The sequence below is a fragment of the Giraffa tippelskirchi genome, chromosome 1 (genome assembly GCF_054371585.1).
Source record: "Giraffa tippelskirchi isolate mGirTip1 chromosome 1, T2T-mGirTip1v1.2.pri, whole genome shotgun sequence".
Lineage (NCBI taxonomy): Eukaryota > Metazoa > Chordata > Mammalia > Artiodactyla > Giraffidae > Giraffa > Giraffa tippelskirchi.
In genome coordinates, this window is record NC_137275.1 from 203,197,063 (window position 1) to 203,269,151 (window position 72,089).

Sequence of the window (72,089 nt, forward strand, 5' to 3'; positions counted from 1 at the left end):
ATGCCCAGTCTTTAATGAGACAGAATAAGTTAATCCCAGTGAAACACAAGACATTATATATACTTTGTTTTTATAGATGCTAATGCTTCTTTTGTCATTCTAGTAAAGTACATTTACAAGTCCTCACTGCAAAATATAGGTCCTGTCCAGTCACTCTCAATCTTCTTTATATTTTTTAAAAATAGTTCCAAATATTGAAGAACCTATTTGAGATTCAGGTGCCCAGAATGAGCAGGGTTTCTTTGTAATTCTGCTCTAACCTTTTCATTTTAGGAAGAAACAGCACTGTAATATGTGTGTTTGTGTTTATATGAGTGTGTGCATATTCACACAAGTACACACATAAATGTTTGTCTTTTATGTTGTAAAATTATACTGGGTTTTTTTTGTTGTTGTCATTTTTTATAAAGAAAACATTTTTAATCTTACAGTATAAGATTTTGAAAAGTACAGTACAGCAACAGCTGGCATATAGAGGCTGGCATCAAGTGAACAAACAAGAAGAATTACTGACCAGAGGAGGGAGAAGAGGTGGGAGATGGTAGAGCTGAAGGACCATCAGCAATGGGAGATGGAGAGAAAGTTGCAATTTCACTCACACCTGACATTGATGGCACAGGTTCTGACTCCTTGCTGGAGTCAATTCTATCTACCCTCTTGGGAAAAAAAAAAAAAGATCGAAAGATGCCTGTATAGCAATTCTTTTTTTTTCCTCATCATCAATGACACAGTAGCACTGGATAGCATTCTAAAGGCTGCTGCAACTTTTGTGTACAGTTCTACATTTGGATCCTATGCATTAAAAACTAACTGCCTCCTCAAATAAAGAAAATCCCCTTGTCATTTCCTGTGTTGTGAATCTCTTCAGTTCTTCAGTTACTTTTTCTTCTTCTTGTACTCCCTGAATATAGTAGGGGTGCAAAGGAACTTCTCAGAGGATTTTATTCCTCCTCCAGTGTTCAGCAGATCCTTCTACTCATTCCAAATAGATCATCAAGAGAAAACAGTACAGTTGCTAAGAAAACATGATGTCAAGAGAGTTCTTCTGGCTCCCATGCTATCCCTAAGCCTTTTTTAGGTGGAGATTCTTGATCCATTGATTGTATCCCCAAACTAAGTAAAACTACCACTACTATATAATATTGGAAAAGTATTTCATAGTTTACAAATTGTGTTTATGTGTCACTTTAAATTTTTACAGCAGCCTTACCAGGTTGGTAATTTTGCTGTTGTTTAGTCTCTAAGTCATGTCTGACTCTTAGAGACCCCATGAACTGCAGCACACCAGGCTTCTCTGTCCTTCACTATCTCCTGGAGTTTACTCAAGCTCATGTCTATTGAGTCAGTAATCCCATCCAACCATCTCATTCTCTGTCACCCCCTTTTCCTCCTGCCTTCAATCTTTCCCAGCATCAGGGTATTTTCCAGTGAGTCAGCTCTTTGCATCAAGTGGCCAAAGTACTGGAGTTTTAGCTTCAGCATCAGTCCTTCCAATGAATATTCAGGGTTGATATCCTTTAGGATGGACTGGATTGATCTCCTTGCAGTCCAAGGGACTCTCAACAGTCTTCTGCCACACCACAACTTGAAAGCATCAGTTCTTCAACACTCAGCCTTCTTTATGGTCCAATTCTCACATCTGTAAATGACTACTGGAAAAATCATAGCTTTGAGGTTGGTAATAGCAACACCAATTTACAACTGAAATTTCAAAGACTCTACAATGCTCTAAGAGCTTCCTAGGCGGCTCAGTGGTAGAGAATCTGCCTGTTAATGCAGGAGACGTGGGATCAACCCCCTGAAGAAGGAAATGGCAACCCATTTCAGTATTTTTTCCTGGGAAATCCCATGGACAGAGGAGCCTGATAGGCCATAGTCCATTGGGTCACAAAAGAGTCAGACATGACTTAGTGACTAAGCAACAACTATAGTGCTCTAATCCTTTGGCAAAAATCACATATCTAAAGACATACTCTGCACTGGAATTCAGAAATGCTTCGGATCTTATGAGCTCTTTTCAACCTATAGTAAACACTCATTGCACTCCTCTTAAGATGATCTCAAGAATTCATTGGAGAAATGTCTATTTAGGCCTTCCACCCATTTTTGATTGAGTTCTTTTATCAGTTCAGTTCAGTCACTTAGTTGTATCCGACTCTTTTCGACCTCATGGACTGCAGCAGGCCAGGCTTTCCTGTCTATCACCAACTTCCAGAGCTTGCTCAAACTCATGTCCTTTGAACTGGTGATGCCATCCAACCATCTTATCCTCTGCTGTCCCTGTCTCCTCCCACCTTCAATCTTGCCCAGCATCAGGGTCTTTTCAAATGAGTCAGTTCTTCGAATCAGGTGGCCAAAGTATCGGAGTTTCAGCTTCAAAATCAGTCCTTCCAATGAATATTCAGAACTGATTTCCTTTAGGATGGACTTGTTGGATCTCCTTGCAGTCTGAGGGACTCTCAAGGGTCTTCTCAAACACCACAGTTCAAAAGCATCAAATCTTCAGTGCTCAGCTTTCTTTATAGTCCAACTCTCATATTCAAACATGGCTGCTGGCAAAACCGTAGCTTTGACTAGATGGACCTTTGTTGGCAAAGTAACGTTTCTGCTTTTTAATATGCTGTCTAGGTTGGTCATATCTTTTCTTCCAAGGAGTAAGCGTCTTTTAATTTCATGGCTGCAGTCACCATCTGCAGTGATTTTCAGTCCAGTTCAGTCGCTCAGTCGTGTCTGACTCTTTGCGATCCCATGAATTGCAGCACACCAGGCCTCTCTGTCCATCACCAACTCCCGGAGTCTACCCAAACCCATGTTCATCAAGTCGGTGATGCCATCCAACCATCTCATCCTCTGTCGTCCCCTTATCCTCCCGCCCCCAATCCTACCCAGCATTAGGGTCTTTTCCAATGAGTCAACCCTTCGCATGAGGTGGCCAAAGTATTGGAGTTTCAGCTTCAACATCAGACCTTCCAATTAACACCCAGAATTGATCTCTTTTAGGATGGATTGATTGGATCTCCTTGCAGTTCAAGGGACTCTCAAGAGTCTTCTCCAACACCACAGTTCAAAAGCATCAATTCTGCGGCACTCAGCTTTCTTCACCTTCCGACTCTCACATCCATACATGACCACTGGAAAAACCATAGCCTTGACTAGATGGACTTTTGTTGGCAAAGTAATGTCTCTGCTTTTAAATATGCTATCTAGGTTGGGCATAACCTTCCTTCCAAGGAGTAAGCGTCTTTTAATTTCATGGCTGCAATCACCATCAGCAGTGATTCTGGAGCCCAAAAAAATAAAGTCAGACACTGTTTCCACTGTTTCCCCATCTATTTGCCATGAAGTGATGGGACCAGATGCCATGATCTTAGTTTTCTGAACGTTGAGCTTTAAGCCAACTTTTTCACTCTCCTCCTTCACCTTCATCAAGAGGCTCTTTAGTTCTTCTTCACTTTCTGCCATAAGGGTGGTGTCATCCGCATATCTGAGGTTATTGATATTTCTCCCGGCAATCTTGATTCCAGCTTGTGTTTCTTCCAGCCCAGCGTTTCTCATGATGTACTCTGCATATAAGTTATTTTGGAGCCCCCCAAAATAAAGTCTCTCACTGTTTCCATTGTTTCCCCATCTATTTACCATGAAGTGATGGGACTGGATGCCTTGATCTTAGTTTTCTGAGTGCTGAGTTTTAAGCCAACTTTTTCACTCTCCTCTTTCACTTTCATCAAGAGGCCCTTTAGTTCTTCTTCACTATCTGCCATAAGGGTGGTGTCATCTGTGTATCTGAGGTTATTGAAATTTCTCCCAGCAAACTTGATTCCAGATTGTGTTTCGCCCAATCTGGCATTTTGCATGTTTATATATATATATATATAGAGAGAGAGAGAGAGAGAGAGAGAGCTGCATGAACTGAACTGTTTGTATATTTTGGAGATTGATCCTTTGTCTGTTGCTTCATTTGTAAATATTTTCTCCAATTCTGAGGGTGCTTTTCATCTTCTTTATGATTTTCTTTGCTTTGCAAAAGCTTTTAAAGTTTCATGAAGACTCATTTTTTATTGTTTTTATTTGTGTTGCTCTAAGAAGTGGGTCATGAATGATCTTGCTGTGATTTATGTCAGAGTTTTTTTTACTATGTTTTCCTCTGAGAATTTTATAGTCTCCAGTCTTACATTTAGGACTTTAATCCATTTGAGCTTATTTTTGTGTACTGTGTTAGGTTGTATTCTAATATCTTTTTTTTTTTTTTTACATGTAGCTGTCCAGTTTTCCCAGCAAAATGTATTGAAGATGCAGTCTTTTCTCCATTGTGTATTTTTGCCTCCTTTGTCATAGATTGAAAGTGAAAAAGTGAAGTTGCTCAGTCATGTCCAACTCTTTGTGACCCCATGGACTGTAGCCTGCCAGGCTCCTCCATCCATGAGATTTTCCAGGCAAGAATACTGGAGTGAGTTATTTCCTTTCCCAGGGGATCTTCCCAACCCAGGGATCAAACCTGAGTCTCTTGCATTGCAGGCAGATTCTTTACTGTCTGACCCACCAGGGAGTTAGATTAGGTTACCTAGATTAGGTGACCTAATCTAATTGTCATAGATTAGGTGACCATTGGTTTTTCATAGCTGGGTTTATCTTGGACTTTCTGTCCTGTACTATTGATCTATACTTCTGTTTTGTACCAAGAAGACATATAGATGGCCAAGGGGTCCATGAAAAGATGCTCAATCTCACCAATTATTAGAGAAATGCAAATGAAAACTGTAAATGAAGTATTACCTCACACCAGTAAGAATAGCCATCATCAAAATATCTGCAAACAATAAACGTTGGAGAGGGTGTAGAGAAAAGAGAATCCTCTTGTATTGTTGGTGGAGATGTAAATTGACACAGGCACTGTGGAGAACAGTATGACACTTCCTTACAAAACTAAAAATAGAACTACTCAGCAATCCTACTATCTCAGGTATATACCCTAAGAAAAAAATAATTTAAAAAGACACATGTACCCCAATGTTCATTGAAGCACTATTTACAATAACCAGGACATGAAAACAACCTAAGTGTCCACTGACAGATGAATAGATATAGAAGTGGTACATATATATAATGGAATATTACTCAGCCATTAAAAGGAACAAATTGGGCCATTTGTAGAGATGTTGATGACCTAGAGATTAACAGAGTGAAGTCAGAAAGAGAAAAACAAATACCATATATTAACACATGCATATGGAATCTAGAAAAACGGTATGGATGAACCTAGTTCCACCACAGAAGTAGAGACACAGATGTAGAAAAGACACATGTGGACACAGTTGGGGAGGGTGGAGGGGGAAGAGATGGTGGGACAAATTGGGAGATTAGGATTGACATATATACACTACCATGTTTAAAAATATATGGCTAGTGTGAACCTGCAATATAGTATGGGGAGCTCAACTCAGGGCTCTGATGACCCAGAGGAGTGGGATGGGCTGGGGGAAGGGAGGCTCAAGAAGGAGGGTATATGTGTATGCGTATAGCCTTTGACTGTGTGGATCACAGCAAACTATGTAAAATTCTTAAACAGATAAGAATACCAGACCACCTTACTTGTCTCCTGAGAAACTTGGATGTGGGTTAAGAAGCAACAGTTAGAATCTTACAAGAAACAACTGACTGGTTCAAAATTGGGACAGGAGTACAAGGCTGTATCTTGTCACTCTGCCTATTTAACTTATATGCAGAGTTCATCATGTGAAATGCCAGGCTGGATGAATCACAAACTGGAATCAAGATTGCCAGGAGAAATATCAACAAGCTCAGATATGCAGATTATACTACCTTAATGGCAGGAAGTGAAGAGAAACTGAAGAACCTCTTGATGAAGGTGAAAGAGGAGAGTGAAAAAGCTGGCTTAAAACTCAACATTCAAAAAATGAAGATCACAACATCTGGTCCCATCACTTCATGGCAAATAGAAGGGGGAAAAGTGGAAGCCATGACAGGTTTATTTTCTTGGGTTCCAAAATCACTGTGGACAGTGACTACAGCCATAAAAGATGCTTGCTCCTTGGAAGGAAAACTATGACAAACCTACACAGCATATTAAAAATGAAAGACATCACTTTGCTGACGAAGCTCTATATAGTCAAAGCTATGGTTTTCCAGTAGTCATGTATGGATGTGAGAGTTGAATCATAAAGAAAGCTGAGCATCAAAGAATTGATGCTTTTGAACTGTGCTGCTGTAGAAGATTCTTGAGAATCCCTTGGACTACAAAATCAAACCAGTCAATCCTAAAGAAAATTAACCCTGAATATTCACTGGAAGGACTGATGTTGAAGCTGAAGCTTCAGTTCTTGGCCACCTGATGTGAAGAGAAGACACATCAGGAAAAGACCCTGATGCTGGGGCAGATGGAGGGCAGGAAGAGAAAGGAGCAGCAGAGGATGTGAGGGTTGGACGGCATCAACAACTCAATGGACATAAATTTGAAAAAACGCCCGGAGATAGTGAAGGACAGGAAACCTGGCAAGCTGCATTTCATGGGGTCACAAAGAGTCAGACAAGACTTAGTGACTGAACAACAACAACAAATAGATGATTCACTTCATTATACAGCAGAAACTAACACAACATTGTAAATCAACTACACTCCAATTTTAAAAAAGAAAAAGGAATTCAAAGACTTGAGTGATGTGCCTGGAGGAGGAGGATCTTTTATGAGGCTGTTAAGAAAGGGGGCACATTTGCTGACTATTTTGTGGGTGGAAAATATGGGTGGGCTGTGACATTTTACAAAGGCTTAGGGCATTACCTTTATCAGAATCATCTCAGTCTCTGAGTAATGGGAATGATGTTTATTTCTTTTACTTGTCTGTTTATGGGGATTTCCAAACTAGGAACAAAGAAGTAGAGCCAGCTTGCACTGGCTGGCTAGAGGTTAGTATTAAACATTATTGAATTCTTCCTTCCTATACCATATAGCTATTAGCAGCCTAAAGTTGGCCATAGAGAATTACATCATTAAAATCTGAAAATCCTACAAATTAGTGCTTTTAAATTTTTATTTTTTCAGGAGAGAAGTGATTTACCATAACACCACTGGACCTGGGCAATTGTCGTCTTTACTCTAGACCTCATGCCCTACAGGTCCTTACTCCAGCCTTCCTTCAGTCTTTTATTCCCCATGGGGTTAGGCGTTGGTGGTACTGACAGGGCATGTTGTTTCTCAGCATAGTCCTCCTCTCAGTTCCCTCTGCAAGGTTCTCGGGACCCTAGAACTTTCAACCACAATGCTACAAGCCTACTTCCTGGCCCTGCACAATCCCCTTCCCCATGTGGATCCATGAGAGTTTGTGATGCCCTTTTTTGCCCTAGGATGGTTTGGGATGGGGACTGTGGTGGTAGAAGTGCTATAAGTTTCATCTATTATTGTTGGTTGTCATGAGCAATTGGCAAACTCTGGGTAGCAAAATGACATGAGATCTGGTATCTGAGTGGTGTGCTGCATCTGGAAGGAGCACAGTCAGCCTGCAGCATCTGTAGCTACCTCTCTCTTCTCTCAGCAGCCTCCTTCTCCATCTGAATGTGCCCATCAGCTCATGCTTCCTCCTAACAGGGACGTGATGCACTCTTGGCAACTTTTTGAAATGAAGGGTGATGATATAAACTATGAATATCTCAAAGGAACATTTGCTCTTTACTCATAATCCATCTTGAATTGGAGAAAAAATTCACATCTTTGAAAAACTAAGAAATGGTAAAAGGTGAAAATCACTGATAACCACAGTATCCTTAGGTCAAGTCTTAGCATTTTGGTTTATTGACTCCTAAAAAGAATTTTAATATCATCATACAAAAATGTAAGAGTATATAAATTTGTGTAAGTTCATACTTAAAATATTTATGGAATGTATATGTATGTATGGTGTGTGGTAATGTGTGTATTGTGTGTGTCTGTACATGTGCATACAAGATCATACTGTATTGCATACTTCTAGTAGTTTTTTAACTTTTAACTGAGGAACTCTTTTAATGGGAATAAAAATAATTGCCTCTAACAACATAGTGCACCATTATATGACTAGGGAATAATACTTATAACCAATTAAAATATACGCCAATTTTCTTACAACTTACATCAGTGGGTATATTTCAAACATTTCCCATGCAGAGGCAAACATGATATGTTATTTCACTTGGAAAGGTTTCCCTCACCATGAATGAAGACTGTACTGCCAAGGATGCTGTGGGAACATGAGTATAAGGCTGATACTTAAGGGCCAGGAGCCAGCTATTGATGAGGTCATAATTGATTGCCTATCAATTATGGCAAAGAACTGAGAGAAGACAGGCCTCCTTGCAGCCTTCACATTCGAGCCTGCCTCCCAACTTGCTGCTCTTCCTGTTACTAGAATCTTGAGATCACCAGGAATCCCACCATTGTGGTGTCAGGTCTCATAAATTTCAGTGATTTTCAAGGCAATGGTGGTGGAGTTTTGTTGGGGGTGACCCCCCTCTTGCTTCCTACCACTTCTTTTAGGGAATGGAACAAATAAAGTCTTGGCACACCATCCCTTAAGGTTAGCTATCCTAAGGCGAGATTAGTTTGCCACTTACTTTCAGATATCACTTCCAGAAAGTTCCATGTATAATTAAAATGAAAAACATGTGAATGTGCCAAGCCCAGTTTCCTACAGTAAACAATCTAGAACTCTCTACTCAATGCTCCTGAGTTTCATGTGGGCTTTGACCAATCTATTCCTTATTTTTCTGACTTATGCAAGATTCATCAGGCGGGTGACTCACCTCTGTTTCAGGTTTTTATTTTGGTGGTGCTTACGGTAGTCATCTATTCTCAAATACTCCATTATTATTTTTATTATTCCTTTTTTATTTCTCTTTCTTTCCTCCTTCCCCTCTTCTTCCTCCTCTCTCTCCTTCCACCTTCTTCTTCCTCTGCTCCTCTTCCTTTTCTTACTCTTCCTTTTTAATAGAGCAAACTGGTTAGGATGGTTATCTTCATCACATAGATATGCATTTGTCAGTTCTCGAGATGGATAATTATTTCCATGCACTTATAGTAAATTCAAAGTTGTAGACATGAATGCAAATATTATACATGCAAAGGATGTATATGCAAAGGATGCACAAATTTGATTTCAGAATCAGAATAAAAATGCATGCCGTTTGACAAAAACCAGGGGAAAATTAAATTTCCCAGAAAAAATACAATACAGTTTTGTTAAATTTTGTGTTTTCTTAAGAGAGCAGTTTCCCCATACATTACGCTGCCTTCCTTTTCTCTCTACCGGGTATTATCCCACTGTTGCTTTCTCAAGAAGAGTGAAGTCTTCTTCTTCAAGACAGCTACTGAGTTTATCATTACTTGAGCCTCAACCATACTTCCTTTTGGAACTGGAGTCTCCTGATTGCTTGACATACACTTGTCTTTGAAGCATTTTCCTTGTGTTTTTTTTTCTTTTTCTTGTTTAACTAGACTGTAAGTGTCATGGGTCATGTTGTCACCAAACTTGTATTTTCTTGTTTTATCTTCAGAGCTTAAAACTCTATGATGTGCTTTATTTGACCTGAAACATGTGGGGGTAGGAAACAATAAGCACTACAATTTTTTGAATAAATAAATGGTGGGTGCTCCATAAAAAAAAAAGCACTGACCGAATGAGCAGCACCTGAGCTGTCATCCTGCATATCAAAGTCCTAGATGAGCAGCTGCCTAGGGAGGTTGTAACTACTTTGGAAGTCACTTCAAAACACACCTACAACCAACTCCATCGGAGACTTCAGTGTAACTGAGGGTTGTGAGAAAAAGGAATCTGTGTTCTGAGACAAGGCTCCTTGGGTGGTTCTCAAATGCCAGCTCTTCTGTTTTTATTGAGAACGACTAGCTGCAATCCTCATAGACCGTTAGACCTGGAAGGAGCTCCAGGATGTCTCAGTGTTTCTGAAAAGTGAGTGTCCACATTCAAATTCTTAAACCTGGAGATTTCAATGTGGTTGATTTGTGGAGGAGGTTCGATCCCTCTATCTCAAAAACTGATTCTGGATTCTGTGTCAGGAAAGTTTCAGACACGGTGATGGACCACAGCCCCCTAGGAGTATTGGAAATGACACCGCGGAAGGTCAATGCGAGCCACTGAGAGAGACCGCATGACTCCGAGAGAGACCGCATGACTCCAAGAACTCCCGCATCTCAGGACTCCGCGACGCTGAAAGTTGCTCTGCTTTGCCAACGTTTGCCAAGGTTTGTTGTGTCACTATAATTACAGGGTGAACTAGCTACGCTCCTCAGTACAAATAAAGGCATCAGAGCCCACTCTGCAGCAATTGTTTCCCATTAGGGAAATGTTAGGTTTCTTCCAATGATGAACAGCAGTGACACAGTATATAATTCCTGTAGCCCTGATATAGTGCATCCCAAGCCAGAAACACCGCTCTCCCGTTAGCCATGTTTTGACATAGAGAACTTTCCTTTGTCATTTGCTTAACATGAGCTTACTTCTTCCCAGAAAGCTGAACTATAATAAAAAGCCTTCTGAATTCACCTTTTCCTTAAGAATAATTAAGTGATACTAGTATGTGAGGTTTTAAAAAGCCTTAGGCTTAGTAATGCTGAAAGAAAGATACATTTTTTTTCTTCCTGAATTTTTTTACCTAAATATTTAAGTATTGTAAATAATTCTAGCCCTTGAGCTTCTGTAGAAATGACCTGAAAATGTTCCATCTAAACTTTCAGCTTACAGATGATTACAGCTCTGCAATTTCAGTAAAAGTGATCACCTACTGCTTCCCTGCCTCTCTTCTCCTGTTTCTTGCTCACTCTCTTTTTCCGAGAATTATTATTCCCCCAAAGACACGGGCCTATTATCTTCACACAGAGGCTCACAGAAAATAGCCAATCAATGCATGAAGATAAATTCCCAGTAATTTTGTTGTGTTGTTGTTTTAGTTGTGTCCAACTCTTTTGCGACCCCATGGACTGTAGCCCGCCAGCCTCCTCTGTCCGTGGGATTATCCCAGCAAGAATACTGGAGTGGGTTGCCACTTCTTGCTCCAGGGGATCTTCCTGACCCAGGGATGGAAACTGCCTTTACCAGTGAGTCACCAGGGAAGCTCAAGAGTAACTTAAGCTAGCATAAATGTGGCGAGATGAAAAGTGTTATGATCAGTTACGAGTTTATCTTTGTTTTATGTTTATTGCTAAATATGTAGTAATAAGTTTAGAGGGTTACAGAGGAAGCTGTTGAAGGCAGAAGGGAAAAAACAGTAGGTCTCAGCACCTTTGTCACTCCAATGTGTAGCCAGCTACCCACCCTGGACCCATTTACATAAACTATTGATTTCTGATCAATGTATGTCTCATGGGCTAGTTTGGGGTTTTATTTCCAGCTGAAGCCAGTTTCACAATTTCCCTCTGTGACTCAGGATCAGGTCAGGGATTGTTTGTCTCAGATTCATGGAGAGAATTGTTTTGAGCTTATCTGAATTCTTGGTTTCAAAGAAGATTAGATTCTGATTTAACTTGGCAAATGAGGGTTGCAGGTTGTTATTTGTAGTACAGAAACGGTATTTTTGCTTAGATTGTTTTCCAGTCCAAGCATGGATTGTTTCCATTGTGATCAATTCAGTGAAAGAATAATCACTTTTTATCAGATCTTTCTGAATACTGAGAGCAGCGGTCTTGTGCCTGCAGCCGTGGGGGGCTGCAGATTGCACAGGGAAAGGGTCTGGGGGCATGCAGAAATGATTTTGCTGATTTTGCTGCAAACATCAGGCAGCCAGCACTAGTCCTGAAGTCTTCATTGGTCACTGGCAGGTAACCACAAGGACTCTTAAGAGTACCCTGGATTCAGGATTTGTATTTTCATGATCACCTAAGGGTCACTAATGCTCCTTCAGAGAGTCTGGGGGCAGAGCCAGAGAAGTACTATTTCTACACATCGCCTGTGATTGTTTCAACACACCAAGCTGCTGTGTCATGAAAACTGTTTCCACATTTTTGAGAAAATTAGATTTCTTGTTTTATATTAAATATAAGAAATAATTTCTGCAGGAGAAAAAACTTATTTTCAAAATATTTACCAAGGGCCCTCTTATGTGTATCTTATATACCTTCTTTATTAAATAGTAACTTACCTGAGTTCTATTTTAGGATTCCTTTAAGATTATTTAATATGGCTTATTATTTGCAAAAAATGAATACTTTGTTAGAACAGTACTGTCACAAAATCTAAAGAAAAATGTTTTAAAAAGTAAGCAAAAAAAAATCTGTCTTCTTTTAGCTGCTGATAAAACATATAATTCTGACACCTGAGGATTATTTAATAATGCTCATCACTTCCCTCTCCCAAATACACACACACACACACACACACACTCACACCCACACACAATTTGGTTAGGTGCTTAAAAGTCTTCTAAGAATATTTCCCAAACAGTATGCATGCATGTGTGTGTATTTGTGTATATGAATTATTTCCATTTATGTTCTTTTTTTGTTTATTTCCTAAAACACTGTCATACACAGCAGCATTCCAAAGAGTTGACCTCTCTCTTCTTCAGCACAGTCTCTGCTATAGACTGAAAGTTTTGTCTCCCCCAGATTCATACATCGAAACCTAATTCCAATGTAATGGTATTCAGAGGTAGGACCTTTAGGAGGTGATTCAGTCTTGAAGTTGGAGCCTTCATAATGGAATTAACACCCTCATAAAGAGACCCCAGGGAGCTCTCTTGCCCTGTCTGCCTCATGAGGCCACAAGTGAGCAGATGGTCATCTCTGAACCAGATGGAGAGCTCTCATCAGACACTGAATCTGGTCACTTAATGTTGGACTTGTTCTCCAGAACTGTGAGAAGTAAATTTCTGTTGCTTGTAAGTGTCTGTTACAGTAGCCCAAATAGACTAGGAGAGTTCCTTTCCTGGTGTGAGAGACAGAGTTCTCCCCTTTCCCTTTTCAGGGAGTGCCCCTCTGGCTGCTCCACTTCTATTTCCTTGGTTGACTCTCCTTCTTTGGTTCTGTAAAGGTAGACTTGCCCATGGCTCAGGTGCCCAGTACTGATTCTGCTTATCATCTCCCAAGGTGAGCTCATCCTTTGTAATGTCTTAGAATGTCTTCTCTATGCTGACAACTTTCAAATTCACAGAAGTAATTCATGATCAATCAATTTAATATTTAAAAAAAGAAAAATTATGTTCTAAGTTATGTTCCAAGGAGGTTCCTCTTATAAACGTAGAATCTTATGGAGAGACATAAACCAAATAAACTAAACTATATCGAAAATTACTGAAGTGAAAAGTGCTATACATGGGAGACAATTGTTCCCTAAAAACATGTAATTTGGACATTTGGTTCTAAAAAATAGGTCAGGGAAGGCTTTCTTGGGATAGTGATGAATCATTTGGAATTTACAGGATGAAATTGAATTAATTCAAAAATAGGGGAATAAATGAGCCACTCTGACACTGGGTAAATGTCATCTATGTAAGCCCAATGGACTGGAAGACTGAAAGAAGGTCAGTGGGACCAGGAAATTGTGTTGTAACATGTAGCCGTAGAGGGATGTAAGGCAGGCCCTGGATGGTCTGGTTGCCTGTTGTTATGTTAAGGACTGTATCCCCAAAAAAGTAGTAGAAAGCTATAGGACATTTTGATGGGAATGACAAGAGGATAGGGAAATTGATGGAATATGGTTTACATTACAGAAAGCTTAGTATGAAAGACATAATATATCAGAGCACCCATACATCATGGTAGACCAGTTAGTTGGACCAAAGTAAAAGTGATGGTAGATAAAAGTAAATGAAATGTTAGTCGCTAAGTCAGGTTTGACTCTTTGCAATCCCATGGACTGTAGCCTGCTAGGCTCCTCTGTCCATGGGATTTCCTAGGCAAGAATACTGGAGTGGGTTGTTGTCCCCTTCTCCAGGGGGTCTTCCTGACCCAGGGATCAAACCCATGTCTCCCACATTGCAGGCAGATTCTTTACTGTCCAAGCCACCAGGGGAATAGATAAACGTAAGGTGTTGCCAATTCCTTTCCTCTGCCTGAAAGTCCCAACCAGACCATCACACGACCATCTCTTCTCATTATTAGAATCTTGGTTGCAACAGCTTCACCTCAAAAAAGCTTCCCATAATTGCACTCTAAATTGTTGCTCTCTCTCTTTCTTCATACCATGTTACAAGAGCCTTAGTTTTGAATTTCTTCGATTCACAGCATTATCTAAAATTTCAACATGTTTCTTTGGGTATTTCTTCTCCCTAAAGTGGACTGTCTGGGAGGACAGGAGCCTTTTCTGTTTCATGGGCCACTGTATTCCGGCTGAACAAATGACATCTGGGACACACAGATGCTCAAAGATACTTATTTCATGAATGAATAGAGACAAACATGTTCTAGAGATTTGGGGGAGGGAAAACAGAAAGAAGTCAGTCATAGATTGACTACAGTGATGGAGGAAAGGGTTGAGGATAAATCTGGTTTGCATCATGGTTGAAAGGAAATGGAAAAACCATTTTGGGGGAGACATCCAATGCTAGGAATGGATAAGTTGATGAATGAATGAGTGAATAAGTGAATTAATATTTGCAGCTGATGGTAAAATAAGGATTGATTAAAGTGTGGGAGCGCTGCTGTGCACAACCAGAATAGTTTGGGGTTTTGACAAACACAGTGTTCCAATTTCAATTGACTTGCTGAACAAGAACTGAGAAGAGAGATGAGACACGTGTTTTGCCACTTTCCCACTGTGTTTCTATTCTGGGCTTGCCAGGGCAGCCCACTGGAAATAATCTATGGTAAGTCCTCTGTGTTTTCCAGGAGGCAAGGCCCCAGAACCTCTGGATTCTGAAATATCTCACTTTGCAGGTTAAATCATGCAGCCTGCAGAGAGTCCTGTTGTCTCAGGAAAGTGCCTTCTGAAAGTAAAACAGGGAAGAAGAACTCAAGCAGAGCTCGTGGGAGGAAAAATGCTCTGCTGCCCTGTGATGTGAGAGAAAGAAAACACCATCATGTCATGGACAAATGAAAACATAGAGTTGCTTTGATTTTCCCTCAGGCAATATTCAACAAATGAATTTTCCTTTTTTTTTTTTTCCTCTTCTCAACAGTCAAGCTACCTCGAGGAACACAATAAATCCTCCTCCCTTTTGGCAAGATCTGCCTCCTTTAAGAGACTGCACTTTCCTCAAACACATTAGAAATTTTTATTGACATTGTTTGTGAGACCTTTTCTTCATTGTTATTAGAAATTGTCCCTAAATATTAAAAAATGAATATCTACTGAAATATTGAAGTTTCATTAGTCTGAAAGCAAAATCTTTAAGATTGTTTTTTATTCAATTGCGCAAGAGGGACAAAAATGAACCAATCAATAGGCAAACTAATTAACGGTTGAAAAGATATAAATAGTGGTCCTGCTGGTAGGATGGAGGTGGCTGGAATTGACTGGGAAGGGGCGCAATGGAATCCTCTGGAGGGATGCAAAGTTCTATTTGGTGGTAGGGATTTGGATTATACAGGTACATGCATTTGTCAAAACATTAAATGGTCTTCTTCAGATTTGAACTTTTAACCACAAATAATATAAAACAGATAACAAATATTGAACTCAAGGTGATGATCTGCATGCCGAGGTATTTCAGAGTGAAAGAAAATTATGTCTGTAGCTTATTTTGAAATGCATCAAAAATGTTCATTCATACTGATGGATGAATAGAGTGAATAGAAGGAAGGATGGATGAATAGATAAGCACACAAGCAGGTATAGAAAAATGTAGAACCTGGGTGGTGGTCATGTAAATGTTCACCTTCTCATTCTTTCAACATTTCTGTGTTTGAACATTTTCAAAATATAATATACTGAAAGGAAAAAGACAAACAAGCTAGAATTGTGTCAAATGACTGTTTCTTGTTCATATTAACCATCTCTTTTCTTCTTAGAAATGCAGGATGATAATCAGTCTTCTTGCTTTAGGGTGCTAACTTAGACACTTAATGTGTAATCCCAAATAAAGTTGAATGCTGACATAGACAGGATCAGAATATTATTGTAAAGAGATATTAACATGCGCTAGTCTGCAGCAGCACAAGTGAACCAGTGCTGCCGTGTTTACTATTTTAATCTTGCCTTACTCCCTGACTATGTGTTTATCCTCGCTCAAATGCAAACTCTGTGGCAATGGTCTTAATATTCTGACCCAATGATTTATTTTAGCGAAGATAGGTTCCCAAGAGTATAATGCAAATCTGGCTATTCGAAGAAACACTTTTGAATATCTTCAATTTTATAGGTTCACTTATCCATGGGGTCGCAAAGAGTCGGACACGACTGAGTGACTTCACTTTATATAATACAACAGTATCACGTTTACTATCAAGGGTAGTAAAACTTCTCAGCTGCAGAGCATATGTTAGCAAAGATGTTTACATAAATGCAAACAATACTATAGAGACATTCAAATGCATAAAAATAATTTGTATTTATAATTTTTTATTTGTAACCTTGATTGGCCTAGAGTAACCCTTAAAATCAACTTTTCCTCCACTCCTTTTACTATGATTAGGATCTTATCTGAAATAAAGTATCTTACCCTCAGAAACTCAAGTTTTCTCTGTAAATGATTTCAGCCACAATGTGGACAAAGTGAAATTCAGGCTTCCTTTATACTAAAAAAGGGCTGGGGTGTGGTTGGTTGTTGCAGAGTTCTTGCTTTCAGAATTCTTTGTTCTTGCAGGCGTCCACACAGGTCAGGTCACAATATCCCTGTAAACCTTGAACAAGACAAATGTTATTCTCTGTTCTACAACTTTTTCTCTCTGCATGAATGGAAGAGTATTATACCCTTAAAGTCAGAGCCTTGAGCATGAACTATCCTGTATATTTCAGGCTATAGGTAGAATTATTAACTTGAAGCAAAAGCAAGAGAATACAAATGTTAAATTAAAAGAAGCAGATATAATATGGTGTCAGATTTGTTCTTCCCTATTACATGATAAGGTGTACCTTGTTCTCTGCATTGAGTTCTTCATCGAAGGCCTCAGTCTTCTGTCTTCTGTTCCCACCAAAAGCTTGCATTCCATTTTGACAGTATCCCAAATGCACCCACTTTTTCTGGATAGGTCTGGGTAAAGCAAAACCCAAGAAGATTTTCCTACAATATCTGTGCTGAGATAGAAGATTTCTTTCTAGGAGTGGTAAGTAAAGTCATCCAATGTAGTGAATGCAATGTCTTGGTTTCAAGTCTAGCTTTGAGGACAGCATATTAAGGCATGCTATTTCCAAGGAATTTCTGGCCTGAATCATCTTGACAGGTGGTTGTAAGCAATGCCTTCTGCCAAATACAACAGGTTCCTGGGGTCAGATTTGTTTTGTTTTTATGTTCTTTCTTTCTTTCTTCTTTTTTTTGTTTGTTTAATAAATGTCATCTATCTATCATTTTATTTAAAAAAAATAAAAAACCTACACCTCAGTTATCCTTAAAATCAATCCTTCTGTTTTCCAAATTTATCAGCATTGTGGCTGACCTCAGGAAGTACTCTTTATTTCCAGAAATATTTCAGGGGTGATGCAATACTCCCTATAGTATACCATTATTATCAGAAACCTCTCTGGGCAGGGCCTTATGACTATGAATATGGGTTATGCCCATCTCTCTTCAAGACTTATCTTTGTCCATGCTATCCCCCAATCTGTGGCAACAGGGATTGTCTCAGGGTGAGAGGATCCATAGCTTCTGGGGAAAGTTCTAGTTCTGGACTGTGCTGCTGTAATGGGGAAGAACAAATCTGACTCCTTATTAGATCTGTTTCTTTTACTTTAACCTTTGTATTCTATTGCTTTAGCATTCAGTTAAGAATGTTGTGAATAACCTGAAATATACAGAATAGGTATATTATAACCTATAATATAGGTTATAATTCTCAAGGGTATATTATAACACTTTTCCATTCATATAGAGATAAAAGTTACAGAACAGAGAATAATATTTGTCTTGGAGGTTTATAGAAATAGCGTGACCTACGTGTACAGCTGCAAGAACAGAGACTTCTGATGCCAAAAAGTTTGCAACCACTAACCCTGCTCCTCCCTCATCTTGTCTTTAAAAATGGTTTGCTGAAACCTTTGGGAAGTTGAGGGTTTTGTGGGGTATGAGCCACCCATTCTCCTTGCATGGCCGTGCAATGAATCTTTCTCTGCGCCCAACCCCAATGTTTTGCTTTGTTTGGCCTCACTGTGCATTAGGCACATGAACTTGCATTTTGTAACATTGTTGACTAAGGTGCCCTTTCACAGCCCAGCAATATCCATGTTACCTTTAGTGAGAGTTTCCATGAGCACTTCTCTCTGTCTTACACATGCCCCTTCTCTGCTTCTGGGCCCTCTGTAGAGCTGATGAACCTATTTTATGAAACAGATATCAGCTCTATCAGAGAGGTCCCCAGCTAGCAGTGACTTTTGCTCTTCCACATCCTTACAATAGACAGCAGTGGTTCTCAAAGTGGGGTCCACTGACCCACATCATTGGCATTATCTGAACTCTATTAGGAAATCAAATCTGTTGGCTTAACCTCAGACCTGCTGAGTTGGAGACTTCATGGGTGCTGGGGGGTCCAGCAAGTGCGTTTTCATATGCCTTCTGGGTGATTCTGCTGCACAGTGACGTTCAAAACCGCTAATGTATACAATACTCACTTGCCTTCTATGCTGGATTCACAAGTCAGTTCTACAAGTGACAAGCTACTTTGCTACTAGTGAAGATGCAAGCTCACTGGCTTCTTCTACCCTCTCCCATGTGAGACAGAGTAGGTGGCGTCCCCCTTTGTCCAGAGCCTGGCTGCCAAATCTCAGATGCCTGAAAGGAAGCTCTGTCACTAACAGGTGCCCTTAAATATATCAGCAACAGACTTTCCTGTCTGTTATTTTTATTCTGCAAATTGATGGCGTGGATCCATGGGTGAATACCACCCTAAAGTCTAGGATACACTAAATGCACAGGATATTGGTGTACTGTGTGCCTTTGATTTAGAGTCTGACAATCCACATGCATCATACTTTAAATGTTTCCTGCCTTATGTGCCCAACCGAGATGGTGTTAGAGATTTTTGACATGATTATCCATCTTAGACTGCAAACTTCTAGGAGGCTCCTTGCAGCACTGGTGGTTGTGTCACTATCCAAGGGTGAATCACAGTTTATAGTTTTCTTTTAGTGTCTCCTCTCATTTCTCAGATGCTCACAGAGCTTGAAACTTCTGCTGACTTATCTCCACAAAGGGCATTGGGCTGAAAAATCACAAACAGCCCACATTGAAGCAGCTTCCCTCATCAGGTTGTATTCACACAAGTGCTTATATCAGAAGAATAATGGCTAGTTGGTACATTGGGCTACCGGAGACTCGAAGACAGGGAGAGCCAGAGGCACTCAACTTCAGTTGGTACATGCACCAGAATGGAGGCTCTGGCTTCTCAGAGGTTACGCGATCACACAACTCACTTTGATATAGTAACACTATATCCAAGCCATTGGGTGCATACCTAAAGCACCCAATGGTAAGTCTGCAAAGAAGTGAGGATCACTAACCAACTGAAAATTGGTAGCAGTTTAACCTCCATCAAAGTATGCTTGGGCCATACTCTAGGATCATGAGGTGTGCCCTCAATACATTGACCTATAGCTGCCAAGTGGCCATGACTATGGAGAATGTTTCCTAGACACTCTATATCTTCATCAATTCATGCTCTAGAAATGAGAAAAAGTGAAAGTGAAAGTTGCTCAGTCATGTCCAATTCCTTGCAACCCCATGCACTGTATGCTGCTGCTGCTGCTAAGTTGCTTCAGTTGTGTCCGACTCTGTGTGACCCCATAGACGGCAGCCCACCAGGCTCCACCGTCCCTGGGATTCTCCAGGCAAGAATACTGGAGTGGGTTGCCATTTTCTTCTCCAGTGCATGAAAGAGAAAAGTGAAAGTGAAGTCGCTCAGTCGTGTCGGACTCTTAGCGACCCCATAGACTGTAGCCTACCAGGCTCCTCCATCCATGGACTGTATAGTCCATGGAATTCTCCAGGCCACAATACTGGAGTGGGTATCCTATCTCTTCTCCAGGGGATCCTCCCAACCCAGGGATAGAACCCAGGTATCCCACATTACAAGCAGATTCTTTACCAGCTGAACCACCAGGAAAGCCCAGAAATGAGAACCATCATGCAACAAATAGTTGTTTCACCCCCAAGTTCCCTATGGCTCTGGAGAATTCTTTCTGACCCACCAGCCTCTGAGTCCTTTCACTATCCGGTATTAAGTTTCCCCTCCAACTTTTCCTCCTTCCCAAACACCCAAGTGCATTCCACATAAGTAGCCTGAGCTGCTGGTACTTGGTGGCATGGAACAGGGCTACCTCCCTGACCTTTCACCTGACCGTGGTTTGGGAGCAGCCATCACAGAATCCAGTGAAGGCCTGAGAGCTTCCATCAGCTCTGCCAGGGTACAGCCAACCATGGATTTTTCTTTCAACGCTGCTTTCTCTAAGCCTTCTCTATAGGTCTCTGGGGGATAAGAGGCCACTGTTCAGGGGCTTCTTCCTCATGGGATTTCATTGAAAATTGACCCAGTAAACCCACATCATGCATAGTCCAAGCTCCTTTGCCCAGCTGTGCAAACACATTCCCCAACATCACTTTACCCAGCACATCTGGCAGAGACTCACATCTGTCAACTGTATGAATTGGCACTTGCCAAGGGCATTTGCCATCTGCCTCTGTGACAACTGGAGCCTGTGCTGCTTCAGTCGTAGACCTTTGACATACCCTGTAGGAAGTTCAGGGTGGAGGACATGAATGAGGCACTCCATGCTCCAGGAAAACTGGCAGAATCAGTCTTCAGATAGATATTTTCAGGAACTGATTTTATTAGCCCAATCCTTGCATCTCCTCACATCTAGAAAAGCACTAAATCCCTTCAGGGTGACAGTAGAAAACCTTTTGTAAAGGTAGGTGCTTGATTGCATGAACCCTCCCCCCTCTTCACTAAAACCGCATATATTGACTTTCCCCCATACCTCTTTGGAGCAGTTTCTCAGAGCTACTGAGGTGCTGTCTCCTAGGCTGCAGCCCTCCTTTTGCCCCAAATAAAACCTAGCTCATAACTCTCATGCAGTGTGATTTTTCAGTTGACACATCTTTCCCCCATCCTCTCCCCACACTCCCCAATTCTTCCCCAAGGGAAAATTCAAGCCCCATTATTTTTTCTTGGGGCATCAGTAGGGCATTATTTTTGCTTTTCTTAACATCCTTACCCAGCTCTGTGGACCAGTCCTTGGTCGGGGAGCAGAGAGCAACACATTGCCATTCAGTAGTCCTGGATGAAAACCTGGCACCTCCCTGAAACACAGACCCTAATGCCAGCACAGAGCTCAGGGCCTTAAGAGGAGCACAGACCACTGCCTCAGCACAGATAACTTCAGACACAGTCAGTCTTTCTGCTGTTCCCCCAATTAACCTTTGCTTAGCAAAGGTTTATTTTCATCATAATGGCTTTTTTTCATTATCATGCAGAAAACTCACCTCTCTGCCTTGAGTTTTATTGCAAGAGAACTCCCTCTTTTAATTAATCTTTTGCTGTGCAAGGCAGGGTGGGTGGGCTTTCCTGTCACAGGAACAGTGAACACATTTTTAACAATGGGAGACTGATGCTCAGTCAAAAGGCCATTAAGATAATTATGCCCTCCAGGCCAGGGTCACGGGGGTGGGGGGGGGGGCTGTTGCTAAGATTCACAAGAGACTTGGGAATTTCCTTAATAAAAGATGATGTATTTTTGACCTGAGGAAGCAGCAGAGAATCTACCCCTTTGACACTTGGATGATTTAGGGCAGGAAAGGAGATTCAGGTTACAGGAATCTGCACAGCTCAACTTCTGCCTGATTAATGAGTTTCAGTCAAATTAATTACCATGACTTGGAGCACAAGAGCAAAATAAGCCACATTTTAGTGATAATCAAGGGAGAGGAATTTTACCACCTTACAAATCAGATATTAGGAAGGCCAGAGCAGAGCTTGCTGAATCCTGAAACATGTGTGCAGACATCTATGGAAGGATTTTCTCCCAGCTGAAAAGGAGAGCAAGGTTGAGGGTCCCTGGATTTCTAATGATGTGAAAGTAGAGTTCCTATGTAGTATGTGTTCCCACTCTAGGTAGAAATTTTTATTAGACTTAGTAGATAATGAAATTTCATTCTAGAATTTACACATATATACACACACACATATACATACATGCATGCATGACACATATACCACACATGAGCACACATGCACACCATCCATGCTTAGAGTCAGCATAAGGGAAAATTATATGTAAGCAATACTACACAAGAAGATTAACTTCTCGGGAAAAGGACAACTTGGAAGTTAAGCCTGAAGGAAAAACTTTCTCTACCGATTTGTGGAGCCCTACATCAAGATCACAGGTGTGGAGCCTTGTACCAAGGTCACAGGATAAAAATCTCTGAAACTGACCAACTCCTACAGCAATTGCTGCCATGAGCCTCAGGATCTAAACTGGCCAGTTCCCTGACCCCATATTAGGTAAAATACCCAACCTATTATCCATCCTATTGCATCCTAACCAATCACCTAATGCCACCATTCCAGTAGGAATTTTCTGTCTTGAGGCTATAAAAATTGGCCATTAGCCTGTGAAAGTGTTCAACTCTCCCTTAAGCCAGCCCCACTGTTCTAACTATATCCCCCAATCTAATAAACTTGATTCCCCTCTCATTTTGCCTCATGTTTGGGAACTCTTTTCCAACATGTGCACAGATCACAACACAGTTTTACAGTGGCTTTCTTCCCTCCTATGGATGCAGGTCAGCTTCTTACTTTGAATGTCAATTAAACTGAAACCATACATTTTAAAATTATAAGGGAAGAAAAAGAACATTTGCCTTATCTTTTTAGCTGGGGCCTTGAAAATTAGATTGACAAATGAAGATGAAAGAGTGAAAAGCAAAAAGAATTTATGAATGTGTGCACTGCACTTGGATGTGAGCACTCAGTGATAAGTAACTCAAAGGATTGATTCGAACTTGGACTTACATAAAAGAACATACTTGTACAGAAATGAAAAGACACAGGAAAAGGGTATCCAGCTTTTAGGAGTGGCAGATATAGAAAAGTAAATATATGAGGGGAAATAATGGAAGAAAACAGTTGTTTGTTTAGTTTTGTCACCTGGAGTCCTCTCCTGCTCTCTCTGAGCTGTGAAGATTCTCTGATGAAGTAAATCTCTAAGCCTGATTTTGTGCAAATGGTGAGTAGGGCAGAGACCTGTGGTGTCTGCTGTTTCTCAATTGTTTCCAGCTCCAGATAACCCTTATGCCAAAGTGAAGCATTTCAGAATGGCATGTTCTGACCTCCTATGAAATTTAAGATTCACCTATCCTGGAAGTGTGCTCATTTCTTGCAAGATTCATGGGGAGTGAGAGGTATAAGAAGTAAATTTGTTACCAAATTCAAGCTCATTCTGCTGGCCTCACAAGAGGCCACTAAATCAAAGGGGCAGATGTTGAGGCAAAGTATGACTATTCAGAAAGCCAACTGAACAAGAAGATGGCAGACTAATGTCTCAAAGTAACCATCTTGTCTGGATCTGGATGCCAGATTCTTTTATAGAGTCAGAGAGAAAGAGAAGCAATGAGGAACTCAAGTCAAAAGGCAGAATACAGAGGGAGAGTCAGTGAGAAAGGTAAGTACAAAGGGTCTTCAGTCTTGAAAAACATCTCTGGGAAGGGTCAGCCTTTGGAAGGGATATGTTAATCTCTTCTATTCATAGGTGGGCAGGGTCAAATTATCTCTCTATGAGTTGAACAAAGGCACTTTAGTTTACAGTCAGGCAGAGGGGCAGGGTCCTTTGAGGCAGGCCATTATGTATGATTGTAATAACAAATGCAATGGAAACCAAGTGAAAGAAACCTCCAACATGGAGTCAGAATTGGCTTCTTTTCTACAACAAATTCACTTTTCATTTAGCCTGCTCTTCCTGGGGCAGAGGCACTCTGGGTATGGCAGGCAGCAAACCTGCTGGGGTGTTCTCCACTGCCCTTGAGTTTAGTTATTGTGTACTTTTAGTTGAATTCACAAACAATTCAAATATGAATCTACTATATCGACTGGTGGCATACCCTGGCAATTTGGGGGGCTCTATTAATTTAATGTTTTTATACCAGACTGGACCCACTGAAGTTCTACTTTACAGCTCCTGGGCATGAAATTAAATTTTAGAGACTACAAGGAGTGTTGGCTTATAGCATTTTGCAGTATTGCTTTCAAATTGCTTTTCAAATGTGTATAACATATTGAGCAGGTAACTCAACTCACAATCTAGGGAAAAAAAGAGAGAGAGAGAATTCTGATTCAACACTTCTGAGTGAAACATTTGTCCAAGAGTTCTTCAAAGGCAGGTTTGCATTTGTGATTCCATATTCCCTGTCTTCTTTATTCATCACAGGACTTCAGTGGGGGTCTTTGAAATGCACACACTGGCAGTCAGAAAGTTTACATTCCAAGCAACATCTTAGAAGCTCAAAATAGAGACTCAGAAGAATCTCAGAGGATGATTTTCTCCATAGCATCTTTAGGTTTTTAATTACCTCAGTGTCTGATCAGGAAAAATGAACTGCAGCGATGATCTTCTCTTTACATTTCCAAAGCATATGAGGCATCATCTTGCTAGATTTCATTGAAATTATATCTGACAAGCTCCTCTTCAGGTTTTCCTGAATCAAACAGAATGGTAGTGAGCTGTGTGTTCTTCATCTAAGCAGTGATGCTCTGGGGACTTGAAAGGCCCATTGTTACAAAGTGTGAAACTGCAGAGGTGTTGGATCTTATGGAGGCTTTGTAGCTTCCTTGAAAAGGAGGCCACTGAATTCCACGATGATCTATAGGTTAACTAACACATTGTGCTTTGGATCTAAATTTTATACTTAGCTAACCAAACTAAGTTAACAGAACTGAGTAAGCACTCTCATCATTGCACTAATCTAGACACCCACCTTTCAGTCCTTCTTTTTGTCTAGGGCAGCCCTGGCCTTACATCAGCCCTCCATACACAGATATTTTACCTCCAGCGACTCTGGAATGCTGAAACCCCAGTGATCCCCTGGGGATGTAGAGGAAGGCTATTGTATTTTCAATGGACCAAGCATTCTGTGGTTTAATGCAGGAACTAAAACAGGAGAAGTGGATGTTTTCCATCAACAAACAAAAACAAAAACCTAGTTTGTTAGTCACATACATCTCTGAGCAAGTGCTGAGAAATTGGAGGCATCATTTTGACTTTAAATATCTATTCTATTTTCCTCAAGTATCTGCTCCATATTTCTAGCAGATTATCAAGGCTTTGAAATTGCGTTGAGGATTTTGGCCTGAAAGAGAGGCAGCCTTTGGGAGCCTATCTTGTACATAAGCCTCAGCTGCAGAGGAGATAATGCATACAAGACATTCTGAATGGGCAAGGGGGAGAGAGATCGGCTGAGAATCAGAGACGGGCCTAGGAATTCTACAGTATCAACAGCATTTGCAATTTCTTCTGCATCTCTTGGGAGAGAAGGTGAGATCCCAGAGATGCTGATGCTATGGTGGTCTCAGGGGTCAGGAACACTAAGAATGGGGTTCCCAGGCTCAGCAAAGAGCCCTCTTTATAATAACTGTATTGCTTCTCATCCTGTTCACAGTGCCAATTGTCTTGCTGTTCACACTGTCTGCACTGTTCACTGAACCCAAGTTAGACAAGGCATGAGTTAAGAGGCTGAAAGGAGTTGCGAAGAGCCGTAGGAACTGCAGACACATTTATCCTCCTTTGGCTGGCACAGCAGCCGTAGCAGCAGACATGACATAACACAACACAATTGCACACAACTTCTCTCCTGGTTGACAGAGCAACCATAACAGTATTCTCTCCTGGTGGACACAGCAGCCGTAACAGCAGACATGCTATATTCTCTCCGCTACTGGCTGACCAACAGACACAGCATGATGCAGCTGTAATTCCCACTGCTTTTTGGGTGAAGCTCACAGATCTGTACCACACAAAGTAGTGGTGACCAAGGGAGTACCTCGGGACCTGCATGCACAGTGCTATAAATGATCTCAGCTGTCACATAGTCATTATTTACAAAACATGGAGCCAGAGAGTCTAAACATGACATACAGGCTAATTTGCTCTCTCCCCACAATGGCCCACAAAAAAGAGTTCTGGTGTTTAATTGTCTACTGAAAAGGTTTCATAATGCTGACGCCAGAGGCAACTAAGACATGTTAGAGTTTAGATGCTCTTTCCTCATTTGCAGGGACTGAGGAAGCCATCAGGATTCTAAGCCCCATGGAAAGGTGGTAAGAATAGACCTCAATTACTATGAAGGTAGAATTTTTTCATCAGATATATGAGACCTGATGTAATTGATAAAAAGAAGAGGCAATGTCTTGCTTGTATGAGTTAGAAACTGAGAATCATGCCTGCCTCACCATTTTGTAAGAACCATTATTTTTGGAAGTTGATTCACTTTAATCTCTCCATTTCCAAAGGTTCTCCCCTTAGCTTCAGCACTAGGGTTGCCTTCTGGTGGATGTTATCAGATATTTTGTAGCATTATTTTATTCTCTTTCTAAATCAGTCAGCTGTTAAATTGCCCTCCATTAGAAACAAAACCAAAAAGTTAAGATCCAGGAAGGAGTCTGTTTAAAATAACCTAAAGCCTATTTGATGTTGCAATAGCCCAGAGTTTTTTGAGCACCAAGGATGTACAGCCTACACCTTTGATTTTGCAAAAGATTACTGGATTCTATAAAGTGCCTTAGCTTAATCTCTTATTCTTTGATAAATATATGCATGAAGGAAAATGTTAAATCATAAGGTGACTGTTGAGTGACAGAGCTTCTTATCTCCTAACAGGGAAGGCAGAAGAGTAATGGGGATAAAGAACCATGTGGAAGATATGTCCCCTGCACATGAAGCAGGGAAGTGAAGTACCACTTAAATAAAAGAGAGGAGAAAACCTCGTACAATATCCTATGTTCTCATTTTGAAACAACCAACATAATCACTGTATTTTGTTAAAGAAAAACTAGAGCCAGGCAGTAGTTAGAGTGGTAAAAACAGATTTCATTCAGGAACTATTGCAAAAGTGGAAAAGAGACCTTAGGATAGCCCAGGATGGGGAGTGGGCATTAGATGAAAAATTACTAACAGAAACAGCAGGAGTTGGGGGCTCTGGTTAAGCAAATCTAAGAGAATTTTTGTGGAAGGACGGTTGATAGCTTAGAGATCAAAAGTGGGGATGAGGAATTTGATCAGATGTCAATGATGATCAGATTTGGTGTCTGGGTAAAAGATTTTCCATAAACTGACTTGGCAAGATTTTGGCCACAACTGGGCAATGCAGGCCAGACAAGGACGGATGCCAAATTCAAGCGCTAGGGGATGCAGAGGAACCCGACTAAAGTTTTGACAAGGAGTTTCTTTGCCAATTTATTCTGTTAGTAGACAGTGAGGGTCTCTCATTGACCAAACTCTACTCAGCATCCCTGAACTCTTTTTCAGCTAAGCATAACTTTTGGACTATGTGCATCAACCAATTTTAATAAGAATCATCAGTTTAACCAGAATCCTCCCATCCTTCATATCTGATCACTCTCAGTATTTAATGAGGTCCCTCATCCCTCACCATGTCCCAGGTGATGTTCACTCATCCTGGCCTGTCCACAGCAAGAATCCTCTTAGGTCAGGTTAGCCAGAACCCCACTTACCTCTGATGCTCTTAGTAATTTTCTATTCACCAACTCCCTCCATGCTCCTATAAATCCCCACTTTTCCTTATCGTATTTGGAGTTGATTCCAGCCTGTCTCCCTCACTGTAAGACCCTGTTGCAGTGGTCTTTGTACCCATTGTGACATCCCCACCACTTTCAATGAAATCGTCCTTGCCACGCTATAACAACTGTCATTGAAATTTGTTTCCTTTAATAAACTACAGATGTTATCTCTGGCTAATAATTGCAAAATGGGTACAGAAGTATCATGGAATATACAAAGGGTGTACATCATACCTTATAGAATGAACCATAATCTGGAAATCCAAGCTCTGAACATGGACAGGGCACAGGGCAATTCCAGGTGTCTGAGTGGCAGGTGCCAACAACTTGGTTATCTTCTTAGAGTTCATTTGACAAAATCTATGAACAACAATTTTATGTCCTGGCATCATCCATTCGTGTTTCAAATTTCCAGGATGCCCTCCACTAGGCTAACTGAGGGCACTGATTCAACTCTTAGCTAAGAGAGCATAGAAAGACTTAATTTACAGTTTCCAGACAACATACATTAAGGAAAAGGTGATGGGACACTGTTCTTGGAAATTGGGGGGAGAGACTTTGTGGCAAGTCAAAGATCCAGGTTCCTGAACTCTCAGATAGCTGTTTACAGTGCAGATGATAAGATAAATTTATGAACAACACTTACTTGAGGCATGTACATTACTGGCTTTTGTTAATTTCACTCCCCCCTCCCCCTTTTACAAATTTGTAAAAGAGGATCATTGGTAGAGCCTTAAAGAAACACACTTAAGCTTAAATCTGTGCTTCATCATATACTAATTGTTGTGAGCTTGGGCAAGTTAGTTAGAAACTTGGAAAATCAGTTTTTTCTTATACATAACATGGATTGATGTAACCCTACCCCAGAGTCTTGGGGATTAAATGTGGCAATACACGTGCATTGCTTAGTATAATGCCTGGCACATGATAACCAATCAAGATATATGAACTCACTGTTTTTCCCCTCTAAAGTAACTATTTGTCACCTATGAGTTTTAGTCCTTTAAACTTCATCAGCATAAATATTTTAATCATCACCACTAAATGATGCTTTTGAATTTTCAAATTTCTGATTGTCTCAGGAATATCATGTTGCAAATGTCTGTTTGAATCAGGATAAACATAGGATAAATACATCATGATTTTAATTTATAGATTTCCCTCATGCTGATCTCTCTTTATTTTTTGTTTGTTTGCTTTTTGCCTTTTATAATAAACTGTCCCACTAAGTAATTTAAAAGCATGCTATTAAAGGACAAGGGCTTGAATCATTGTCCTGCAGAATTTCTCATAATGTGCATTTTGCTGATTGTTTCGTGTGGTATGTATACTATTTCTTATTAATCATTCATTGGATTTAGAATTAATCATGCTCAAATTTAATTTATTATGTAATTTCTTAGCTCCATGCTTGGTAAAGGACTAGCTCTATGCATGGTAAAAGTAAAACCCATGGCCAATTCAGTAGCAAAGAACATCTCTAGGCCCAGATTCTTCTCTTAAAAAAGCATTTTCAATGAAAAGAAGCCAGAAATCAAAGAGATTCTGTGGTGATATGGGCAGCACTGGAAATTAGTTTAGTTTTTTAATCTTCCCAAATTTCCAAGAAAGAACAGGCATAAAAATTGGATAGTAAAACTTGATAGGAAAACTACAATCTATGGACAACATTTACAATGAAAGTACATAACCAGGTGTTTGTTCTGAAGTTCCTCAAACCATAAACAGCTACAATACCTAGATGTTTCTATGTCCATGAAGAAGAAAGCTGAGGGAAGCGGTGGAACATCTGACAGCCTTGCAGATAGAAGGACCCAGTAGAGTCTGCAGGTACTCACCGCAAAGTGCAGCAGGTAAATTTGAGAACAATTCTGAGAGGAGGTGGCATCCATCATTACTAAATAAAGAGAAATAAAGACTCACATTTAACCACAGAGTACTAAGTGAAAAAAATAAATAAAAAAGTAATGACTCAAGATGTAAAAAAAAAAAAATTGAGAACTGACACTGTTGAATGTAGACAAATGAGATCCAACATATAAATAATAGGAATACTTAAAGGAGAAACCAAAGTGAGAGAAACAAATAGTTAAAACTACAATTTAATAATTTTTTTCTTAGGTTTAAATAAAATGATTTTAATCTATATTTTGAAACATTGTATATCTACAAATATTGATCCAGAATGACCAGCATAAAGATATTTCTAGTAAAATGACTGAACTTAAACAGCATTAGGTAAAAAGAGTCTATGATTTGTAAGAAAAGTAAATTAGGCTATCATCAGACTTGTTGACAACAATGCCAGAAGAAACACAAACTAACATATTAAAGATACTAAGGAGAAAAAAGAGTATAATTAATCTACAAGAACCCAGGGAATATATTTCTGAGGACTCTACTAGAGAAAGAGCCCCAGAAAACCAAGCTATTTAGAGAGCAGTTAATAGTGGTGAACATTAAATATTTAATTACCTACAGAAGAATAAATGAGGTTAAAAGTGAGTATTTGCAAAAGGCAATGGCACCCCGCTCCAGTACTTTGCCTGGAAAATCCCATGGACAGAGGAGCCTGGTAGGCTGCAGTCCATGGGGTCGTGAAGAGTCGGACACCACTGAGCGACTTTCACTTTCCACTTTCATGCATTGGAGAAGGAAATGGCAACCCACTCCAGTGTTCTTGCCTGGAGAATGCCAGGGACAGGGGAGCCTGATGGGTTGCCATCTATGGGGTCGCCCAGAGTTGGACATGACTGAAGCGACTTAGCAGCAGCAGCAGCAGCAGCAAAAGTGAGTATTTAGATATATAATAAGTATGTCATCTGACAATGTAGATCTGATAGGACAATTTTAAAAATTATTGGAAAAGGAGATACATAGTTAAAAAAATCAACTGTTTCCAGTAATTAGTAATTATAATCAATAGCAGTAGACAACATTGTTATTCTGAGTTTATTGTATATGTAATATGAAGTAACAAATTAGCAATTATGAGATATTCTAATTCTATTACTTCCTGTGTTTTTGAATGGCAGACTTTCACTGTGGAAGAAAGGAAATTCAGACATACTATAATGAAGGTAAAGTGAAATCCAGTAGTCCTGAATTTAAATTGGAAATACCAATATGAACTCACAAATTGCTGTAACTATTTCTAGATATAATTACAGCACATTACATATTCAAATATATTTAAATCCATGAATTCATAATCATATTATGAAATATAATTGATGATTCCCTGAGGATGGTGAAGAATCAATTTGCTAGGTTGGAAATTGGGAAATAGAATTAGCGTTTCTCTTTCCTAATGAGCTGTACTGCTGGTTAAGTAAAGAATAAATGAGAGGAAACATACCTTAATGATGTTCATATACATCGTGATGAAATGAAATTCCATCAATGACAGCATGGTAGTCTTACTCAGAAGAAACGAATCCAAGTTTAACTGAACCTCCGGTATAGTTGTCAATTTCCAAGAAATATACAGGACAAAGAGACACCCTGACCTAGATTTTGAGTTTGAATCAATGAAATCCAGGCTGTGAGAGACTACAGATCAAGTGGCCTGAGTTTTTCAATGGATAAATTGTAAGAATAAGAAAAATTGTGTTTTAAAAAAAGACTTAGAATATAAGGAGATCTAAGAAATAAACTGAACTGTAGTGTCTTGGGATATAGATCTAACTGATAAAACTATGAACAGTCACAACAGTTATGCAATGTCTATCCATTTTGAAGTTCAAGTCCTCTTTTCTTTGGCCATTGGGAGCCTGTGTGTGTTGGCTCCTAGCCCTCTTGACATGACCCTAGTAATCTTTGACAACTTTCTTGCATTCTGATATGAAATGATGTTTCAGGCTTAACTTGTACATTTCCTGCCCTAGTCTTGGAATCCATAAGGCCCTGGTCCTTTGGGTTGGCAATGCTATTTCAAGACAACAGTCTAGGGGATGGATTTTAGAACATTTCTTTGAATAAAGCTAAGATATTCTTTATGAGATAAAATGTGCCTTGAATTCATACTAATAGTTTCAATTCAAATTCAGGACCATAGGGTTTTGTTTTGTGTAGTCTCTTGTGTTTGATGTTTGTGTCTATTTCCTCCCATACTGAGTACTTTATCAAGACCAGTTTAGATGATGGTATGTGTGTGCTAGGTAGCTTCACTCATGTCTGACTCCTTGTGACCCTATGGACTGTAGCTGGCCAGGCTCCACTGTCCGTGGGATTCTCCAGGCAAGAATACTGGAGTGGATTGCCATGCCCTCCTCCAGGGGATCTTCCTGACCCAGGGATTGAAAATGAGTATCTTGCATCTCCTGCATTACAGGCAGATTCTTTACCGCTGAGCCATTGGGGAAGCCCTTAGATGATGGGGAGCCTTATCCAAAAGAGAAGAGGACAGCAGAGTGTGCAGATTAAAGACACAGGCTTTGGATTCAGCCTGATTGGGTTCAAATACCCTGCCTTAAGTTGGGTGTTATCTACATCCTTTACAAAATTAAGTATAAAGAAAAATAAAATGATGAAAAATATCTTTATCATAGGATGGTTATGAAGATTAAAATTAGCCTGGAAAATAAATGCCTCTTTTGAGGGAGGGTCTTGGGCTTAATAGAGGCACCCAATCTTGCTTGGCTTGGATGGCTCTTTTCACTTTAAAACATGGACCAGTGATTTCTTAGCAAACAGGCAACCTTGGGTTAATTGTTTACTTCTGACGTGGTAGGATGGGATAGATTGTACATAAATGAAATAAAAGATAACTTCCATCATTTTCTTTTAAAAAATGTGAACATGAATAACTATTGAATGCAAAAGTGAAGCAGGAGGTCAGGGTTGAAAAGAAAAATAATAGAGGAACTCCTTGATGGTCCACTAGTTAAAAATCCTACTTTCAAGAGAGGGTACACAGGTTTGATCCCTGGTGAGGGAAATAAGATCCCACATATCTCAAGGAAACTATTAGCCTGAAAACTCTAGAGACCATCGGCCACAACTAGAGAGAGAAACCAGCACACCACAATGAAGAGCCTGTATGCTGCATGAAAGATTCCTGCTTGCCTCAACTAAGATCTAATACGGTCAAATAAATAAATACTTAAAGAAAAGAAAATAATACAAAGAAGCTAAACTTTAAACAAGCAAAATGTTGTGATTTGAGTTTTCATTGTGTTAAATGTCTCCATCTTTTTCCAGCATGTAACATGCTCATAATGTTCTATTTTCTGGTAGACGTTTCCCTAGATGGTGGTAAGTCAGTGTCAAACCCTGTTGAGGAAAAAACAGCCCTTAGTTCTACATGTCTGCTAGTAGGTCAAGTGGACTTTATAACAGGTTAGAAGTAGAGCCACTGCCCTGTGTACTTCTCATTCACAGGAGAGCAACTGAGTGTGTGGAAAGACCCAGAACCATTGTCCTCCACCCAACCATTCTCACAGGGACTCATACACTCCTGTGATGAGAGTAATGGTCTTGCAGCAACCCCAAGAAACTGTTAAGGCTAAGCTTTTCTTCATGGCTTTATTCACTTCTAGGAGACAAGCACAAACTTAGCCAAAATCTTCAAGTTGCTGTGCTCCCTAGCACAAGGGTGGTTTATATTTTGCAGAGTGGAAAGCAGGACACTGGGTGTTGCTTGACCAAGAGAGTAATAAACAGGTAATCAGAAGCTATATTGTTGTTTTGTCTTTGTTTTAAGGAGCGTCATCCACAGTGTCTCTCAATGGTTCTCAATCCCAAAGTGTTATTCCTGCCCAGAGAGTACATGGTGAAATTTCTGGCTTTCGCAATGACTGGAGAAGAAAAAGCATCATACACTAGGAGGATGCTAACCATCCTGGAAGCAGGGAAACATGCTAAGGATGGAATATACTCCCTCTAAAGGAAGAATTATGCCACCCAAAGTGTCCCAAGGCAAAATTAATATGTAAAAAAAATTTTACTTTCTTTCAGTTACTTGACAGAAGCCTTGATCTTTTAATGTTCTTGCCCACTGAGAGTTTTTCCTAAATCCCAAAGGACTTTATATGTGTATCAGAATGCTTCATTTTAGGCAGAACAGAAGGACCGCACTAAGGCAGACATTAGTGCACAGGAAGCAAAATAACAAGCTTGGTGCTTCTCCTGTCAATAGGCTTAGATCGCCAGGGGAAAAATGAAATTTTTTCTGCTTCCATATTCGTTTCAAAAATCTTCAATGGACAGAAACAGTTTTCAGAAATTATCTCATGACACAAACTTACCTTTCAGTTCAGTTCAGTGCAATCGCTCGGTCAGGTTGGACTCTTTGCCACCCCATGATTCGCAGCACGCCAGTCCTCCCTGTCCATCACCAACTCCCGGAGTTTACCCAAACTCATGTCCATCGAGTCGATGATGCCATCCAGTCATCTCATCCTCTGTCGTCCCCTTCTCCTCCGGCCCCAAATCCTTCCCAGCATTAGGGTCTTTCCAATGAGTCAACTCTTCGCATGAGGTGGCCAAAGTATTGGAGTTTCAGCTTCAACATCAGTCCTTCCAGTGAACATCCAGGTCTGAACTCCTTTAGGATGGACTGGTTGGATCTCCTTGCAGTCCAAGGGACTCTCAAGAGTCTTCTCCAACACCACAGTTCAAAAGCATCAATTCTGCGGCGCTCAGCTTTTTTTCACAGTCCAGTTCTCGCATCCATACATTACTACTGGAAAAACCATAGCCTTGACTAGACGGAACTTTGTTGGCAAAGTAATGTAAATGCTTTCAAATATGCTATCTAGGTTGGTCATAAATTTCCTTCCAAGGAGCAAGCGTCTTTTAATTTCATGGCTGCAGTCACCATCTGCAGTGATTTTGGAGCTCCCCAAAATAAAGTCTGACACTGTTTCCACTGTTTCCCCATCTGTTTGCCATGAAGTGATGGGACCAGATGCCATGATCTTAGTTTTATGAATATTGAGCTTTAAGCCAACTTTTTCACTCTCTTCTTTCACTTTCGTCAAGAGGCTCTTTAGTTCTTCTTCAGTTTCTGCCATAAGGGTGGTGTCATCTGCACATCTGAGGTTATTGATATTACTCCTGGCAATCTTGATTCCAACTTGTATTTCTTCCAGCCCAGCGTTTCTCATGATGTACTCTGCATTTAAGTTGAATAAGCCGAGTGACAATATACAGCCTTGACGTACTCCTTTCCCTATTTGGAACCAGTCTGTTGTTCCATGTCCAGTTCTAACTGTTGCTTCCTGACCTGAATACAGGTTTCTCAAGAGACAGGTCAGATGGTCTGGTATTCCCCTCTCTTTCAGAATTTTCCACAGTTTATTGTGATCCACACAGTCAAAGGCTTTGGCATAGTCAATAAAGCAGAAATAGATGTTTTTCTGGAACTCTCTTACTTTTTTGATGATCCAGTGGATGTTGGCAATTTGATCTCTGGTTCCTCTGCCTTTTCTAAATCCATCTTGAACATCTGGAAGTTCCCGGTTCACGTATTGTTGAAGCCTGTCTTGGAGAATTTTGAACATTACTTGCGTGTGAGATGAGTGCAATTGTGTGGTAGTTTGAGCATTTTTTGGCATTGCTTTTCTTTGGAATTAGAATGAAAACTGACCTTTTCCAGTCCTGTGGCCACTGCTGAGTTCTCCAGATTTGCTGGCATATTGAGTGCAGCACTTTCACAGCATCATCTTTCAGGACTTAAAATAGCTCAACTGGAATTCCATCACCTCCACTTGCTTTGTTCATAGTGATGCTTTCTAAGGCCCACTTGACTTCACATTCCAGGATGTCTGGCTCTAGGTGAGTGATCATACCATCATGATTATCTGGGTTGTGAAGATCTTTTTGGTACAGTTCTTCTGTGTATTCTTGCCATCTCTTCTTAATATCTTCTGCTTCTGTTAGGTCCATACCATTTCTGTCCCTTATTGAGCCCATCTTTGCATGAAATATTCCCTTGGTATCTCTGATTTTCTTGAAGAGATCTCTAGTCTTTCCTATTCTGTTGTTTTCCTCTATTTCTTTGCATTGATCACTGAGGAAGGCTTTCTTATCTCTCCTTGCTATTCTTTGGAACTCTGCATTCAGATGGGAATATCTTTCCTTTTCTCCTTTGCTTTTTGCTTCTCTTCTTTTCACAGCTATTTGTAAGTCCTCCTCAGACAGACATTTTGCTTTTTTGCATTTCTTAACCATGGGGATGGTCTTGATCCCTGTCTCCTGTACAACGTCACGAACCTCTGTCCATAGTTCATCAGGCACTCTGTCTATCAGATCTAGTCCCTGAAATCTATTTCTCACTTCCACTGTATAATCATAAGGGATTTGATTTAGGTCATGCCTGAATGGTCTAGTGGTTTTCCCTACTTTCTTCAATTTAAGTCTGAATTTGGCAATAAAGACTTCATGATCTGAGCTGCAGTCCACTCCCAGTCTTGTTTTTGCTGACTGTATAGAGCTCCTCTATCTTTGGCTGCAAAGAATGTAATCAATCTGATTTCAGTGTTGACCATCTGGTGATGTCCATGTCCATGTGTAGAGTCTTCTCCTGTGTTGTTGGAAGAGGGTGTTTGCTATGACCAGTGCATTCTCTTGGCAAAACTCTATTAGCCTTTGCCTTGCTTCATTCTGTACTCCCAGGCAAAATTTGCCTGTTACGCCAAGTGTTTCCTGCCTTCCTACTTTTACATTCCAGTCCCCTATAATGAAAAGGACATCTTTTTTGGGTGTTAGTTCTAAAAGGTCTCGTAGGTCTTCATAGAACTGTTCAAGTTCAGCTTTTTCAGTGTTACTGGTCAGGGCATAGACTTGGATTACCGTGATATTGAATGATTTGCCTTGGAAACGAACAGAGATCATTCTGTCGTTTTTGAGATTGCATCCAAGTACTGCATTTCAGACTCTTTTGTTGACCATGATGGCTACTCCATTTCTTCTAAGGGATTTCTGCCCACAGTAGTAGATATAATGGTCATCTGAGTTAAATTCACTCATTTCAGTCCATCTTAGTTCGCTGATTCCTAGAATGTCGATGTTCACTCTTACCATCTCCTGTTTGACCACTTTCAATTTGCCTTGATTCATGGACTTTACATTCCAGGTTCCTATGCAATATTGTGCTTTACAGCATCAGACTTTGCTTCTATCACCAGTCACATCCACAGCTGGGTATTGTTTTTGCTTTGGCTCCATCCCATCATTCTTTCTGGAGTTATTTCTCCACTGATCTCCAGTAGCATATTGAGCACCTACGTACCTAGGGGGTTCCTCTTTCAGTGTCCTATCTTTTTGCCTTTTCATACTGTTCATGGGGTTCTCAAGGCAAAAATACTGAAGTGGTTTGCTATGTCCTTCTCCAGTGGACCACATTCTGTCAGACCTCTCCACCATGACCCATCCGTCTTGGGTGGCCCCACACAGCATGGCTTAGTTTCACTGAGTTAGACAAGGCTGTGGTCCGTGTCATCAGATTAGCTAGTTTTCTGTGATTATAGTTTCAGTGTGTCTTCCCTCTGATGCCCTCTCGCAACACCTACTGTCTTACTTGGGTTTCTCCTACCTTGGACGTGGGGTATCTCCTCACGGCCGCCCCTCCTGACCTTGAATGTGGAGTAGCTCCTCTCGGCCCTTCTGTGCCCGGGCAGCCACCATTCCTTGGACGTGGGGTAACTCCTCTCGGCCGCCGCCCCCGAACTTGAGTGCGGGGTAGCTCCTCTCAGCTGCCGCCCCCGACCTCCAGTGACTGAGAACAGATCAGTGGTCGCCCAGTGTTAGGATTGGGAGTAGGTGTGACTGTTAAGTTGTAACATGAAGATTACTTTCTTCTGTTGATAGAATAGAACAGTATCCCAATTTTGGTGATCTATGCATGTCATATAAAATTTCATAGAACTACACACTCTCCTTCCCAGCAAATGGCAAAATGTGAATAATCTCTGCAGTGAAGTTAATAGTATTCCACCAATATCAACTTACTTATTTTAACAATGTGCTATGGTTATAAACATATCATTGGGAGAAGTCTAATGAATGGTAGAGGGAACTCTTTATTATCTCTGTAAATGTTTGCAAATTTTAATCTATTTAAAAATTTAAAAAACTATTAAAAGAAACACATGGTATAGACACTTAAATTATCTGAAAGATTAATCTAATTAAAATTCAAAAATATTCAATACAAAAATGTATACAGAAATTTAGTATATGATGAAGTATCATTTCAAATCATGGATGGGTAGGGAAATGAATTATTTGACAAGTGGTGCTGACATAATTGCTTAACTACTTTGGAGAAAAGCACAAAGACTGATTTCATTCATTATAACTAATATGAAGAACTGTGGAGACTTTTTTTTATCTGTGATTGGACACATTGTCGGAGAAGGCAATGGCACCCCACTCCAGTACTCTTGCCTGGAAAATCCCATGGACAGAGGAGCCTGCTAGGCTGCAGTCCATGGGGTCGCTAAGAGTCGGACACGACTGAGCGACTTAACTTTCACTTTTCACTTTCATGCATTGGAGAAGGAAATGGCAACCCACTCCAGTATTCTTGCCTCGAGAATCCCAGGGACGGTGGAGCCTGGTGGGCTGCCGTCTATGGGGTCGCACAGAGTCGTACACAACTGACGTGACTCAGCAGCAGCAGCAGGACACATTGTATAAATTAAACCTAGAAACTATAATGTAAAAGAAAATAAACTTTTTAATGTAGTACTCAAAAATTTATTCTAGAAAAATTCATATGTAAAATATAAAGCCAAAAACATAAACTGAGAAAAAATATTTATGATTCACAGAAAAAAACCAAGAGCATAGTGTGTTTCCCATAAACCCATATCTAATCTTCTTCTCCTCTACATTTACTTCCCCTATCCTGGCTTTTTAGATTCTTTCTGTTTGTCTTCTTTTCCTCTTGCTCTGTGCAACCCAGCCAGCACCTTCCTTGGGGAAATGTCTGTGCTGACTATCTTTGGGACCATGGCCGTTATTTCCAGGTGGCTTTGGCTAACTGACTCTCAACTTTTGTCGCCCTTTGCCCTCATCTGACTGCATATCTCTATCAGCTGCTCTAACTCCTGATAGTCTCTCTCTGTTAGGCTTTTCGGCTTCTGACTTAATGTGAAGACTTGGAAAATGCTTGAAAGAGAAAAGCAATTTGCATGCAGTTGGCTCACCCTGGGCGAGATGCCCTTCTCTCTGGATCTGACTCCTTAGGTCCTGGATGCCTCCCAACAGAAGTTTTGTATATTTTCATGCAAATTCTCTAGTTTTTCTCAGTAACAGAGTTGCTCTACTGCAAGCAACTCTATTGTAGCCCTATTTGACTTCTGCAAAATGATTAAAATTAAATATAACTTTTAAAAGAACAAAATTTTGATGAAAATCAATGTTTTATGAAACAGCTAATTGTCTAAGTAAAGGTACACTATTTCATTATCCTCACTTCCTCTTGTAACTTGAAATTATATAAGACATACGAAAGTAAGGCATCATGATTTCAAACATTATTTTCCCTCTTTGCTTTATTTTGTTCACATTCCTAGCATGACTAGGTGATATCACACCACTTAAATAAAATCATTTATTAAAATGATTTTAATAAATCATTTTTCAAAGTCTCTTGGGTTCTTGTTCAAATTTTCAGTGGGATAAGATCAATATGGCATTCAGATGATGATTAACTTAAATATTTTCTATAAAAAAATAGTCAAGATAATTAACTTACCCACACACACACACAAACACACACAGCATATACACTTTACAAACTGGAAAATGCTTTCTGTGTAAGTAGTTTTCTACTTTTTTTTTTTTTTAGTGACGCATTCAGTAACCATATTTAAACAAATGCTAAAGACTTAATTTAATGACCCATCTGTCCATACAACCTTAAGTAAGTTCCAGTTCCCTGAAATATCTTTAAATATAGATTACTTTAAACATAGGTTATTTGTTAGGACTCACTTATTCCTCTGATTTCCCATTTATACAAGTTAAAAATTATTGCATATTATCCTGTAATATTTTGAGAAAACACCATAATTTTCTTCCTGTATCACATTCCTCTAAATTCTAACTAGATGGAAGTCTCATAGTTAACACATTTTACTTGTACTAGTGGGAAATCTATTTGAAGCTTTTGCTTCACAAAAGCTGGCATAAAATTTCCATTAAAAAACAGAATTTGAGTGATCTGATTTTTTTTTTTTTTTTGAGTGATCTGATTTTGAAGAAGAGTGAAGAATGATTAGCAAAAAAGATATTGGTTAGGCCAAGGGTACTCAGTCTCCAGGATGATCTGAGGTGGAGCTGAAATAATGATAATGGTAATAAAGTGCACAATGGAGAGAACAAGATGGTGGAGGAGTAGGTGGATGTGGAGTACATCTCTCTCCACAGATACAACAGGAATACAACTTCAGACACAAAGTGCATGCAAAACACCAGCTGAGGAGTACCTAACCAGAGGAAAAGAATATATTCTATTCACACAAAGCTCGGTAGGATGTAGGAACTAGAGGTAAAAACAAGAGTGTTAGTAGGACTGGACCTGCCCTTGGCAGGTGGGGGAACTGAAGCAGGGGTCAGATCACCACATTGGGGCAATTGTCTGAGTCAGAGGAAAAACATTTAAGGCTGAGAGTGAAACAGCTAATCTGTGGCGGCCCAAATGGAATGAGAATCAGACAGTCCTTGCCGCAGCCATACATACCCTGGACAGGGATGCAGGTCCCCTGGAAGGCGCAGCAGCTGGGAGCTGGAGTTAGTGATTGCGGAGCAATCCCAGGGCAAGAGCTGCTGTTGACTGTGGAGAGAGGTATTGAGGGGATGTGACGGAGGAGACTGTGGTGGGAAATGCCTGTGGAGGAAAGCTGGGAAGCCATGGAAGCAGGGTGATACTGCTGAGTCATGTGTAGGGGCTGGAACCATCACCATAGCCTATCCCCACCCCCACCCCCCTACACACCAGTATTGGCAGCTGAACAATAGAGAGGTTGTCCCATCAAACACCAGACAAACTGAACCACAGAGTAGGACCCCAACCTGAGTGCCCCTTTACGTGCCCTTCTATGTGCCTGGTGTGTGGAACAACAGAGGAGGACCCCAGGCAAGGAAGCCCTCTAAGTGCCTGAACGTTCAGAGCTATAGAGAAAGACTGGCCAAAGAGGACTTCTAATTGCCAACTACAAGAGGCTCGAAAAAAAGACTCTGATAGGGCCATAACTTCTGCGTCAGAGGCAGTCCATGTCCCTGAGCACTTGGTGCCGCCAGGATCCTCGCAAGCCAAGCAGCTGCACCCCCTTCATGCTCAACTCTCACTGGGGCAGAGCCGCCACAGGCAAAAAAAAAAATCTTGCTTCTATGTGCACAGGGTCACTTTGGTCGTGTCTGACTCTTTGCAACCCTGTAGACTGTGGCCTGCCAGGCTTCTCTGTCAGGGAGAGGGTTCTCCAGGCAAGAATACTGGAGTTTATTGTCCAATACTGGTTGCCATATCCTTCTAGAGCACTGCATTTCCTGCTGCCCTAGCTACCAAATCCCCTGAGTATCTGGTACTGCCAGAATCCCTGCGACCCAAGCAGCTGCACCACCTCCACACCTGGCCCTCACAGGGGCAAACTCAGGTCCTCCAGGGCAGCCTCAGGAGCAAACCCCAGTGGACAACCCACATGCAGGAGTGGAAATAAAACCACAGTTGAAACCCAGGGGCAGTGTGGCTAAGGAAGAAGACCAAAAACCTTCCTACCAGTTATACAAGCTGCAGATTAAATCCACATGTTCAACTAGGCAGACTCTGTGTCTATGGAATATATAAAAGGTCATTGAGAGATTTCACAAAAGAAAACACATTAGTTCTGATAGCCATGAACACTGGAGGCAAGAACACATAGGAGTAGGACCAGATTAGAATCTGAGCTGCCCCCACAGCAGGTCCAGAGATCAGCACAGTGTTGGAGGTCATCCTAGGGAGTTGAGGTGGAATGTGACTCCCAGCGAGGCAAAGGACTCTGACAGCACAGACTCAAGAAAAGCACTTATTAGCCTTATGTTTTGACTTGTTCTGTAGATTCTTTTGGATTTTTCTTTTTTCTTTTCTTTTCCTTTTTTCCCCTGCTCTGTTGTAGTTGTTGATTTTATTGGCACTATGAAATCTAATTAAGCCTTCAAACATTTTTTTTCCTTCTTTTTCTCAGTCACATTTTTTATTGTTGTTATAAACCTCTGCCTCTACGTTGGGCGATTGCAGTTCTGGGGAGTTTTCCTTTTCTTTTTTTTCTTCTTTTCTCTATTTCAATTTGAATTTTTATATTTTTAAACTTATTATTATTTTTTCTACACTTATTCCTTTGTTTGCCTTTCCTACTGTTCTTTTCCCCTTGCAAATAATCTTTAATGTATATAAATCTTCTTAATCTACCTGTATTTAACTTTGCATAGCTATTCTTTCTTTTTTTCTTTTTCTTTCCTTTCCTCTCAACATATTTGTTAGTTTTGCTTTCATTGTTTACTTCCCCACTTGGCACCTTGTTTTAGTTTTGTTTTCCAGTTTGTGCTTTAGTTAGTTTATTCTTAACTGGTGAAATTAATTTTTGATTTCCTTTGTTCACCAGGTCAATCTATTGTACTTTATTTTTGTTGCACTATTGTGACTTTACTCATGGGTGTATCTATATATGTATATATTACATTATTTTAATTATTATTTGCCTGATTTTGTAACTGCCATTTGTCTGTGGTTCACCTTTGGTTTCTTGTTTTTGGATATTTGTTTTAATCTCACTTAATGCCATAACAAACCACTTGTGGAACTTCGCTCCTGACCAGAGATCAAGCCCTGAGCCTTTGGAGTGGGAGCACTGACTCCAAGACCCTAGACTACCAGAGAACTAACCCTAGGGAATATCAAATAGTGAGAACTCACACAAAGGAAACCACATGAATACAAGATTGGACATCATCAAACCACTAGTAGCACCCTGTGCAGGATGCCTCATCTAAACAACAAACAAAACAAAAATACAAGCCCAATCATCAGCAGACAGGATTACCACCTCGCTCAGCCTTGCCCATCAGAGGAAAACAAACAAATCAGCAAAGTTTCAGCACAAATCTCACCCTATACAAGCTTGCACAAACCACTGGACCAACCTTAGGAGGGCAGAAACCAAAAGGAAGAAAGGAAGAAAGAAAGTCTGGGAAAAGGAGACCTCAAACACAGTAAGTTAAAAAAAGGAATGAAAATGCAGAGAAATACTACACAAATGAAGGAACAAACTAGAAACACAGAAATTCAAATAAATGAAGAGGAAATAGGCAAATTACCTGAAAAAGAATCAGAATAATGATAGCAAAGATGATCAAAAACCTTGAAAACAAGATGGAGAAAATGCAAGAATCAATCAACAAAGACCTAGAAGAATTAAAGAATAAACACTCAGAGACAAACAACACAGTTATTGAAATTAAAAATACTCTAGAAGGAATTAAGAGGATAATATCTGAAGTAGAAGGAATCAGTGAGCTGGAAGATAAAATGGGGAAATAACTTCTGAAGAGCAGAATAAAGTAAAAAGAATGAAAAGAACTGAGGATAGTCTCAGAGACCTCTGGGACAATATCAAATGCACGAACATTCAAATAATAGGGGTCCCAGAAGAAGAAGAGAAAAAGAAAGGGTATGAGAAAATTGTTGAAGAGATTATAGTTGATAATTTCCCCAACATGGAAGAGGAAATAGTTAATCAAGTCTAAGAGGCACAAAGAGTCCCATACAGGATAAACCCAAAGAGAAGCAAGCTACATACTAATGAAATTAACAAAGACTAAATACAAAGAAAGAATATTAAAAGCAGCAAGGCAGAAGCAACAAGTAACGTACAAGGGAAACATCACAGGCTTAACAGCTGATCTTTCAGCAGAAACTCTGCAGGCCAGAAGGGACTGGCAGCATATATATTTAAAGTACTGAAAGGGAAAAATAGAAAACCAAGATTACTGTACTGGATGAAAGGTTGTTACTGAGCCGTGATAGAGGCCAGGATTCTCGGCCTCTGGAGGAGAGGAATTCAACCTGGGACCAATGATGAGGTTTGATTGCTGAGAGCTTTTGTGTAATAAAATTTTATTAAAGTATAAAAGAGATAGACAAAGTTTCTGACATAAACATCAGAAGGGAGCAGAAAGAGTGCTTCCCTGCTAATCTTTAGCCAGATGTTTTATTTCTGCTAGAGAGCTATGAATCAGATAAGAGAGACACCTCAAGGCTGAGGGATTTTCACCAGGCCCCTCTCCCACAGTATGCATTTTTGAGATAGGATGGCAAGAGGTGTGTCATCCCGCAGCCTTAAAACAATTGATATGAATACTGGTTTGTTGAGCTATTATCAGCCCTAAGTTTGAGAAAAGAAAAAGTTAGTCTTAGGTGGAACCATTTTGAAGAAAGGAAAATTCCAAAGCAAATACAGTTTCATTAACATAGCTTAAGAAAAACATTTCCATAAGAAAAACTCATTTGTTAGTTCAAGGTTTGAGAAAAGTTAAGTTCAGGTGGAACTAGGTGTTGTAACAGCTACACAGAATTTTAAGAGAAACCTCCTTTTAATTTTGTATAGAGATAAAAAAAAAATCTGACATTTGTAGCTTGTTTCTTCCTGCTGCTTAAGGGAGAGCTCAAAAATGTCTGACAATTGCAGCCTATTTCTTCTGTTTGGAGACCCCTAGCCTTCCAGTCTGTTACCCTCTACTGGCAAGGATCTCAATCAAAATTTATGGAGAAATAAAAAGCTTTTCAGACAAGCAAAAGTCAAGAGAATTCAGTACCATCAAACCAGCTTTACCGCAAATGTTAAAGGGACTTATTTAGTCAAGAAATACAAGAGAAGAAAAAAGATCTACAAAATCAACCCCAAACAATTAAGAAAATGGCAAGAGGAACATACGTGTCAATAACTACTTTAAATGTAAATGGATTAAATGCTCCAACCAAAAGACACAGACTGGCTGAATGGATACAAAACAAGACCCATATATATGCTGTTTACAAGAAATCCACTTCAGACCTCAAGACTCATATAGACTGAAAGTGAGAGGATGGAAAAATATAGTCCAGGCAAATGGGAAGGAAAAGAAAGCAAGAGTAGTAATGCTCATATCAGACAAAATAGACCTTAAAATCAAGAGGATTACAAGAGATAAGGAAGGACACTACATAATGATCAAGGGATCAATCCAAGAGGAAGACATAACAATTGTAAATATCTATGCACCCAACGTAGGAGCACCTCAATACATAAGACAAAACTAACAGACATAAAAGAAGAAATTGATAGTAATGCAATAATAGTAGGAGACTTTAACACCTCACTCACACCAAAAGGAAGATCATCAAAACAGAAAATTAAGGAAACACAATTCTTAAATGATACATTATATGAGACGGATCTCATTGATATCTTCAGGACATTCCATCCAAATTCAGAAGAATACACCTTCTTCTCAAGTGCACATGGAACATTCTCCAGCATAGACCACATCTTGGGTCACAAATCAAACCTCAGTAATTTTAAGAAGATTTAAATCATATCAAACATCTTCTCCAACCACAATGCTGTGAGACTAGATATCAATTACAGGAAAAAAAAAAAAAACTAAGAAACACAAACACATGGAGATTAAACAACAGGTTTCTAAGTAACAAACAAGTTCCTGGAGAAATCAAAAGGGAAATCAAAAAATTTCTAGAAACATATGACAATGAAAACATAACAACTCAAAACCTAGAACAAAAAATTTCACAATTCATATGGAAACACCAAAGACACTGAATAGCCAAAGCAGTCTTGGGAAAGAAGAATGGAGCTGGAGGAATCAACCCTTCTGACTTCAGATTATAGTGCAAAGCTGCAGTCATCAAGACAGTATGGTACCGGCACAAAAACAGAAATATAGACCAATGGAACAAGATAGAAAGCCCAGAAATAAACCCATGGACCTATGGGTAACTAATTTTTGACAAAGGGGGCAAGAATATACAATGTGGCAAAGACAGCCTCTTCAATAAATGGTGCTGGGAAAACTGGTAAAATAATGAAATCACAGCACTTCCTAACACCATACACAAAGATAAACTCAAAATGGATTAAAGACCTAAATGTAAGACCAGAAACTATAAAACTCTTAGAGGAAAACATAGGCAAAATACACGATGTCATAAATCAAAGCAAGATCCTCTATGACCCACCACCTGATGGAAATAAAAACAAAAGTAAACAAGCGGGACCTGATTAAACTTAAAAGCTTTTCCACAACAAAGGAAACTATAAGCAAGGTGAAAAGAAAACCCTCATAAGGGGATAAAATAATAGCAGATGAAGTAAATGACAAAGGATTAATTTCCAAAATATACAAGCAGCTCATGCAACTCAATGCCAGAAAAACAAACAACCCAGTCAAAAAGTGGGAAAAAGACCTAATCAGACATTTCTCCAAAGAAGACACACAGATGGCTAATGAACACTTAAAAGATACTCAACATCGCTTATTATTAGAGAAATGCAAATCAAAACCACAATGAGATATAACCTCACACCGGTCAGAATAGCCATCATCAAAAAGCCTACAAACAATAAATGCTAGAGAGGGTGTAGAGAAAAAGGAACGTTCTTGCACTGTTAGAGGGAATGTAAATTGATACAGCCACTATGGAAGATGGTATGGAGATTCCTTAAAAAAGGAATAAAACCACCATATGACCCAGCAACCCCATTCCTAGAAATACACCCTGAGGAAACCAAAACTGAAAAAAATACATGTATACCATTGTTCACTGCAGCACTATTTACAATAGCTAGAAGATGGAAGCAACCTAGATGTTCATCGACAGATGAATGGATAAAGAAGTAGTGGTACAAATACACATGGAATATTACTCAGCCATAAAAAAAGAATACGTTTGAGTCAGTTCTAATGAGATGGATGAACCTAGAACCTATTATACAGAGTGAAGTGAATCAGAAAGGGAACTTTAAATATCATATTCTAACGCACATATACGGAATCTAGAAAAATGTTATTGAAGAATTCATTTACAGTGCAACAACGGAGAAACAGACAGAGAATTGACTTATGGACTTGGGGAGAGGGGAAGAGAGGGTTAGGTATATGGAAAGAGTAACATGGAAACTTACATTGCCATATGTGAAATAGATAGCCAATTGTAATTTGCTGTATGGCTCAGGAAACTCAAACAGGGGCTCTGTATCAACCTAGAGGGGTAGGAAGGGGAGGGAGGTTCAAAAGGGAGTGAATGTATCTATACCTATGGCTGATTCGTGTTGAGGTTTGACAGAAAACAACAAAATTCTGTAAAACAATTATCCTTCAATAAAAAATAAATTAATTAAAAAGAAAAAAAAATAAAGTGCACAATAATTGAAATGTGCTTGAATCAGTTTGAAAACATCCCCTCCAGGGTCATGGAAAAAACGTCTTCCATGAAACTGGTTCCTGGTGCCAAAAACTTTAGGAACCAAAATGCCTCTTAGAGTTTTCTTCTTGTATACAAGAGAGAACATAAAAGCAAACTTAATCATTTCCTTTCTTACAGCATAAAGCTGGGTGCTAAAAAAACAGTGGGAGGGGTTCCCAAATCTATCCCACTTGAATTAATTGAATGATACTGGGCCAAGAAGCATTCTGTTTTGTTTTCAATGATTAAAAAAGAAAGACTTTTCAGCTACTTAACAATTTACTATGCTGTTAAAAAACTCAAAAAAAAAAAAATTTACTAAGAATAGTACCCTGGCCCAAACTAAGATGAGTTGAAACATCTCTAAAGAAGCAGATAACCACAGCAACAACAATTAAAATGAATGAATGTGCTACATGAATCAGTAACAAGTACCATTTTGCGGAAAAAATTAAATTGTTCAGAGAGCAGGTATTTCCTAAAATAAAAGATACATTCATAGAAATATAGCAGCTGATCTCTGTATATCATATAATCTGTTTAACATTAGCAGTGACAAAAGTCCACTGTTTAAGAAGCTATAACATAGCCAGTGAGGTATCAGCACTGTATAACTAATAAATAGTACACTGAGTAAGGGCCTGAGGTTTGTGATCAGAACTGGGTATAAATGCTGCCACTCTGTGGCTTATAGTTTTTTTCTTATGAGACATTTTAATTTTTTAATCTGTGATTATTTTCCTCTCTGTACATAATATGTCCTTTTTCTCTGGTTACTTGTAATGCTTTCCCTTTTCTACTTATTTTCAGCAATTTTATTAAGAAGTGCCCTGATGTAACTTTCTTCTTGCTTCTTCTGTTTGGGTGTTTTTGATCAACTTGAAACTCTGAGTTTATAGTTTTACTCAAAATTGGATAAATAATTGGCCTTAATTTCATTAAATATTCACTTTCTCCTCTTTCTGGTACAATTGTGCACTCACAGGCTTTGTTTCCTGTTCTTGTCCCACAGCTCTCTTATCTCTTTCCGGTCTTTTAATTTCATCTTTGTGCCTCATTTTGGATAATTTTAATTCCTGTGTCTTCAAGTTCACTACTCTTTTTGTCTACAATGCCCTATTTCATTTAGTAGATTTTTTCCTTTCAGATATTGTATTTTTGCATCTCCAGAAGTTTTCCTCATTCTCCTCCTGCCTTCAATCTTTCCCAGCATAAGGGTCTTTTCCAATGAGTAGGCTCTTCGCATCAGATAGCCAAAGTACTGGAGCTTCAGCTTCAGCAACAGTCCTTCTAATGGCTATTAAGGGTTGGTTTCCTTTAGGATTGACTGGTTTGATCTCCTTGCTGTCCAAGGGACTCTTAAGAATCTTCTCCAGTACCACAGCTTGAAAGCATCAATTCTTCAGCACTCATCCTTCTTTATGGTCCAACTCTCACATCCCTAGGTGACTACAGAGACCATAGCTTTGAATAGATGGACCTTTGTCAGCAAAGTGATGTCTCTGCTTTTTAATACACTGTCTAGGTTTGTCATAGCTTTTCTTCCAAAGGGCAAGCATATTTTAATTTTATGGCTGCAGTCACCATCCACAGTGATTTTGGAGCCCAAGAAAATAAAATCTGTCACTGTTTCCCCATCTATTTGCCAGGAAGTGATGGGACCAAATGCCATGATCTTAGATTTTGAATGTTGAGTTTTAAGCCAACTTTTTCACTCTCCTCTTTCACCTTAGAGGCTCTTTAGTTCCTCCTCACTTTCTGCCATTAGAGTGGTGTCATCTGCATATCTGAGGTTATTGATATTTTCCCCAGCAATCTTGATTCCAGCTTGAGCTTCACCCAGCGTTTCACATGATGTACTCTAATATAAGTTAAATAAGCAGGGTGATAATATACAGTCACGACCAGTCCATTGTTCTATGCTTAGTTCTAACTGTAGCTCCTTGACATACATACAGTTTTCTCAGGAGATAGGTAAAATGATCTGGTAATCCCATATCTTGAAGAACTTTCCAGTTTGTTGTGATTCACACAGTGAAAGGATTTAGCAGAAGTAGATTTTTTTTTTTTTAATTTCCTTTGCTTTTTCTATGATGCAGCAGATGTTGGCAGTTTGATCTCTGATTCTTCTGTCTTTTCTAAATCCAGCTTGTACCTCTAGAAACTCCCGGTTCATGTATTGTTGAAGCCTAGCTTGAAAGATTGTGAGTATTACCTTGCTATTTTGTAAAATGCGTGCAACTGTGTGATATTTTGAACATTCTTTTGCATCGCCTTTTTTGGGGATTGGAATGAAAACTGACCTTTTCCAGTCTTGTGACCACTGCTGAGTTTTCCAAATTTGCTGGCAGATTGAGTGCAGCACTTTCACAGCATCATCTTTCAGGATTTGAACTAGCTCAACTGGAATTCCATCACCTCCACTAGCTTTGTTAGTAGTAATTCTTCCTAAGACCCACTTGACTTCATACTCCAGGATATCTGGCGCTAGGTGAGTGATCACACCATTATGGATATCCAGGTCAATAAGACCTTTTTTATACAGTTCTTCTGTGTATTCTTGACAACTCTTCTTAATATCTTCTGCTTTTATTTGGTCCATACCATTTCTATCCTTTATGGTGTCCATCTTTACATGAAATGTTCCTTTGATATCTCTGATTTCCTTGAAGACATCTCTAGTCTTTCCCATTCTATTGCTTTCCTCTATTTCTTTTGTTTTCCTCTATTTCTGCCCAGCTTATTAGGGACCTTACCACACGAGCTATGGGAACTGGAACCCTTCCCAACCTCCTGTGAGCACTGGAGATAGTTTTGTCTGTTTCTCTGTGGTGTTTTTTCCCCACATGTGGTAATTCCCTGACTTTCATGCGCAGGTCAGTGTTCAAAGACATGCAGATATTGGGAGCTATCTCTGAAGCTCTTTACTCTCCAGTATTTTGATCTGCAATTCTAGCCACCTGGCCTGCCTGAACTTTGAACTTTGTCTTCTCAGCTTAGTGAACCCCTGGTCTGTGTTTCACCTCCCTCTTTGCTTTGCATCCTATAAACACCCTTGGCAGGGTTATGGGACACTTGCGGTCCTCACCTCATTTGTTTCGCTTCTCTTAAGCAACACTGCCTATGCAATTTTTCAATATCTGAGAATCATCATTTCAGATATTCTGTTTAGATTTCTTTTGCTGTTTGATTCATGAGGAATCCAGTCTTCCTGTTTCCATTAGGGCCAGAAACAGAAACTCCATTTGTTTATTTTGAAGAGCTATTTTTGTGTGAAAGAAATTAATCATTCAATTCTTATGTATGGCATATTTTGTTTTTCCCATTTATAATTTTTTTAACCATATATGATGTTTCCTATTAATATATTTGTTAGCTGAGAAAATCTTTATGTGTAAAATTAATCAGTTTTATTGTATGCTACTTAAAATCATTTCCATTTAAATGATAAAATCATGCATGCATGTTTCCTTATTGTATGTTTGGTTTTCTTTTAACATTTACATACTGATTTATCTGAAATTTATGTTGATGTTAGAATAAATTTAAGAATCCAGGGTAATAGCTAGACAGTTGTCTAAAACTCACTTATGGAGTTATCTTTTCCAATGTGTTTGAATTACTTTCATCATCATGTTTAACTGGGTCTGTGTCTGTCTTTTTCTTCTGTTATTCTCTTTGGTTTTTAATTCTGTTTCATTATTTTGACAGAAAATTCTTACACTAATACCACACTAGGTTCACATTATATTTTATTAACTGGCAGGGGAAAAAAAATCTTCCCTCATTACTCTCCATTTTTAAGATTTTCTTTTTCTCCCAGCGTCATCTTGCCCTCTGCATCCACTCTAAGGCTTCTTTGGGTGAACTTTAGAATGTATATTATCCAAGAGACAAAAATATCTATTTGGGACCTTGGGGTTAGATTGGAGATTTAGACTAATTTAGGGAATATTGACATCATTGGAATAGTCAATCTTCCGATCAAAAGAAAACTAATGTTTATTAATTTTTCATGTAGTTTATGCATTTATATCACCATTTATTCATGTACTCACATGGCTGATAGTTTTGGCACATAGTTAAATTTATTTCTAGATATTTTCTTTAGTTTTGTTCTTTTTTTAAATGAATATTATTTTATCTTCTAACTGTGCTGGTGATACAAATAAAACTGAATTTTATGTATCAATTTTGTCATGTTATAAACCAACTGCTGGTTTATAATGGTCTCAGTTATTTGTCTTGAGCATTCTTGCAGTTATTTCATTCTGTCATTTGCAAATAATGACCACTTTACTATCTTCTTTCTAATATTATTCCATCTTATTTTATTATCTTGCTAGATTTAATTGACATATGGTTGGGGAATTTTTGTTGTAACTGCTGACAGTGGAAAAACATTTGATGTTTTATAATTAAGTATAGTACTGGCTGTTAGTTTGTTCTGATATCATTTTAAAATCATGTTACAGTTGTGTTCTTCTATTTCTATTTTATTAACTGTGGGAAGTGCTGCACAGCAGAACTTAAGATCATAGACTCTGAAGGCATAGTTATAAGGTTCAAGTCCAATCTCTGTGACTTAAAAATCTGAATCATCACAGAAATTATGTAAACTCTTTGGGTCTCATTTTTCTCATCTGTAAAATGGAGACAATGACACCTACTCATATGGTTTCTATAAATTCATATTTATAAAACTCATAAATAGTCCTTATACATTATAGGTGCAAGAAACATGTTTACTCTTACAACTTTCTACAAAGCATTCTGTTTGAATTAGTTTAATAGCTTCTGAACTTTAGTAACTTTAAAATTCTTATTGAACTTATTTGCATATTTATGTTATCTGTGTTTTATTCTGATTAACACTCATTTTCATTTAATTGTGTTATCAAGTTTGCAGGAAAAGAAATCCTGACACTTTTTTCCACTTTGTTTCTTCTTACACACACACACACACACACACACACACACACTCACATATATATAATTTGTGAAAGCATTCAAATGTTATAAAATAGAAAAAAGAAAAAAAAAACAAGAGAAAAGTAGAAATTCCCCCTTCAACTCTCACTCTTACTCCCTGGAGGCTTTCATAGTCATGAGTTTGCCTTGCATGTTTCCCTTCCATTTTTATACATGTGCACACATACATCCATAAGTGTGTTTTACTCTAACAGATAAATTGTTCTGCAACTTACTAATTTTACTTTACAGTATGTCTTAGCAAGATATTCAGTTCAAAACAAAGTGATCTATCTCTTTCTTTCAAACAATCACCTAAGATAAGAAGTCAGTTCAGTTCAGTTGCTCAGTCATGTCCGACTCTGCGACCCCACGGACTGCAGCACGCTAGACTTCCCCGTCCTTCACCAACTCCTGGAGCTTGCTCAAAGTCATGTCCATTGAATCAGTGATGCCATCCAGCCATCTCATCCTCTGTCATCCCCTTCTCCTCCTGCCTTCAATCTTTCCCAGCATCAAGGTCTTTTCTTTCTTTTTTTTTTACTATGCCAAGGTCTTTTCAAATGAGTCAGTTCTTCACATCAGGTGGCGAAAGTATTGCAGTTTCAGCTTCAGCATCAGTCCTTCCAATGAATATTCAAGGACTGATTCCCTTTAGGATGGACTGGTTGGAACTCCTTGCAGTCCAAGGGACTTTCAAGAGTCTTCTGCAACATCACATTTCAAAAGCATCAATTCTTCAGTGTTCAGCTTTCTTTACAGTCCAACTCTCACATCCATACATGACTATTGGAAAAACCATAGCTTTGACTAGATGGACCTTTGTTTGCAAAGTAATGTCTCTGATTTTTAATATGCTGCCTAGGTTGGTCATAGCTTTTTTTCCAAGGAGCAAGTGTCTTTTAATTTCATATCTGCAGTCACCATCTGCAGTGATTTTGGAGCCTATCTGGCAGACGGCAGAAGATAAGATGTAGTGCCTACTTTATAAGACCTTGCTTTTTGATAGATGCAAAAAATATCCAGGTATACAGCTCTAAACATGTATATGCAATTATTTTCAGGCTGACTCTGGAAATTGAACTGCTCAATTAACAGGCAAGCCCATTTTAAAATTTGATGCATAGAGTAAGACTGCTTTCCCATGAGGTTTCCACCATGCATAGAGTGACCAATAGTTTTTGAAGAGAGTACCAGTGTCTGATCCTTGCTGTTATCAGAGCTTGTTAATGATTTTATTTTTTTCCCATAAGGATGAGCAAAGAATGCTTTCTTCTTTTTTAGTTTGCATTTTTTCTATGAACACCAGTGTGTCTGAGCAACTGTTTATAAATTTATTTGCATTTGGATGTGGGTTGCCTTTTGTTCCCCATTTCCATTTGAGCAGGTTGAATTGGTAAATTTGGTTTAGAGCAATTGCTTACAGTTCACAAAAGTTTTACTTACTGGGTCAGTGAGTATTTTCTTACACATGGCTGCCTTTGGTCAGCCTCTGGATTTTTGGCTTGGAATCAATCTTATATTTTTTGTTAATTTAGGGAGACATAGCGGACTTAAATACTCCTTGTGTGGTCTCTCCCTGAGCACCCTCATTGTCAGCCTGAGCTAAGGGGTATCCTCTGTCAGGGCCTGCTCCCTGCTGACATATGGCATCTGTGCTCCCACTGAAGGCAGATGGAGGTGCCTTCAGAGATTCAGTAAGCTTATTCCTGTGATGCCAAATCATGCTTGGCATCATGAGGATTTAATGAGCTCCAAACAGTTTCCTCCAATTTGTTCCAAACTGTTTATTATAGCAGGTGCAATGTACTTTGAAAGTTGTCAATATGAGATTATAGTCATTTCCTAGTTAAACTAAAGCAAGTTGTCTTCCTCAAAACTCGTTTAAAAAGATTTGCAAATGGGCATTTATGCTGGTATCTTTCCTAGAAATCTTAGGCCAATTCTTAATCACTGACAATATGATTATCTTTGCCACTGCTGCTGCTAAGTCACATCAGTCGTGTCCGACTCTGTGCAACCCCATAGATGGCAGCCCACCAGGCTCCGCCATCCCTGGGATTCTCCAGGCAAGAACACTGGAGTAGGCTGCCATTTCCTTCTTCAATGCATGAAAGTGAAAAGTGAAAGTGAATTCGCTCAGTCGTGTCTGACTCTTAGCGACCCCATGAACTGCAGCCTACCAGGCTCTTCCATCCATGGGATTTTCCAGGCAAGAGTACTGGAGTGGGTTGCCATTGCTTTCTCTGATGATTATCTTTACTGTAGCCTATTTTAGGTTAAAAGCTCTGGTGGCTCAGATAGTAAAAAATCTGCCCACAGTGAGAGAGACTTGAATTTGATCACTGGGTTGGGAAGGTCCTCTGGAGAAGGGAATGCTACCCACGCCAGTATTCTGGCCTGGAAAATCCTGTGGATGGAGGAGCCTGGCAGGTTACAGTCCATGGGGTTGCAGAGTTGGACACAACTGAACAACTAACACAGAGTGCAGAGATTTTAGGTTAATGGACTTTACAATAGTTTTTTACATATCTGTGATAATTTCTTGCTGTTAGCCAAAACTGAACCATAAAATATGTAATAAGAGTATATTGCTTTTTTGTTAATAGAGAAATGTGTAAACTTACAGTTTTCTATAGTAGCAATGATTCTGAGGTGCTCTTTAGTGACTTAAGCAATCAGATATCTGAGGAAATCCAGTCTGGATGAGAGATCTAAGTGGATCTTCTGCCTGCAGGCAAAGCTAGGGAAGGTATAGGAGAATGGGCAAGGAAGGGGACGGCCAGAAGGGGGCCCTGGGAAGTGGAGTAGGTTGCAGGTAGGGGCTGATCTGGAAAGTTGACCTGAAGAGGAAAGAAGTGGGAGAAATTACTGGAATAAGGAAAGGGAGGGAATACCAGGGCTGGAGGAAGGCAAAGTATTAGTGGAAAAGAAATGACATTATGTTTAATTCATAAGGAATATATATGCAAACTGTTACTTAATAAAGTAGCATATTAGTCAATTACTCTAAAATGTTACTAACAAACTTAATTGGGACTCAGCTTATCCATTAGGAAGACTGCCCCCTGTTAGTTGGTATGTCATGTGCGCCTCTTTGTGACCCCCTAGACTGTAGCCCTCCAGGCTCCTCTGCCCATGGAATTTCCCAGGCAAGAATACTGGAGTGGGTTGCCATTTCCTTCTCCAGGGAATCTTCATGACCCAGGGATGGCACAGAAAAATGTGATAGTGTAGATTTGAAGATTTGCTACAAGCCAATCCTCTTAGTCACTTGCACGTTCTCTTTGACTTCTTTGGTCATTTGAGCCACATAAAACAGGAGGCAGCTCTCAGAAACAGGCTTCCCAGGTGACTCAGTGGTAAATAATCTGCCTGCCAATGCAAGAAACGTGAGTGACACAGGTTCAATTTCTGGGTTGGGAAGATCCCCTGGAGTAGGAAATGGCAACCCACTCCAGTATTCTTGCCCAGAAAATTCCACTGACAGAGGAGCCTGGCAGGGTACATACAGTCCATGGGGTCTCAAAGAGTCAGACATGACTGAGCACACATTAGCTCACAAAGGAGGGAAGAGAGAAGCCTGAGTCTGACTTCCTGAGTTCGGCATTTATAGACACAGCTTTCCCAAATGGAGTTGGCAACAGGATGAAAGCTGAGTGGATAATCTTTAGCTCCACATAGCACCAGAGAATGTGAACTCCCACAAGACCTAAAGCATACTTTAAAACTCACCTGGAAAGGAGGTTTGTACCAAGTTGAACAATTGGTAAGTGGAAGCTGCCTTGAGCCAAGTGGAGAAGTTTAAGGTCAAGTCAAGGAATGTGGTCATCCATCTATAATGTGTATCATGGGTTTTATAGTACCATTAGTGCCAAGACAGCCTGCATCTTTATTTTAACTTTGTATATTGTTTCCACTTAAAGTAACTAGTACTTGATGAAGTCACAGCTAACTTGTAGATAGTCTGGCAGAGAAGATAACACTCAAGAATGTGGCTTATGAACCAGCAGTATATTAGACAGTTTTATAGAACCAGAAGGATGTTTGACAGTTTTATATATGACTTACCACCATAGACTAACATTTCTTTATTAAATTGCCTATGATAAGACTTCTTTTCAAATACTACTCGAATCTGCTTTATAATCTTACTAGTTCTTGCATTAATTATTTCAATTATGTTTTTAATTTTGACAGTTAACACTTTAACATGAACAAGTTAGCAAATTGTGGATATTTGTGTTTTTCTCTGAATCTCTTTTAAAACTTCACTTAAAGAGATTCTACAAATGCTTAGAGTTATTCATGATTTTAGTAATTTTTCAGCTGAAGCATGATTATTGACTTGGAAAAATTTACTTTATTTCCAGAGATCAAATTGCCAATATCTACTGGATCATTGAAAAAGCAAGAGAGTTCCAGAAAAACATCTATTTATGCTTTATTGACTATGCCAAAGCCTTTGACTGTGTGGATCACAATAAACTTTGGAAAATTCTGAAAGAGATGGGAATACCAGACCATCTGACCTGTCTGTTGAGAAACCTGTTTGCAGGTCAGGAAGCAACAGTTAGAACTGGACATGGAACAACAGACTGGTTCCAAATAGGAAAAGGAGTATGTCAAGGCTGTATATTGTCACCCTGCTTATTTAACTTATATGCAGAGTACATCGTGAGAAACGCTGGGCTGGAAGAAACACAAGCTGGAATCAAGATTGCCGGGAGAAATACCAATAACCTCAGATATGCAGATGACACCACTCTTATGGCAGAAAGTGAAGAAGAACTAAAGAGCCTGTTGATGAAAGTGAAAGAGGAGAGTGAAAAAGTTGGCTTAAAGCTCAACATTCAGAAAACTAATATCATGGCATCTGTTCCCATCAGTTCATGGCAAATAGATGGGGAAACAGTGGAAACTGTGCCAGACTTTATTTTTTGGGGCTCCAAAATCGCTGCTGATGGTGATTGCAGCCATGAAATTAAAAGACGCTTACTCCTTGGAAGGAAGGTTATGGCCAACCTAGATAGCATATTTAAAAGCAGAGACATTACTTTGCCTACAAAAGTCCGTCTAGTCAAGGCTATGGTTTTTCCAGTGGTCATGTATGGATGTGAGAGTTGGACGGTGAAGAAAGCTGAGCGCTGCAGAATTGATGCTTTTGAACTGTGGTGTTGGAGAAGACTCTTGAGAGTCCCTTGGACTGCAAGGAGATCCAATCAATCCATCCTAAAAGAGATCAATCCTGGGTGTTCATTGGAAGACTGATATTGAAGCTGAAACACCAATACTTTGGCCACCTCATGCGAAGAGTTGACTCATTGGAAAAGACCCTAATGCTGGGTAGGATTGAGGGCAGGAGGAGAAGGGGACGACAGAGGATGAGATGGTTGGATGGCATCACCGACTCGATGGACATGGGTTTGGGTAGACTCCGGGAGTTGGTGATGGACAGAGAGGCCTGGCGAGGTGCAATTCATGGGATCGCAAAGAGTCGGACATGACTGAGTGACTGAACTGAACTCAGGAGGAACCTGGCTATTAGCCACAAGGTTATAAATGTAGCTTTTTAATAGACGAGTGTATAAACCTTACAAGAAATGGTGAAACATCTCATTGGTGGGATTGTTAGATAGACTAAAAAGATTTAAACATATGATTTTTTAAAAACGTAATTTAAATATTTTAGTTCCAGAAATTTATTTGTCCTACTTCTGGATATAAATGAGTCTTCTCATTGCCACTCAAGCAATATTTGGAAGTTTTAAGTGTTTTCAATCCAATAGCTATATTCTACGTAATGGTTCTCCATCTCTTGTGAGACTGGAATCACCTGAAGAACTAACATTTGATGCCTGGGTTCCAGTCCCTAGAGATTTGTTTTAGTTGATTTGGCATGTAGTCCAAACATTGATGTTTTTGTTTATTTTTTCTCTCTTTTTTTATTTTTGACCTTATATTAAAAGGTCCTGAAAATATAATACATTTACAGAAGACTTGGAAAATACAGAACAAAGTAACATATAATTTCATTATATATATATTATAATCATTTTTAGTGGATAAATTCAGAATTTTAGTTGAAGTTTCAATATCAAACTTTCAAAAATTAATATAACGAATATATAGAAAAGTAGAAGGATATCAGTTCAGTTTAGTCGCTCAGTCGTGTCCGACTCTTTGCAACCCCATGAATCGCAGCACTCCAGGCCTCCCTGTCCATCACCAACTCCCGGAGTTTACCCAAACCCATGTCCATCGAGTCGGTGATGCCATCCAACCATCTCATCCTCTGTCGTCCCCTTCTCTTCCTGCCCCCAATCCTTCCCAGGATATAGTAGGCCTGAAAAGCACCATGAACCAATTCAACATAATTAAGATTCACACAATTTTCACATAACCGTAGGATACAAATTCTATTCAGTTTCCCATAGACTATAGACTAGGAGACACTGGAACATATCCAGGGATATAAAACAAGGTGCAAAAATTTCATGGTGTAAAGGTATTGAAATCATATAGAGTCTGTTCTCTCATCACTGTGGAATTATGTTAGAAATCAATATCAAAAGATATTTGAAACTAACCCACATATTTTCAAGTACAACGTGACATTTACCAAGAGAGATGTTTGACTCAGCCATTGAAAGCCTCAGTAAAGTTAGAAGACTGACAAAACACAGAGTGATTGCAGAGAAGGAAGCATTTAGATGGGAGATTAATATCAAATGAGAGATTCATATCAAAGATACATAGAAAAAAAAACCCATGTTTTGGAAATTAAATGTCTACTTTTAAATGGTGGCTGTATCTAAGAAACCATATCAAGAAAAGCTAGAAAATATTTGTAACAGAATAAAAATGAAAAGAGAATTTACTGGAATTTGTTGCATGCAGCTGAAGCTACAACAAACATTGATGTTTTTCAGTGCTTTGCAGGGGAGAGCCAAGGTTCAGAACCACTGCCAACCTTGACAATCACCAGGACTTTACAAAAAATAAAAATAACTCCTTCCTACCACTTGGAGGTTCTGATTCAGATGATATGAAGTGTGGACAGAGAACATTATGATGGCTGGCAGGGTCTAAGAATCACTGGCTAAAAGAGTTCACTTTAGTAATCTTGGTAACACAATCCACAGATCAGAAAATGCTGCCTCATAATACTCAGCTCAACCTATTCTCCCTAGCTGGCTTTGCTCATTCACGTTTGTAATTTCATTTTTAGATATTTAGTAGGAAATTCTTATTTTGAGAAAGAATAAGGTTCAATATAATTTTGAAAGGAGTTGAGGCATTGTCACAAGGGAAAATACAAATAATTCTAAATGTGACTAATGTGCAAAAGCTATATCTTAAAAAAGTTCTATAGTTTTCACTGACAAATATTTGTTAATTAGGAGATAAATTTAATTACAAGTGGATAAAAATCATTTCTCAGGGTTCTAAATTGAAATCTGCTAAAAATACTGAAGCCTGATAAAACCTTGGCCCCAATACACTTTTATGATGCAGAATGGAGCTGCTGTTGCCCTAACACTGGATAATTATAAAGATCTCCCTAAAATACACATAAAGCTTTCAACAAGGGAACCTGCTGCTGCTCTAAATCAGGCACTGAGAATAAGACTCCAGGTGGTAAGATGTAAGCTCCATCTAGGTTTCTCTTCATCTGCACAACTGTTGATTTCCAAGAGGATGAACATAAAAGTTTATTTTCAGGAACAATAAAAACTTGTTCTACTTTTTAATCTTATGGTCTCATAGAGAATTTTTTTTAAAAATGCATTGCAAACTTACATATTCTAATATAGAGGCTAGCAAGAAAATCACTTTTACCACTAAAATCCAGATAAATGATACAGAATTTTCAAACTGGAGTATTCATCTCTTTCATGAGTTTTGGAACATTCTCAGATGTTATTGCTTCAAGTACTGCTTTTTTCTCAGTTAGAGCTATGTCACACTTTTTAATTCTATCCTAGATGCCTTCGAACTTCTCTTTATTTATACTTTGTTGTCTCTGTGATGAAGTTAGGGCTTCCCTGGTAGCTCAGCTGGTAAAGAAGCTGCCTGCAATGCAGGAGATCCTGGTTCCATTCCTCTTGGGTAGTTTTCACAGCTCTATTTTTTATTCCACTAAGCTTTCCTTCAGGGATATGTGAGCTGCTCTTTAGTGTATCCATTTACTATTTAAAATTTCTCATCTACATTTTTCTGGGCATAAGTAGCCCATAGGACTCAGATTTTTGCTCACTGACCTTTTTAATGCTAGAGGACCATGGGGTTACAGGTATTCACAGCCCAGCAGTCCCTACCTACATGGAGGGCCTCTGACAGTAGGGACACTTGGACTGAAATGTGTCTTCTAACAGTAGACAAAGCCAGTAAGAGAAAATCAAACAGAACAACATGAACAGAAAGAAGTAGAATAAACACTTAATATAGACAGAGGCCAAAATAATGAAATGGGAGAGAAAACGAGGGTAATTGTGTTTTAAAATGCAGATATGTATAACTGATTCACTTTGCTGTACCATAGAAACTAATACAACATTGTAAAGCAACTATACTCCAATAAAAATTTTTTAAAAAGCCAACCAGGAATGGACTGGAATTCCTACTCTAAAAAAATTAAATTAAAAAAACACGTGCAGATTTTATTTGCTTGAAATAATACAAAGAGGAAACCTTTGATAAGCCATTTAGAAATGAACAGAAACACATTTCAGAAATAATAAAGGCTATTATTTACGGGATAACAGAATTATAAAGAAAAGAGATTTTTGTATACTTATTGGAATAAACTTCAAATCCAGGGGAAATACTGAATTTTAGCAAAATGTGCTGTCAAAATTAACTCAAAGATAGAACAAATGACTTAATAACCCTACAGATGATATGATTTATGTAAATATGAAACAGTCAATGTGGTTAAAGTTCACAGTGTTGTAAAGGAGGAAAGATCCATTGGACAGAGGTTCCCTGTGTGGAGAACCAGGGATGGGGATTGGTTAAGTGGAAATTTACTAGCAGTAATTGTGCTATCTTTAAGAGAAAACCCCAGGAGCAATATGACACAATGTTGGTAGATCTTGCTCTGGGCGAATTGGTGCTATGGATGTCTGTGTCATTGTTCCTTGTATTTTCCCCTACCCCTAATTCCATGTGGGAATTAAAAAAAAATGCCATGTGAGTTCCACAGAAATGTGAAAACCATTTGGCAAAATTCAACATCCTTTTATGACAAACACATCAATAGAGTGATAGAAAGAGACATTTTAAAGAAGCATGTGGACAGCTTTGTATTAATAGGCAAATATTAGAAATATTTCCAGCAAAAAAAAAAAGACAATGTGTCTAAAATCACCACTTTGGTTTTGGGCTTTAATATATTTTTCAAAAGGATCCACACCACTCTTTAGAAGAATTCTGCTACAAATTTACTTAAGGTGATTTTACTGAAACTGGCCAGAACCTATACAGTTCAAGAAGAGTGACATTTAAAACCCATCCTTAGAGTCAGGAAATAACCCTCTGGGATGATTTCCTGGGAATTCATTAATAATTCATATTAGTGATTTTTTTCTCAAAATTACAACTTCCCCGGTGGGCCATTGAGCACTGGCTGGCTCTCCAGTGCACACAGAGCTACAGGATCTAACTTTACTACCCTCCTGGAAATTGAAGATCTGAAGGGGAAGAATCAATAAGCAGTAGGCTTATTGATGTCATCCTGATGTTTTTAAGGCATGTTATATGATTTAAGACTCATCATAGCCTTTTAAAAGTCTGCATTGTGTCTTCATTGTGGTGTGCGGGCTTTCTCTCTAGTTGTGGCATGCAGGACTTCTCTAGTTGCAGCACGTGGGCTTCTCTTGTTGTGGTGCAATGGCTTCCCTTGTTGGGCTTTACAGCATGCAGGCTCAGTAGTTACAGTGTGCAGACTTCCCTAGTTGCAGTGCAGAGGCTTAGTTGTTCCAGGGCAAGTGGGATCTTAGTTTCCCAACCAGGGATTGAGCCCATTTCTTCTGCAATGAAAGGCAGATTCCTAACCACTGGGCCACCAGAAAAGTCCCTCATCATAGCATTTTAAGGTGAGTGGGGTTTATTGATGTAGGTTACTGTAGGGATTGAATCACCCAGACTTTACAGGTGGGAGTGGAGAGTGGGAAGGAGCATCAGGTTATTGACTAGCCACGCCTGGTCCATGGGTCCTAAACCAACTCTCTGCTGAAGATAACCTGGAACAGAAGTCTGAGTAAGATCAGTGAGCTGCCTGGTGCTGGTCTCCTTCTGGCCCAAATCCTCCCAGCCTGTGCCCCAGGGCTCATTTGGGCTGGTGGTTCTTTGGGTTCAATGTTACTGTTACTTTTCTGGCTTTATCAAAGTAGTGCAGTCCTTTCCATTCTCCTGCTTTTATTTCTTGATATTTGTGGGTTCTGCTGTCACACAATTTTGTAACACAGTGAATTGATGATAAAGAATGGTTGTACACGATGAACATTGGGGTACACACGTCTCTTTCAATTCTGGTTTCCTCAGTGTGTATGCCCAGCAGTGGGATTGCTGGGTCATATGGCAGTTCTATTTCCAGTTTTTTAAGGAATCATTGCAGCACTGTTTACAATAGCCAGGACATGGAAGCAACCTAGATGTCCATCAGCAGACGAATGGATAAGGAAGCTGTGGTACATATACACAATGGAATATTACTCAGCCATTAAAAAAAATACATTTGAATCGGTTCTATTGAGATGGATGAAACTGGAGCCCATTATATAGAGTGAAGTAAGCCAGAAAGAAAAACACCAACACAGTATACTAATGCATATATATGGAATTTGAAAATGGTAACGATAACCCTATATGCGAGACAGAATAAGAGACACAGATGCATAGAACAGTCTTATGGACTCTGAGGGAGAAGGTGAGGGTGGGACGTTCTAGGAGAATAGCATTGAAACATGTATATTATCATATGTGAAACAGAACACCATTCCATGTTCGATGCATGAGACAAATGCTCAGGGCTGGGGCAATGGGATGGCCCAGAGGGATGGGATGGGGAGGGAGGTGGGAGGGGGGTCCAGGAAGGGGAACACATGTAAACCCATGGCTGATTCATGTCAATGTATGGCAAAAACTACTACAATATTGTAAAGTAATTAGCCCCCAACTAAAACAAATAAATTTATTTAAACAAACAAACAAAAAAGAATGGTTGTAACAAGTAAGACTTATGAAAAACAAATATAATTCAAAGGAAAAATACAACTAAGAACAATGAAAGTTTCCACAATTGCAATTGTGATTAAAATAGCTTTTAATTGATAGATTAGTTATCATTGTTATAACTGTTGTAAGTAAGATTTTGAGAATAATCTTATGTTAACAAAGTGATGAATGAAGGCAGTCAATGAATATTTGAGGAGTGCCTATCTAGAGAGCTATCAAAAGATATGCCCTTTCTGAAGGAGGATTTCATAACAACAATAAGCAACAAGAGCAGCAGGCAGTGCAACTATGATTAACACAGCTGTACAGTGTTTTAGTCAGGCAATGTCTGCGGGATTTTACTTTTAATACAAAAAATACAGAATTTTTCTTCCATTGTTCCCATTCTACAGATGAAGCTACTGAGGCACAGAAAAGTAAAATAATTTGTTCAAGGTCACACAGACAATAAGAAGTAGATTTTGGATTCAATTCCAGAGATACATTTCCCAAGAAAGACTTGTATATAATTACTGTCCCTCCAGTGTCCTGAAGCAAGCACTACTTCAACAGATATAATCATGAGTACTCAGAATACCAGTCCAGAAGACATTCATCAAAGTCAGAGGTCACAGCCTTGCTTGGAAGAGGGAATAGCTGGTCTGTCAAAGACACAAAGCATTGTTTTCATGGGCTTCCCTGGTGGCTCAGATGGTAAAGAATCTGCCTGCAATGCAGGAGACTTTGGTTCGATCCCTGGGTAAGGAAGATCCCATAGAGAAGAGAATGGCTACCCACTCCAGTACTCTTGTCTGGAGAATTCCATCGATAGAGGAGCCTGGTGGGCTACAGTCCATGGGTTGCAAAGAATCAGACATAACTGAGCAACTAACACTTTCACTTTTTTCACTTCAAGACTTGACTACATACAGTGGGGACTTTGCAAAAACCCACAGTTTGCGTGTCAGAGATGAAGAGATTTTTAAGTGAGATATTATTTGAAAGGGCATTTCTTTGATCTATAGCCAGTGTTATTTCTGCTTTGCCATGAACTTGAGAGAGGCAAGCTAATCTTGAATATGACATCCTACAGAACTAAATGATGTACACGTGAGAAGCTGCATCTGTGCAATTAGCAATGACGATTTGTGATTAGTTAGGATATAGCAGTAAAAAAAATTGCTCTTCCTAGCTATGGATTCAAAAATATCTCTTCAGGTGGTAATTGATGCTGAGAAAGAATCATGCAGAATTCCAAGTTGTAAAGACAAATATCATTGAGAGTATTTTTGAGACAATGTCTGCTTGTCCCACTACAATCAAGATGTGTTGAAAGATTCTATGACACGTGTGGGGTTCCTTCCTCCTTTCAGTTCCTAACAAGTTGAAAAATATGTGCAAATGTCAAGGATTAAAATATCTCCTTCACTGCTGATAAAGACAAGTGGAAAATTCATCTCAGATCCAATAATTAAAAAAAAAAGTTTCTATCTCCCATCTGTATTGGATATACAGGGCAGAGAGGTCCAGCCAGGTGAATCAGCCACACTCAACAATCACAAACCAAAGTCAGGGACAGTGACCCAGTGACCGCACACCACCCTCCACCCAGAAGTAAAGATCTATGGAGAGAATGGCAAGTCCTGGCTCCCTTCTACTTGTGGGTCAGTAGAAACCCCTATTTTGTGGGATGAGGCAGGAACCCAGGAATATGGAGAAAAAGCTTTCCTTGAGAATATGAAAAGCTTGTTTCAAACAAATTAACTGGTGGTTCAGAGTATTAAACATTGTCTTTCCCCCTATTTATTTGATGGCCTCTGGTATGTGTGGCTTCCTACTCTTAATCGTGGGTGATACACAGAAGTAGAAACGATGACCGTGCTTTGGGGACCTTCTCTCTAAAAAAGGTCAATGCACACACAAATTTGATTCAACACTTCAATAACGATAAGCCAGATCATAGCAAACCAACTGTGTGATTTCCCTGGAGGTCCAGTGGTTAGAGCTTCACTTTCCTATGTACGGGGTGTGAGTTCAACCCCTGGTCGAGGAGATAAGATGCCGCAGGCCTTGTGACCAAAAAGCCAAAATATAAAAAATATTGTAACAAATTCAATAAAGATGTAATACAAAGGAACACACCACTTGCTCTCAAAAAGCATACGGATTCCATTGCATCCAAATAGATGAGACGTTGATGAATTTGGGGGAAATTCATTCATCAGAGTTTTGCTGACTGAGATCTTCACGAGGCAAATGCTTTTATGGAGAAATCCATTCTCAAACGGCAGGCAAGGCTGTACTAAGGGGAAATGAAGTTGTCAAGGAGGATGAGACATGAGAGGTGTGTGTGTGTTTGTGTATACACAAGACAGTGAATGACCCATGCAAGTTAGAGAGTGAGTAATGAGAGAAAGAATGAGGAGCAGGTTGGAACTGAGTTTTATCAAGTGCAAAACTGAGGGGTCTTTCCTCCCTGCCTCCCACATCCATAAATCTATTCTCTATGTCTGCATCTCCATTGCTGCCCTGCAAATAGGTTCATCAGTATCATCTTTCTAGATTCCATATATATGCGTTAATATATGATATTTGTTTTTCTCTTTCTGACTTAGTTCACCCCATGTTATAGATTCTAGGTTTGTCATTAGAACCTCATTAGAACTGAATCATGTGTTCCTTTTTATGGCTGAGTAGTATCCCATTGTATGTACCACAGCTTTGGGAGGGGACATATGTACACCTATGGCTAATTCACGTTGATTTATGGCAGAAATGAAATCAATATTGTAAAGCAATTATCCTTCAATTAGAAATAAATAAGTTTTAAAAAACTGAGGAATCTTTATGGATAATTGGTGAGAACAAAACATTTTAAAGCTGTGGGCAATGCTTTAGAGAGATTTGTTATACCAGAGCCTCATGCATTGGGAAAGAGAGCCAACTGAGGCGAAGAGGCTGATGGAGGGGGTTGAGAGAAAGAGCGCATTATCAAATATGATCAAATCCTGAACATACAGGGCAGTGAAGTTCTGCCAGGTGAACCAGCCATACTCAACAATCACAGATCAAAGCCAGTGAGAAAGGAATGGCATTAAAGGGACAGAGGTAGAAATGTCACCACAGGTGGCTTCGACAATATTTGATTTCCTTCAAAATCTGATGTAAATGAAATGCCTAGCACACAGTATTCAGAGACAGAAAAGTACCTGAAGGCCTTACTGAGAAAGGTAACTGGGAGTAAAGCAAGGAACAGATTTTCTGCCCCAGAGAGGAGGTTGCATTGGAGCCTCCAAGTTCATGAGCACATCCATGCTGTCTATGTTGGTTGGAATTTTGTCTGTGTTCTGAGGACTAAATCAATTTGGGACAAGTTAACCTACCCTGGTCACCTGAAGTTCAATTGTCCAAATAGTGCTTTAGGAAGGATACAGGATGAAACTGCAAGTAAGTAAGTGTTAGTCGCTCAGTCGTGCTCGACTCTGCGACCCCATGGACTGCAGCCCACCAGGCTCCTGTGTCCATGAAATTTTCCAGGCAAGGATACTGGAGTGCGTTGCCATTTCCTTCTCCAGGGGATCTTCCCCACCCAGGGATCGAACCCAGGTCTCCTGTACTGCAGGCAGATTCTTTACTGACTGAGTTACAAGAGAGGCATAAAACTGCACTTCGCATCAAATAAAAATATGCATATTTTTGGAATAATGAAAGCATACAATGGCATGGGGGAAAAGGAAATGGCAACCCACTCCAGTGTTCTTGCCTAGAGAATCCCAGGGACAGAGGAGCCTGGTGGGCTGCCGTCTATGCGGTCACACAGTGTCGGACACGACTGAAGTGACTTAGCAGCAGCAGCAGCATAATGGCAGGGAATGATTTTGACATCAGGGAGTTCTAGGGTCAGATCTTGGCTTTAACGTTTCCTAGATAAATCACTATAATTAGACAACTATAATTTCTCTAAGTTTGTGAAACAGTGAAAATAATACTTCTCTCACTGGGTTATTTTGAAAAATAAATTGTATGATATGAAGTGCCACATGATAAAGTGTCACTTGATTGTTATTCAGAAAATAATGATTGACTTATGAATACCATTCCTACATATGCTTGAGTTTTGCTGCTTGCGGTCACCATGACCTTGAGCGTCACATCTATAAAAATCCCATCATTTCTGTGTCTTTCAGTTGATCTTAGATAATTGTACATTTAGTAAATTCTTATAATATGCCTGACATAGTGCTGTGTATTCAGTACATAGAGCAGATGAAAACATGACTTCTGCTTTCTAGGAGGTTAAAATCTGGTAGTGGAGATAGACATGGAAACAGGAAGTAGAGTAGTGAGGGCCATACTGTATAGATGCATGGACCAAACTGTGCAGTAGCACAGATCTGAGGAGTTTAAACAGAGAGGAGGATGAGTGATAGGATGATGGGTGCAGTTTTCCTTAGAGAGAGCAGGCAGATGCTTGAGAGAAGATGAAAAAGACTATATATTTTTCAGATAAGTAAAAAGGGTGTATAAATTAAGTAAGTGAAAGTCACTCAGTCGTGTCCAACTCTTTGCGACCCCATAGGCGGTAGTCTGCCAGACTTCTCTGTCCATGGAATTCTCCAGGACAGAATACTGGAGTGGGTAGTCTTCCCCTTCTCCAGGGGATCTTCCCAATCCAGGGATCAAACCCAGGTCTCGCTCATAGCAGGTGGATTCTTTACTGTTTGAGCCATCAGGGAAGGCCATAAAAAGGGTCAGATGGTGTCTACTGACCACTACCACTTTTATATTCTATGCTTATTGTTGCTCAGTCACTAAGTCATGTCTGACTCTCTTGTGGCCCATGGACTATAGCCCATCAGGCTCCTCTGTCCATGAGATTTCCTAGGCAAGAATACTGGAGTGGGTTGCCATTTCTTTCTCCAGTGGAACTTCCAGACCCAGGGATTGAACCTGGATCTCTTCTGTTTCCTGCACTGACAGGTTAATTCTTTACCACTGAGCCACCAGGGAAGCCCATATTCTATGAAAGAGGCCCTTGAAAGATAACTTTCATAATACAAATAAAAATAAAGACTGTTATTATTGAGCACTGGGTCAGGCACTGTTTCAGATGCTTTATGCATATTATTTTTTTCATAAAGACAAGAAAGATGATTCAAAGAGGTTAAGTGAATTTTAGCCTATGTTATAAAAATAGAAAATGATCAAATAACTATTTCAGTTCATGGTTTATGAGTCCAAGTCTAGAGTTCATTCCATAGTATTAGATCATATTTGTTTTGGTGTTCAAATGAGAAAATTTCTGTAAAAGGACTTGGAAAGTTATAATCTAACTTATTTTTTTGTAATACATGAGTTTTATGTTAATGTATTTAAAAATGTCAACAATTTGTTTACTTTTCTGTGTTATGTGATAGTCAGATGATGCAGCCATGAAATACAATTCTCAGGAAAACAACATTTATCATATTCACAGATCCTAGAAACAGGAAGCATGACATGACACAGAGGGCCACATGGGGAAGCACCAGCATCAGTCAGATTGCAGAGGAGCAGGATTTAGGGGAGAGCCCAGGCCATGGTCTTAATGAAATTATCATGGGAAAAGCAAGACAAGGCAAGGTAAAACGTTTAGGACAGACCAATTTGAATAATTTTGGTGGGATCTAAGCTATAGGCATGGTCCCTGATTACCAGGTACCTGGATCTGGGATAATTAAGGCAGATGAATGTTGCCTCCTGGGATGCCCAGATGAGATGGAGGAGGTCTGGCTGGGATTGGATGGCTTGCACATCAAAGACATGCTCCAGGCTGGGCTCTTTGCTCTAACAATTCACTAGTCCAGGGAGAGGCAGTTTCTCCTCAACCAAAAGGATCTTTATCACTGACTCGACGGACATGAGTTTGAGCAAGCTCCAGGAGCTGGTGAAGGAAAGGTAAGCCTGGCATGCTGCAGTCCATGGGGTCACAAAGAGTCGGACATGACTCAGCGACTGAACTGAAGATATTGATACATGTATCATAATACACAGAAAATAAAAAAAAAATGTAAACAAAATACAAACATACTCCCATATTCACTCATTGTAGATGTGTACTGAAAGATTTTCACTGCTTTGAGTTGTATTGTCATCATCACAATTCAGTTTTAGGTATTTCTATCACCCTTAAAATTTTCTCATGCCCATTTCAGTTAATCTCTTCTCCCATCCTTAGTCTTAAGCAAAAGCTAATCTGCTTTATGTGTCTACAAATATACCTTTTACAAACATTTCATGTAAATACAACTATGCAATATGTACACTTTTGCATAGAGCTTTTTTTCACTGAAGTTTGCTGAGCTTCCGGTACATGTGGAATAATTCATTCATCAAAATTACGAAGTGGTCAGTCCTTATGTAACTGACATTGTATGAAGACTCACTTTTGACTCTTCCATACTAGATCTGCTTGACTTTAACCCTTAATTTTTATCTGTTTTGTTATTACAATCACACTTAATAACCTGCCTTAGAGAACTGTGCCCCTCTGCCTGACTGTTAAAGTGACTTTGTTCATAACCCTGTCGACCTGTAGATGGCAGGAAGAAAGAAATTAACACATACACACTCATGCTTGAGGCTTGCCATTCTAGGAGATATTTGCAAGATTAATGGCCTTTTTACTTTATTTCCTCATCTACCCCCATCTCTGATCCATAAAAGAACCTGACATCCAGACCCCAACAGATAGGTATTTTGAGACATTAGTCTTCCATCTACTCTGTCAGCCAGGCTTCCCCCTAAAAATGTCATTTTCCTAGCCTCAACACCTCATCTCTTATATTCATTGGCCTATCAGGCAGTGAGCAGAGTGAACTTGAACTTGGTAAAACTTATTTCTTCAAATACCTTTCTTCCCCTTTCTCTTCTTCCTCAGGGAAAGCTATTACACTTAAGTTGTTATATTTGATGTTTCCTTTTGTCACTGAAATATTATTCATTTTTTCAATCTTCTGTTCCTCTGTGATCTTTATACTAAATAATTTATATTAATCTTACTCTAAGTTTACCCATTATTGCTTATACTATCTGAAAACTGTTGAGCCCTTCGAGTAAATTTTTCATTTCAGGTTATTTCAATTTTCAAATTCAGTTCAGTTCAGTCGCTAAGTTGTGTACAACTCTTTGCAACCTCATGGACTGCAGCACGCCAGGCCTCCTTATACATCACCAACTCTTGGAATTTACCCAAACTCATGTCCATTGAGTCAATGATGCCATCCAACCATCTCATCCTCTCTCGTCCCCTTCTCCTCCCGCCCTCAATCTTTCCCAGCATCAGGGTCTTTTCATATGTGTCAGCTCTTTGCATCAGGTGGCCAAAGTATTGGAGTTTCAGCTTCAACATCAGTCCTTCCAATGAACACCCAGGACTGATTTCCTTTAGGATGGACTGGTTGGATCTTCTTTCAGTCCAAGGGACTCTCAAGAGCCTTCTCTAACACCGCAGTTCTAAAACATCAATTCTTCTGCACTCAGCTTTAATTATAGTTGAACTCTCACATCCATACACGACTACTGGAAAAATCATAACCTTGTCTAGATGGAACTTTGTTGACAAAGTAATGTCTCTGCTTTTTAATATGCTGTCTAGGTTGGTCATAACTTTCCTTCCAAGGAGTAAGCGTCTTTTAATTTCATGGCTGCCATCATCATCTGCAGTGATTTTGGAGCCCCTCAAAATAAAGTCTAACACTGTTTCCACTGTTTCCACATCTATTTGCCATGAAGTGATGCGACCAGATGCCATGATCTTCGTCTTCTGAATGCTGAGCTTTAAGCCAACTTTTTCACTCTCTTCTTTCACTTTCATCAAGAGACTCTTTAGTTCTTCTTCACTTTCTGCCATAAGGGTAGTGTCATCTGCATATCTGAGGTTATTGATATTTCTCCCGGCAATCTTGATTCCAGCTTGTGCTTCCTCCAGCCCAGCGTTTCTCATGAGGTACTCTGCATATAAATTAAATAAGCAGGGTGGCAATATACAGCCTTGACATACTCCTTTTTCTATTTGGAACCAGTCTGTTGTTCCATGTCCAGTTCTAACTGTTGCTTGCTGACTTGCATACAAGTTTCTCAAGAGGCAGGTAAGGTGGTCTGGTATTCCCATCTCTTTCAGAATTTTCCACAGTTTATTGTGATCCACACAGTCAAAGGCTTTGGCATAGTCAGTAAAGCAGAAATAGATGTTTATCTGGAACTCTCTTGCTTTCTTGATGATCCAGCAGATGTTGGCAATTTGATCTCTGGTTCCTCTGCCTTTTCTAAAATCAGCTTAAACATCTGGAAGTTCCCGGTTCATATATTGCTGAAGCCTGGCTTGGAGAATTTTGAGCATTAATTTACTAGTGTGTGAGATGAGTACAATTGTGTGATAGTTTGAGCATTCTTTGGTATTGCCTTTCTTTGGGATCGGGATGAAAACTTACCTTTTCCAGTCCTGTGGCCACTGCTGAGTTTTTCAAATTTACTGACATATTGAGTGCAGCACTTTCACAGCATCATCTTTCAGGATTTGAAATAGCTCAACTG

General features: G+C 39.5%; 1 long non-coding RNA gene across 1 annotated transcript; it reads left to right on the forward strand.

Moving 5' to 3' along the window:
• The first annotated feature begins 8,345 nt into the window (after window positions 1–8,345).
• On the forward strand, window positions 8,346–15,286 carry LOC145529245 (uncharacterized). Its single transcript, XR_014071138.1, has 5 exons — window positions 8,346–8,564; window positions 9,541–9,953; window positions 10,061–10,246; window positions 10,952–11,098; window positions 14,873–15,286. It is a non-coding gene; the product is annotated as an uncharacterized LOC145529245 (long non-coding RNA).
• The last annotated feature ends 56,803 nt before the right edge of the window (window positions 15,287–72,089 follow it).